The 72,089-nt window shown below is 36.8% G+C and overlaps 1 protein-coding gene across 1 annotated transcript; it reads right to left on the bottom strand.

Annotated features, from left to right (window-relative positions):
- Positions 1-53,254: 53,254 nt before the first annotated feature.
- LOC311071748 (b(0,+)-type amino acid transporter 1) lies at positions 53,255-66,684 on the bottom strand (the record flags this gene model as incomplete). Its single annotated transcript, XM_084096289.1, is given in 6 exon segments — positions 53,255-53,262; positions 54,750-54,879; positions 63,356-63,457; positions 63,461-63,485; positions 63,667-63,800; positions 65,974-66,684. Coding segments are annotated over 6 exon segments (1,110 nt in total).
- Between the last annotated feature and the right edge of the window lie 5,405 nt (positions 66,685-72,089).

Here is a 72,089-nt window from a genome sequence, read left to right as displayed (position 1 = left end):
GTCCAATGCAATGCAATGCAATGCAATGCAGTGCAAAGCAATGCAAATCAATGCAATGCAATGCAATGCAATGCAATGCAATACAATGCAATGCAACAACAAACGTTATGTCTTTAATCAACATGGGAATGAGGTAGTTCTGGTGTGCAATGCAATGCAAAAAGTGCATAACCTATAAGTTATTCTTCAGTGCACAACGTTAGATCGTTTGTGCAATGCAATGCGTTTGTGCAATGCAATGCACCAACAAACGTTATCTCTTTAATGAACATGGGAATGATTTAGTTCTGGTGTGCAATGCAATGCGAAAAGTGCATAACCTATATGTGCATAACCTATATGTGCAATGCAATGCAATGCAATACAATGCAATGCATTGTATTGCATCAATGCATCAGTGCACAACGTTAGATCATTTGTGCAATGCAATGCGTTTGTGCAATGCAATGCACCAACAAACGTTATCTCTTTAATGCAAATGGGAATGATTTAGTTCTGGTGTGCAATGCAATGCGAAAAGTGCATAACCTATATGTGCATAACCTATATGTGCAATGCAATACAATGCAATGCAACAACACACGTTATGTCTTTAATCAACATGGGAATGAGGTAGTTCTGGTGTGCAATGCAATGCAATGCAAAAAGTGCATAACCTATAAGTTATTCTTCAGTGCACAACGTTAGATCGTTTGTGCAATGCAATGCGTTTGTGCAATGCAATGCACCAACAAACGTTATCTCTTTAATGAACATGGGAATGATTTAGTTCTGGTGTGCAATGCAATGCGAAAAGTGCATAACCTATATGTTATTCTTCAGTGCACAACGTTAGATGGTTAGTGCAATGCAATGCAACAACACACGTTATGTCTTTAATGAACATGGGAATGATTTAGTTCTGGTGTGCAATGCAATGCAATGTAAAAAGTGCAAACCTATATGTTATTCTTCAGTGCACAACGTTAGATCGTTAGTGCAATGCAATGCAATACAATGCAATGCAACAAAACACGTTTATGTCTTTAATGAACATGGGAATGATTTAGTTCTGGTGTGCAATGCCATGAAATGCAAAAAGTGCATAACCTATATGTTATTCTTCAGTGCACAAAGTTAGATCGTTAGTGCAATGCAATGCAATGCAATGCAATGCAACAACAAACGTTATCTCTTTAATGAACATGGGAATGATTTAGTTCTGGTGTGCAATGCAATGAAATACAAAAAGTGCATAACCTATATGTTATGTTATTCTTCAGTGCACAAAGTTAGATCGTTAGTGCAATGCAATGCAATGCAATGCAGTGCAAAGCATTGCAAAGCAATGCAATGCAATGCAATGCAAATCAATATAATGCAATACAATGCAATGCGAAAAAACTCGTTATGTCTTTAATCAACATGGGAATGAGGTAGTTCTGGTGTGCAATGCAATGCGAAAAGTGCATAACCTATATGTTATTCTTCAGTGCACAACGTTAGATCGTTAGTGCAATGCAATGCAATGCAGTGCAGTGCAAAGCATTGCAAATGAATGCAATGCAATGCAATGCAGCAAACACACATTATCTCTTTAATGAACATGGGAATGATTTAGTTCTGGTATGCAATGCAATGCAATGCGAAAAGTGCATAACCTATATGTTATTCTTCAGAGCACAACGTTAGATCGATAGTGCAATGCAATGCAATGCAATGCACCAACAAACGTTATCTCTTTAATGAACATGGGAATGATTTAGTTCTGGTATGCAATGCAATGCGAAAAGTGCATAACCTATATGTTATTCTTCAGTGCACAACGTTAGATCGTTAGTGCAATGCAATGCAATGCAATGCAATGCAATGCAGTGCAAAGCAATGCAAATCAATGCAATGCAATACAATGCAATGCAACAACACACATTATCTCTTTAATGAACATGGGAATGATTTAGTTCTGGTGTGCAATGCAATGCAATGCAAAACGTGCATAACCTATATGTTATTCTTCAGTGCACAACGTTAGATCGTTAGTGCAATGCAAATCAATATAATGCAAAACAATGCAATGCGAAAACACTCGTTATGTCTTTAATCAACATGGGAATGAGGTAGTTCTGGTGTGCAATGCAACGCGAAAAGTGCATAACCTATATTATGTTATTCTTCAGTGCACAACGTTAGATCGTTAGTGCAATGCAATGCAATGCAATGCAATGCACCAACAAACGTTATCTCTTTAATCAACATGGTAATGATTTACTTCTGGTGTGCAATGCAATGCAATGCAAAAAGTGCATAACCTATAAGTTATTCTTCAGTGCACAACGTGTAGATCGTTAGTGCAATGCAATTCAATGCAATGCAATGCAATGCAATGCAACATCACACGTTATGTCTTTAATCAACATGGGAATGAGGTAGTTCTGGTGTGCAATGCAATGCAATGCAAAAAGTGCATACCTATATGTTATTATTCAGTGCACAACGTTAGATCATTAGTGCAATGCAATGCAATGCAAAGCAGTGCAAAGCAGTGTAAAGCAGTGCAAAGCAGTGCAAAACAATGCAGTGCAAAGCAATGCAATGCAATGCAATGCAATGCAATGCAATGCAATTCAATGCAACAACACACGTTATGTCTTTAATCAACATGGGAATGAGGTAGTTCTGGTGTGCAATGCAATGCAAAGCAGTGCAAAGCAGTGCAAAGCAATGCAGTGCAGTGCAACGCAATGCAGTGCAGTGCAACGCAATGCAAAGCAATGCAATGCAACAACACACATTATCTCTTTAATGAACATGGGAATGATTTAGTTCTGGTGTGCAATGCAATGCAAATGCAAAATGTGCATAACCTATATGTTTTTCTTCAGTGCACAACGTTAGATCGTTAGTGCAATGCAATGCAATGCAGTGCAAAGCAATGCAATACAATGCAATGCAACAACACACATTATCTCTTTAATGAACATGGGAATGATTTAGTTCTGGTGTGCAATGTAATGCAAATGCAAAATGTGCATAACCTATATGTTTTTCTTCAGTGCACAACGTTAGATCGTTTGTGCAATGCAATACAATGCAATGCAACAACACACATTATCTCTTTAATGAACATTGGAATGATTTAGTTCTGGTGTGCAATGCAATGCGAAAAGTGCATAACCTATATGTTATTCTTCAGTGCACAACGTTAGATCGTTAGTGCAGTGCAATGCAATGCAGTGCAAAGCAATGCAAATAAATGCAATGCAATACAATGCACCAACAAACGTTATCTCTTTAATGAACATGGGAATGATTTATTTCTGGTGTGCAATGCAATGAAAAAGTGCATAACCTATATGTTATTCTACAGTGCACAACGTTAGATCTTTAGTGCAATGCAATGCAATGCAATGCAGTGCAAAGCAATGCAAATCAATGCAATGCAATGCAATGCAATACAATGCAATGCAACAACACACGTTATGTCTTTAATCAACATGGGAATGAGGTAGTTCTGGTGTGCAATGCAATGCAATGCAAAAAGTGCATAACCGATAAGTTATTCTTCAGTGCACAACGTTAGATCGTTTGTGCAATGCAATGCAATGCAATGCAATGCAATGCACCAACAAACGTTATCTCTTTAATGAACATGGGAATGGTTTAGTTCTGCTGTGCAATGCAATGAAATGCAAAAAGTGCATAACCTATATGTTATTCTTCAGTGCACAACGTTAGATTGTTAGTGCACTGCAATGCAATGCAATGCAGTGCAAAGCAATGCAAATCAATGCAATGCAATAAAATGCAATGCAACAACACACATTATCTCTTTAATGAACATGGGAATGATTTAGTTCTGGTGTGCAATGCAATGCGGAAAAGTGCATAACCTATATGTTATTCTTCAGAGCACAACGTTAGATCGTTTGTGCAATGCAATGCGTTTGTGCAATGCAATGCACCAACAAACGTTATCTCTTTAATGAACATGGGAATGATTTAGTTCTGGTGTGCAATGCAATGCGAAAAGTGCATAACCTATATGTGCATAACCTATATGTGCAATGCAATGCAATGCAATGCAATACAATGCAATGCAACAACACACGTTATGACTTTAATCAACATGGGAATGAGGTAGTTCTGGTGTGCAATGCAATGCAATGCAAAAAGTGCATAACCTATAAGTTATTCTTCAGTGCACAACGTTAGATCGTTTGTGCAATGCAATGCAATGCAATGCACCAACAAACGTTATCTCTTTAATGAACATGGGAATGGTTTAGTTCTGCTGTGCAATGCAATGAAATGCAAAAAGTGCATAACCTATATGTTATTCTTCAGTGCACAACGTTAGATCGTTAGTGCAATGCAATGCAATGCAATGCAGTGCAAACCAATGCAAATCAATGCAATGCAATAAATGCAATGCAACAACACACATTATCTCTTTAATGAACATGGGAATGATTTAGTTCTGGTGTGCAATGCAATGCGAAAAGTGCATAACCTATATGTTATTCTTCAGAGCACAACGTTAGATCGATAGTCCAATGCAATGCAATGCAATGCAATGCAGTGCAAAGCAATGCAAATCAATGCAATGCAATGCAATGCAATGCAATGCAATGCAATGCAAATCAATATAATGCAATACAATGCAATGCGAAAACACTCGTTATGTCTTTAATGAACATGGGAATGATTTAATTCTGGTGTGCAATGCAATGAAATACAAAAAGTGCATAACCTATATGTTATTCTTCAGTGCACAACGTTAGATCGTTAGTGCAATGCAATGCAATGCAATGCAGTGCAAAGCAATGCAATGCAATGCAAATCAATATAATGCAATACAATGCGAAAACACTCGTTATGTCTTGGGAACATGGGAATGAGGTAGTTCTGGTGTGCAATGCAATGCGAAAAGTGCATAACCTATATGTTATTCTTCAGTGCACAACGTTAGATCGTTAGTGCAATGCAATGCAATGCAGTGCAAAGCAATGCAAATCAATGCAATAAAATACAATGCAATGCAACAACACACATTATCTCTTTAATGAACATGGGAATGATTTAGTTCTGGTGTGCAATGCATAACGTGCAAAACCTATATGTTTTTCTTCAGTGCACAACGTTAGATCGTTTGTGTAATGCAATGCAACAACACACGTTATCTCTTTAATGAACATGGGAATGATTTAGTTCTGGTATGCAATGCAATGCAATGCGAAAAGTGCATAACCTATGTTATTCTTCAGTGCACAACGTTAGATCGTTAGTGCAATGCAATGCAATGCAATGCAATGCAATGTAATGCAACAACACACGTTATGTCTTTAATCAACATGGGAATGACGTAGTTCAGTTGTACAATGCAATGCAAAAAGTGCATAACCTATATGTTATTCTTCAGTGCACAACGTTAGATCGTTAGTGCAATGCAATTCAATGCAATGCAATGAAATGCATCAACACACATATCATCTCTATAATGAACATGGGAATGATTTAGTTCTGGTGTGCAATGCAATGCAATGCGAAATATGCATAACCTGTAAGTTATTCTTCAGTGCACAACGTTAGATCGTGTGTGCAATGCAATGCAATGCCTCAACACACATGTTATCTTTTTAATGAACATTGGATCGAGTTAGTTCTGTTGTGCAATGCAATGCAAGTAGTGCACAGACTATATGTTATTCTTCAATGCACAACGTTAGACAGTTTGTGCAAAGCAACAACACATATGTTATCTCTCTAATGAACATGGCATTGAGTTTGTTAGGAGTACTCGAAACGTGACCTTTCCATATATAATCGTTGACTTTTTCTGATGTTACGTCATACAGAATTCCATATTTGACCCAAGGAACATATTTCTTGCCAAAGAGTCCTCGATATTGGGCTTTCTATTCATATAGTCCAACTTCTTCTGATGTTAAATCAGCCATACAGAAGTCCATATTTGACCTCTGAATATATTTCTGGCCAGAGACCTTGAACATTTACCTTACTATTTATATTTCTTCTACCATAAAGACTTCTCGTGATGTTATATCATCCAGACTGTAGCCATATTTGACTGATTTAACATGTTTTTTTCCAAAGAATCCTCAAAATGTTTTTTACTCTTAGAAACTCATAGACTCCTTCTGATGTTAAATCAGCCATGCAGAAGTCCATATTTGACCCAAGGAATATATTTATGGCCAATAGAGTTCTCAATCTTGACCTTTCTATAGATACTCATAGACTCCTTCTAATGTTAAATAAGCCATATAGATATCCATATCTGACCTTTTGAACTTATTTGTGGTCAAAGTGTCCTAACATTTTATCAAACTATATAAAGTTATAGACTCCTTTTGATGATAAATCAGCTATTCAGAGGTCCCCTTTTGACCTACTGAACATATTTCTGACCAAAGAGTACTAAATGATTAACACTATACATTCAGATTGATATCTTCGGATGTTATATCATCCTGACAAAAGTCTATATTTGACATACTGAATTTTTTTCTGGCCAAGGAGTACTCGAAACTTGACCTTTCCATTTATACTCGTTGACTTTTTCTGATGTAACGTCAGCCATACAGAAGTCCATATTTGACCCAAGGAACATATTTTTGGCCAAAGAGTCCTCGATCTTGGGCTTTCTATTCATGTAGTCCAACTCCTTCTGATGCTTCATAAGCCATATAGATGTCCATATCTGACCTTTTGAACTTATTTCTGGTCAAAGTGTCCTCAAAATTTTTCAAACTATATAAAGTTATAGACTCTTTCTGATGATAAATCAGCTATTCAGAGGTCCCCTTTTGACCTACTGAACATATTTCTGGCCAAAGAGTCCTAAATGATTAACAGTATACATTCAGACTGATATCTTCGGATGTTATATCATCCTGACAAAAGTCCATATTTGACATACTGATTTTTTTTCTGGCCAAGGAGTGAGTACTCGAAACTTGACCTTTCCATATATACTTGTTGACTCTTTCTGATGTTACGTCAGACATACAGAATTCCATATTTGACCCAAGGAACATATTTCTTGCCAAAGAGTCCTCGATCTTGGGCTTTCTATACATACTCATAGACTCCTTCTGATGCTTCATAAGCCATATAGATGTCCATATCTGACCTTTTGAACTTATTTGTGGTCAAAGTGTCCTAAAAAAAATTCAAACTATATAAAGTTATAGACTCCTTTTGATGATGTCAGCTATACAGAGGTCCCCTTTTGACCTCCTGAACATGTTTCTGGCCAAACAGTCCTCAATATTGGGCTTTCTATACATACTCATAGACTCCTTCTGGTGCTTCATAAGCCATATAGATGTCCATATCTGACATTTTGATCTTATTTGTGGTCAAAGTGTCCGAAAAAAAATTCAAACTATATAAAGTTATAGACTCCTTTTGATGATAAGTCAGCTATACAGAGGTCCCCTTTTGACCTCCTGAACATGTTTCTGGCCAAAGAGTCCTTGATCTTATGCTTTCTATACATACTCATAGACTCCTTCTGATGCTTCATAAGCCATATAGATGTCCATATCTGACCTTTTGAACTTATTTGTGGTCAAAGTGTCCTAAAAAAAATTCAAAAGTTATAGACTCCTTTTGATGATAAATCAGCTATACAGAGGTCCCCTTTTGACCTCCTGAACATATTTCTGGCCAAAGAGTCCTCGATCTTGGGCTTTCTATACATACTCATAGACTCCTTCTGATGCTTCATAAGCCATATAGATGTCCATATCTGACCTTTTGAACTTATTTGTGGTCAAAGTGTCCTAAAAAAATTCAAACTATATAAAGTTATAGACTCCTTTTGATGATAAATCAGCTATACAGAGGTCCCCATTTGACCTACTGAACATGTTTCTGGCCAAAGAGTCCTCAATATTGGGCTTTCTATACATACTCATAGATTCCTTCTGATGCTTCATAAGCCATATAGATGTCCATATCTGACCTTTTGAACTTATTTGTGGTCAAAGTGTCCTAACATTTTTTCAAACTATATAAAGTTATAGACTCCTTTTGATGATAAATCAGCTATAACGAGGTCCCCTTTTGACCTCCTGAACATGTTTCTGGCCAAAGAGTCCTCAATCTTGGGCTTTCTATACATACTCATAGATTCCCTCTGATGCTTCATAAGCCATATAGATGTCCATATCCGACCTGTTGTTGCATTATTTGTGGTCAAAGTGTCCTAAAATTTTTCAAACTATAGAAAGTTATAGACTCCTTTTGATGATAAATCAGCTATACAGAGGGCCCCTATTGACCTACTGAACATATTTCTGGCCAAAGAGTCCTTGATCTTGGGATTTCTATACATATTCATAGACTCCTTCTGATGCTTCATTAGCCATATAGATGTCCATATCTGACCTTTTGAACTTATTTGTGGTCAAAGTGTCCTAAAATTTTTTCAAACCAAATAAAGTTATAGTCTCCTTCTGATGATAAATCAGCTATACAGAGGTCCCCTTTTGACCTACTGAACATATTTCTGGCCAAAAAGACCTAAAAGATTAACACTATACATTCAGACTGATATCTTCGGATGTTATATCATCCTGACAAAAATCCATATTTGACCTACCGAATTTTTTTCTGGCCAAGGAGTGAGTACTCGAAACTTGACCTTTCCATATATACTTGTTGACTCTTTCTGATGTTACGTCAGACATACAGAATTCCATATTTGACCCAAGGAACATATTTCTTGCCAAAGAGTCCTCGATCTTGGGCTTTCTATACATACTCATAGACTCCTTCTGATGCTTCATAAGCCATATAGATGTCCATATCTGACCTTTTGAACTTATTTATGGTCAAAGTGTCCTAACATTTTTTCAAAGTATATAAAGTTATAGACTCCTTGTGATGATAAATCAGCTATACAGAGGTCCCCTTTTGACCTCCTAAACATATTTCTGGCAAAACAGTCCTCGATCTTGGGCTTTCTATACATACTCATAGACTCCTTCTGATGCTTCATAAGCCATATAGATGTCCATATCTGACATTTTTAACTTATTTGTGGTCAAAGTGTCCTAAAATTTTTTCAAACCAAATAAAGTTATAGACTCCTTTTAATGAAAAATCAGCTGTAACGAGGTCCCCTTTTGACCTCCTGAACATGTTTCTGGCCAAAGAGTCCTCAATCTTGGGCTTTCTATACATACTCATAGATTCCTTCTGATGCTTCATAAGCCATATAGATGTCCATATCTGACCTTCTGAACTTATTTGTGGTCAAAGTGTCCTCAAAAGTTTTCAAACTATAGAAAGTTATAGACTCCTTTTGATGATAAATCAGCTATACAGAGGGCCCCCTTTGACCTCCTGAACATATTTCTGGCCAAAGAATCCTTGATCTTGGGCTTTCTATACATACTCATAGACTCCTTCTGATGCTTCATAAGCCATGTAGATGTCCATATCTGACCTTTTGAACTTATTTGTGGTCAAAGTGTCCTAAATAAAATTCAAACTATATAAAGTTATAGACTCCTTTTGATGATAAATCAGCTATACAGAGGTCCCCTTTTGACCTCCTGAACATATTTCTGGCCAAAGAATCCTTGATCTTGGGCTTTCTATACATACTCATAGACTCCTTCTGATGCTTCATAAGCCATATAGATGTCCATATCTGACCTTTTGAACTTATTTGTGGTCAAAGTGTCCTAACATTTTTTCAAACTATAGAAAGTTATAGACTCCTTTTTATGATAAATCAGCTATACAGAGGGCCCCTTCTGACCTACTGAACATATTTCTGGCCAAACAATCCTCGATCTTGCGTTTTCTATACATACTCATAGACTCCTTCTGATGCTTCATAAGCCTTATAGATGTCCATATCTGACCTTTTGAACTTATTTGTGGTCAAAGTGTCCTAAAAAAAATTCAAACTATATAAAGTTATAGACTCCTTTTGATGATAAGTCAGCTATACAGAGGTCCCCTTTTGACCTCCTGAACATGTTTCTGGCCAAAGAGTCCTCAATATTGGGCTTTCTATACATACTCATAGATTCCTTCTGATGTTTCATAAGCCATATAGATGTCCATATCTGACCTTTTGAACTTATTTGTGGTCAAAGTGTCATAACATTTTTTCAAACTATATAAAGTTATAGACTCCTTTTGATGATAAATCATCTATACAGAGGGCCCCTTTTGACCTACTGAACATATTTTTGGCCAAAGAGTCCTCGATCTTGGGCTTTCTATACATACTCATAGTCCAACTCCTTCTGATACTTCATAAGCCATATAGATGTCCATATCTGACCTTTTGAACTTATTTGTGGTCAAAGTGTCCTCAAAATTTTTCAAACTATATAAAGTTATAGACTCCTTTTTATGATAAATCAGCTATACAGAGGGCCCCTTCTGACCTACTGAACATATTTCTGGCCAAACAGTCCTCGATCTTGCGTTTTCTATACATACTCATAGACTCCTTCTGATGCTTCATAAGCCATATAGATGTCCATATCTGACCTTTTCAACTTATTTCTGGTCAAAGTATCCTCAAAATTTTTCAATCTATATAAAGTTATAGACAACTTCTGATGAAAAGTCAGCTATACAGAGGTCCCATTTTGACCTTCTGAACATATTTCTGGCCAAAGAGTTCTTGAACATTATCTTGCTATACTACAGATTGACTTCTTGTGATGTTATATTAACCAGCCAGTAGTCTATTTTTGACCTACTGAACATATTTCTGGCCAGAGTCCGTGAACATCAACTCACTATACATATAGACTGACTTCTCGTAATGTAAAATCAGGCAGACAGTAGTCCATATTTGACTGATTGAAAAAAAATTTGACCAAAGAGTTCTCAAAAGGATTTTGTCTATCATAAATGTATAGACTCCTTCTGATGTTAAATCAGCCATACAGAAGTCCATATTTGACCCTCTGAATATATTTCTGGCCAGAGACCTTGAACATTTACCTTACTATTTATATTTCTCCTACCATAAAGACTTCTCGTGATGTTATATCAGCCAGACAGTAGCCATATTTGACTGATTTAACATGTTTTTGGACAAAGAATCCTCAAAATGTTTTTTACTCTTAGAAACTCATAGACTCCTTCTGATGTTAAATCAGCCATACAGAAGTCCATATTTGACCCAAGGAATATATTTATGGCCATAGAGTTCTCGATCTTGACCTTTCTATACATACTCCTATACATAGACTCCTTCTAATGTTACATAAGCCATAGAGATATCCATATCTGACCTTTTGAACTTATTTCTGGTCATCAAAAGTTTTTAAACTATATAAAGTTATAGACTCTTTCTGATGATAAATCAGCTATTCAGAGGTCCCCTTTTGACCTACTGAACATATTTCTGGCCAAAGAGTCCTAAATGATTAACACTATACATTCAGATTGATATCTTCGGATGTTATATCATCCTGACAAAAGTCCATATTTGACATACTGAATTTTTTTCTGGCCAAGGAGTACTCGAAACTTGACCTTTCCATATATACTCGTTGACTTTTTCTGATGTTACGTCAGCCATACAGAAGTCCATATTTGACCTAAAGAACATATTTTTGGCCAAAGATTCCTCGATCTTGGGCTTTCTATAAATACTCATAGTCCAACTCCTTCTGATGCTTCATAAGCCATATAGATGTCCATATCTGACCTTTTGAACTTATTTCTGGTCAAAGTGTCCTCAAAAATTTTCAAACTATATAAAGTTATAGTCTCCTTCTGATGATAAATCAGCTATACAGAGGTCCCCTTTTGACCTACTGAACATATTTCTGGCCAAAGAGTCCTAAAAGATTAACACTATACATTCAGACTGATATCTTCGGATGTTATATCATCCTGACAAAAGTCCCTATTTAACCTACCGTATTTTTTTCTGGCCAAGGAGTGAGTACTCGAAACTTGACCTTTCCATATTGTTGACTCTTTCTGATGTTACGTCAGACATACAGAATTCCATATTTGACCCTAGGAACATATTTCTTGCCAAAGAGTCCTCGATCTTGGGCTTTCTATACATACTCATAGACTCCTTCTGATGCTTCATAAGCCATATATATGTCTATATCTGACCTTTTGAACTTATTTCTGGTCAAAGTGTCCTCAAAATTTTTCAAACTATAAAGTTATAGACTCCTTCTGATAATAAATCAGCTATTCAGAGGTCCCCTTTTGACCTACTGAACATATTTCTGGCCAAAGAGTCCTAAAAGATTAACACTATACTTTCAGACTGATATCTTCGGATGTTATATCATCCTGACAAAAGTCCATATTTGACCTACCGAATTTTTTTCTGGCCAAGGAGTGAGTACTCGAAACTTGACCTTTCCATATATACTTGTTGACTCTTTCTGATGTTACGTCAGACATACAGAATTCCATATTTGACCCAAGGAACATATTTCTTGCCAAAGAGTCCTCGATCTTGGGCTTTCTATACATACTCATAGACTCCTTCTGATGCTTCATAAGCCATATAGATGTCCATATCTGACCTTTTGAACTTATTTCTGGTCAAAGTGTCCTCAAAATTTTTCAAACTATATAAAGTTATAGTCTCCTTCTGATAATAAATCAGCTATACAAAGGTCACCTTTTGACCTTCTGAACATATTTCTGGCCAAAGAGTTCTTGAACATTAACTTGCTATACTACAGATTGACTTCTTGTGATGTTATATTAACCAGCCAGTAGTCTATTTTTGACCTACTGAAAATATTTCTGGCCAGAGTCCGTGAACATTAACTCACTATACAATATAGACTGACTTCTTGCAATGCCAAATCAGGCAGGCAGTAGTCCATATTTGACCGATTGAAAAAAAAATTTGACCAAAGAGTTCTCAAAAGGATTTTGTCTATCATAATCTATAGACTCCTTCTGATGTTAAATCAGTCATACAGAAGTCCATATTTGACCTACCGAAAATATTACTGGCCAAAGAGTCCTTAAAGATTAACACTATACATTCAGATTGATGTCTTCGGATGTTATATCATCATGACAAAAGTCCATATTTGACATACTGAAATTTTTTCTGGTCAAAGAGTCTAAACTTGACCATTCTATATATACTCATTGACTCTTTCTGATTCTTCATTAGCTATATAGATGTCCATATCTGGCGAATTGAAAATATTTTTGGCAAAAAGGTCCTCACAAGTTAACTTACTAAATACTCATAGACTTCTTCTGATGATACATCACTTTAACAGGTATGTGACCCTCTGAATATATTTTTGGCCAAAGAATCATTGAACATTAACTCTCTATACATATTGACTCAAGAGTCAAAATTTGACCTCTTTTGGTCTGATTTATCATCAGATGGAGTCTATAATTTTACATAGTTTAAAAACTTTTGAGGAACCTTTGACCAGAAATAATAATAGGTCATAAATATGGACATAAATATGGCTTGTGAAGAATCAGAAGGAGACTATGAGTATGTATAGAAAGTTCAAGATTGGCCACAAATATGTCCCCTGGGCCAATTATGGACTTCTTTATGGCTGATGTAACATCAGATGGAGTAAACGAGTATGTATAGAAAGAAACAGCATAAGGAGTCAATGAGCTTGTAAAGAAAGTTCAAAATCGAGGACTCTTTTACCAGAAATATTTTCAGTAGGTAAATTATGGAGTACTCTCTGGCTGATGAAGCACTAAAAGGAGTCAATGAGCATGTATAGAAAGTTCAAGTACATAGACTCGTTGGCCAGAAAAAAGAAAAAAAAAGTCATTATGGACAGTTGTCTGGCCGATGTACTATCTGAAGGAGTCTATAAGTGTGAATAGAAAGTTCAAGATCAAGGACTCTTCAGTCAGAAATATGTTCAACATGTTAAATCTGAACTACTTTATGGCTAAAGAAACAAAATAAGGCGTCACTGAGAATGTATAGAAAGTTCAAAATCGAAGGACTCTTTTACCAGAAATATTTTCAGTAGGTCCATTATTGACTACTGTCTGGCTGATGAAACACTAAAAGGAGTCAATTAGCATGTACAAAATTTTCAAGTCAGAAATATGTTCAACATGTCAAATCTGGACTTCTGTATGGCTAAAGAAACAAAATAAGGCATCACTGAGAATGTATAGAAAGTTCAAGATCGAGAACTCTTTTACTTCAATAGTCAATATCTACAATTGTCTGGCCGATGTACTATAAGTATGAATAGAAAGTTCAAGATCGAGGACTCTTCGGTCAGAAATATGTTCATTATGTCAAATCAGAACTACTGCATGGCTGATGAAACACCAGATAGAGTCTATGAGTATGTTTAAAAGGTTCAAGATCGAGGACTCTTTTGCCAGAAATATGTTTAGTGGGTCAAATATGGACTGCTGTCTGGCTGATGAATCAGAAGTCAATGAAGATTGAGGAAGAAGATTATGAGTAGAAAGTTCAAGTTCAAAGACTCTTCAGGTAGAAATATGTTCAGTGGGTCAATTATCTATATGGAGTCACTGAGAATCTATAGAAAGTTCAAGACAGAGGACTCTTTTACTATAAATATGTTCAGAGGGTCAATTATGGACTATTGTCTGCTTGTGAAACATAAGAAGGAGTCAATGAGCCTGTATAGAAAGTTCAAGTTCAAGACTCTTCGGGCAGCAATATGTTCAGTAGGTCAATTATGGACTAATGTCTGGCTGATGAAACACTAAAAGGAGTCAATTAGCATGTACAGAATGTTCAAGTTCATGGACTTGTTGGCCAGAAATATGTTTAATAATTAATATGGACAATTGTTTGTCCGATGTACTTTCTGAAAGAGTCTATAATTATGAATAGAAAGTTCAAGATCAAGGACTCTTTGGTCATAAATATGTTCAACATGTCAAATCTGGACTTCTGTATGGCTGAAGCAACATCAGAAGAAGTAAATGATTATGTATAGAAAGTTCAAGTTCATAGACTCTTCGGGCAGAAAAATGTTCAGTAGGTCAATTGTGGACAATTATCTGGCTGATGAAACATCAGAAGGAGTATGTATAGAAAGAATAAGATCAAGGACTCTTTGGCCAGAAATATGTTCAATTGGTCAAATTTTGAAATACTATATTGCTGTTGTAAAATCAGGAGTCATTGAGTATGTATTGAAAAATGTTCATAGACTCATTGGTCAGAAATAGGTTTAATAGGTCATATTGATACAATACAATACAATAATGTTTTGCTATTGTAACATCAGAAGGAGTCAATGTATAGAGAAATCAAGATTATAAACCCATTGCTCAGAAATGAGTTTAGTAGTCAATTATGGATCATTTTTTTGGCTGAAGTACTATCTGAAAGCGTCTATGAGTATGTATAGACAGATCAAGGACTCTTCCAGCCAGAAATATGTTCAATTGTCAAATATGGATAATAGCCTGGGTGATGAAAAATCAGAAGGAGATAGTAATTATGTATAGATAATTAAAGTTCTAGGTCTCTTTGGCCAGATATATGTTCAATGGGTCAAATTTGGACTAACAATATGGTTGATTTAACATCAAAAGTAGTCGATGAGAATGCATATAAACATACCTTTTGACGACTCTTTGGCCAGAAATATGTTCTCTTGGTCAAATATGGACTACTGTATGGTGGATGTAAAATCAAAAATAGTCTAGGAGAAGGAACAGTAAGTTAAACTTTGATGATTCTTTTGCCAGAAATATGTTCAGTAGGTCAATAATGGACTTCTGTCTCAATGATGAAACATCAGAACAAGCCTAGAACGATCAAGATCGAGGACACTTTGGTTATAGAAATGTTCAATAGGTCAAATTTGAACTATACTGTATGGCTGATGAAACATCAGAAGGATTGTAAGAGCAATTAGTCTAGAAATATAAAGTTCTCATGTCTAGAAATATGTTCAAAATATAAAATTTGAACTACTGTTCAAATACATTGGATAGCAGATCGGATAGAAGATACATAAATTAACAAGTATGTTTAGAAAGTTCAAGATCGAGGACTCTATGGTCAGAAATATATTCAATGATCAAGATCAGTGACTCTTTGACCAGAAATATGTTCAGTAGGTCAAATATGGACTTTTGTATGGCTAATGTATTATTAAGAGAAGTCAATAAGCAGAGAAAGTTAATGTTCAAAGACTCTTTGGCCAAAAATGTGTTCAGTAATAGGAACCAAATAGGAACCTTTGTATGGCTGAATTAACATAATAAGAAACCCTTTGAGGACCCTTTGACCAGAAATAAGTTCAATAGGTCAAATATGGAGTTCTATATGTGGCTTATGAACCATCAGAAGGAGTCTAGGAGTGAGACTGCAAAGTTCAAGATTGAGGACTCTTTTTCAGAAATATGTTCCTTGGGTCACATATGGACTACTTCATGGCTGACGTAACATCAGAAGGAGTCAACAAATATGTATAGAAAGTTCAAGTTTGAGTACTCTTTGGCCCGAATGTGCAATACAACACTCATGTTATGTTTTCATTGCACATGAGGTATGAAGTAGTTTATTCTATGCATTGTAACGCAAGAGGTAAATGCAATAATTTCCCTTAAAAGAAAAAATGAATAAGTTAGTTATTGTGCAATGCGAAAGCACATATGTCATGTGTCAAATCAGGCATACAGAGGTCCCTCTTTGACCTACAGAACTTATTTTCTGTCCAAAGAGTTCTTACTGACTTCTTACTTACTGACTTCTTGTGATGTTGTATTAGCAAGACAGTAGTCCATGTTTGACCTGCTGCACATATTTCTGACCCAAGAGTAATCAATCTTAAACTTTCTATACATTCTCGTAGAATCTTTCTGATGTTACATCAGCCATACAGAAGTCCATTTTTGACCTACTGAACACATTTCTGGATAAAGAGTCCTTGAACATTAACTTACTAAACATACAAGACTGACTTCTTGTGATGTTATGTAAGCCAGACAGTAGTCCATATTTGACTGATTGAACACATTTTTGGCAAAAGAGTCCTCAAAAGGTATTTTGTGTATATTATAAACTTATAGACTCCTTCTGATGTTAAATCAGCCATATAGAGGTGCATATTTGACCTAGTGAACATGTACTCGATCTTGAATTTTCCATACATACTCATAGACTCCTTCTCATAGACTCCTTATAATAGACTTTAGGAAATGTAACACACACCATCAACCTCTCTTCATAAATGGCGAGTGCGTGGAGAGAATTCACTCGTTTAAATTTCTGGGCATCCATATTACAGATCGTTTCTCATGGACAACCAACATTACAACAGTTGTAAAAAAAAGCACAGCAGCGCCTCCACTTCCTGAGGATACTCAAGAAAAACAGCATGAATTTGAGGCTGCTGGTGTCCTTTTATAAATCCACCATTGAGAGCATTCTTTCATATTGCATCTCTGTGTGGTTCGTTGCGTGTTCTGCTGCCGATAAAAAGGCCCTGCAGAGAATTATCAAGACTGCAGAAAAAATCATTGGCTGCCCCCTCCCCTCTCTGTCAGACATTGCACTCAGTCGTACTCTCTCAAGAGCTAAGAACATCATCAAGGACAATACTCATACAGGCCATCATCTGTTTCAATTGTTGCTGTCTGGTAGGCGTTATAGGTCTATACAATCCAGTACTACTAGATTTAAAAATAGCTTCTTTCCAAATGCAATAGTTTCCATGAACAAATGTAGGCAGTGCAATGCGTGCAATGCAGTGCAATGCAACGCCACACATTTTATCTCTTAAATGAACATAGCAATGATTTAGTTCTGGTGTGATTCAATGCGATAAGCGCATAGCCTACATTGCTGTAAAAAAAGGCCAAATTCTGATAATATCATACCAGTTTCCATTAAAACAGTAATATACTGTAGAAAACAAAAATAGCCTACAGGAATATACTGTAAATTAACAGTGCTCAAAATCGGCACTCAGAGACTGTTTTTCCAATCACACCCCATACCCTCATTCACTATTCCCTACATTAGTCCCCTTGCTGAGTGAATGAAAATAAGTGAGTGAATTGAGACACTGATGAACACCTGATAAGCAGAATCACTGAAGGAAACAAGAACAGAAAAAAGAGAAAGACAAGAACTACAACTGACTTCCAGCCACCGAGTGTGAAAACAGTTTACAAACCAGTTTAACATTATTTCTTTCGTACAAAAGTTATTGTTGAGAATTAACAGATATTTAGTTGTTGATGTTTTATTGAAAATAATAAAGTTATTATCACCATGATGGAGATCAGTATTTGTTTTAGTTGGGCTCTTGAACCATTGACTTTATTATATCAGTTTTTCTCTGGCTGCTTTAACTATGAGTTTATAAAACACATTTGTTATGGCAAGAAAAGTCAAGAGAAAAATGATAAGGTGTTTATGACTTTTGTGATGATTACATAATCATCCTGGACATGTCTGATTCTCTGATCTTAACCAGTGTAAAAGCTTTGGATTTATGGGTATTTCATATTAATCATATCTGTTAATCTATAACATGAAATACAGCAATGTTTCTGTAATTAGTTATTCAGAAGAATATTGAAATAATGTAGTGCATTAAAACATTTTGAACTCCTGCTTGACTCAGACACACACAGACATCAACAATCAGCACTTGAATCTAGCTCATCATTGTCATTGTCAATGGTGACAATAAAAACTTTCATGTCGCAGTGCATGCTGGGTTCCAGGATAGTATAAAATTCCCAGCATGCACTGCTGCATGAATAAATAAATAAAAATAAATTATTGCCACCATTGATGAGACATATGCAGAATTTTGATATATCTGTGTAAGACATTGTAGCTCTGTTTCTTTCTTTTTTAGGCTGTGCATTGTGTGTTCAAAAAATTATCATCGCAACTTATTACTGCAGTTTCACAGTGGTGGTAATATAACACTTTTGATACAGGATTTAAAACTGAAAGAGTGAAAGAGTTAGTTCTGGTATGCACTGTAATGCAACAAGCGCACAGTTTATATGATATTATTGCTTTTTATTATTACTTGTATGTTATTCTCAATGCAAAAGTTATTCTCAATGAACGTTTGATCTTGTGTCTGAAGCTTTCTATAGTGAACAATACTTATTGACTCCTGATGAAGCATATAGAAACCATATAGAAGTCCATATCTCGCTTATTGCTAGTCAAAGGTTCCTCAAATTTGAACTTTATATCCTCATAGACTCTTTCTGATGTTAAGTCAGCCATACAATACACCTTATTTGACCTGCTGAACATATTTCTGGCCAAAGAGTCCTTTTTTATATTAAGTTTACTATACATACAGATTGACATCTTATGTTATATTAGCCAGACAGAGTTTTGACCTACTGAACATATTTCTGGCCAAAGAGTTCTTGAACATTAAGTGACTAAATATACAGATTGACTTCTTGTGATGTTATCAGCCAGACAGTAGTTCACATTTGACCTACCTAACATAGCCTTTCTGGCCCAGGAGTACTTGATCCTAACTTTCTAAGCATACTGATGTTATGTCAGCCATACAATACTGTATATGACCAAAATAAGTTCAATAGGTCAGAAAGGCACCTCTGTATGGCCCTCTGTATTTGGGTGTTGCACTCATTCCGATATGCATTGAAGATACTCATTCCGATTTGCATTGGTGCACAATTAAACAAATGAGTTAGTTCTTGTATTCAATGCATTGAAATATATGCATATATTATTTTTCGATGCACGGAATAAGTTCGTTTTTCTATAAATATAAAGGAAAAACTACATTTCTCATTTCATTTTTCTCAGTGTGCCATGGTTTATTGGAAGATTGCTGCCATCTACTGGAAAACAGACACTTAAAATAAAAGAACATTACATTTCAACTGCAGCCACTAGATGTCTGCAGTGCGTCTCTCACTGGCTCATTTGACACTTCTTCATAGATTTATGTTTAAATCTCGTTTTAAATGATGTTTTAAATAATTATTCTGATAATAAATAAATCCTTTTTGACAATCAAACTAGAAAGTTTGGTCATGTAAGGCAGATCATTTGAGAAAGAAGAAGGGAGAAAAAGGAGAGAAGAATAAACTGGAACAACAATAAATAAATAAATAAATAAATAAATAAATTCCTTTTTATAGGTATTCAGTATTGAATATTATTAATAACATGTAAAATCCATAAAAATATAATATAAATTCCCATAAATAAAAAAAAATAAAAAAGTATCCACAAATATGTTTTATGTCACAAACACATTTCTGCCAGGCATTCGTTTATGGGATGCTTTTTGTAGATCACTTCTTGTGCATTTGTGGATTCTGAAACATTTCTAGAGTCTAGAGCAGGGGTGGCCACCAGAGAGTCACAGTCCTGCAGGGTTTTGCTCCAAACTCTGTAAAAATAAAGTCAAGTATTAACTTAGACATTATTAAAAGCATATTATTTTAGCCAAAGGATTTGTATCAATACTTTGTGTCTTTTGCCCTATGCTGGTTTTGTCCTTTCCACACAGGTGCAGCTACAGCTTTTCAAGGGTTTCGCTTAGAAATTAGAATATGAGGGAAATAAATAAAATCCCATTAAAAATAATGCAGATATGCAAATAAAATACATTTGAATACTTTTAATAAGAACATGTGTTAGTGGAGGATAAAAAAGCACATGTTATGTGTACAGGGGCGGATTAAGGTGATCAGGGGCCCCTAGGCTGCTCTTTGTGTGAGGCCCCCCTAAAAAATTATTTAGTGCCATACATGGTCCACACGCAACTACGGTGAACACATTTACGGTGAATACACACATTGAGAGAGCCAACACTACAGTGTTTCCTTTACATTCCTTCAAGTGGTGGTCAATTCACATCTACCCAATCACCTGCTTGTTTTTTTCTTTTTTTTTCTTGTTTTTTTCTTATGGGCCAATAGGGTCTTTGGCACGGCGTTATGGGTGGGCCTGACGGGCCTAGGCCCACCCACTTTTCAACAGGCCCACCCAAAACTTTTCTTCAAAAAACAACAACAAAAAAACTTAATATTATTCTAATTTTGTCAAGAATTATAAAAAAAATCGTCAATAAGCTCATAATTTGTGCTAAAATAGTCTAAATGTTTAGTTTTAAGAACAATTTTAAAAAGCTGGTTATGTCTATTTTGATGTTTCTGCGCAAGTTCAGCAGACAGTGGTTCGGGTTTGTTCCGATCAGAGCTTGTGAGCGGAGAGCGCATTTCTGAATATTCCGCTCCGCTCGCTCATTCCGCAGGGTCACTCTCTCAACCCAGAAGAATGGCCTGCTGTCTGGCTCGAAAATATGTGGAATAAGGGCCTCCGACTAAATTTTTTTTCTAGTCGACTAGTAGTTGTTCATTTAAGCCATTCGTGGACAAATCGCCCCTTTATATTAATTTAATTACTTAGGCTATATACCCTAAGAGCATTTACATATAGCCACACTCAAGCGCACGAACGCACGCATAAAGCTTGCCACAAAGAACCGGTAAAAGTAATGATTATGAATGTGTCTAAAATAGCAAGGAGACATTTAATTATTTATTAATATACTGGTGTTTTCTGTGTCGCTGCAAATATGAAGTTGACGATGCGGATTCGCCATGAACGCCAGAGAGAAATGCATATTTCAGATGACACATTAATAGAATAGCCTATTTCTTTTGGTTTTGAATATTTTCGTTTGAAAGTAGACATTTCAAGCTTTCTATAATAGATAGCCAGTTGTGCAATGCAAGTGATCATGTCGGCGCCTTATTACATTGTCTGCTATATATTTGCTTCTTATTTAGTAAATACAGGCAATTGGTTGATAAAACATAGATCAAAATTAAGATACAATTTATACAAAACGAAAATCTTTTAAAAAGAGACTTTCTACAAAACAAGACTCAATGAAGTGGTCAAAATCATGTTTTACCCACTCCATGTCTCCAGACATTGCACTTTCTCATGCTGCATGCTCACTTTCATAATCAAAATTGATTAAATTAAAAAACATAATGACGTCACATATTTTCTAACCCAGCCCTCAGCCCTGTTGCAACAGTCGTTGTTTAGGTAGGCTACCTTAAACGCGCACACAGTCTCGGAGTCATCGCTGCAACCAGGAGATGAAGAGAGCTGAGATCCACATCACCTAGCACATCTTCGTCTCTGCCACCCCAGGATGCTAGCGCGACCAGCGCCGTTGCTGGGAGGGCGCCAGCGCCTCTACCTCGCGAGTGGATGATAGCTCTGAAGACGCCTAGCAATGGTATACCTTTAGTGGTAGTATACCTTTAGTTAAGTTATACCTTATGAGTCTTCGTAGCGCGCTAAGAGACAGCATTATCGGGAAACGCAGCCCAGGTATGATGCGTATGATGCGTAATGGAGATTCCAAAGCGCTCTTCTTTGGTCAGAACCATGGAGAGCGATCGCGGATAGGTCCGTCCTATGCACCGAAACTTTTAACAATGCAACAAAATATTTAAAGAGCATCAAGCTATTAAAATCTATATTATGTATACGCACAGATTATATAAAAGTATAGGCCTATTAGTCAGTATTTTTTTATTAGGTTAAACAGTGATTGGAATTTGGATAAGGTTTTTAATTTAACGTTTTTAATTTAAGGCCCACCCACAATAGGTCTGGCCCATCCAAAACTGGAATCCTGGCGCCGTGCCTTTGCGCTTAAGTAAATAAAAAAAATAAAAAAATAATAATAATAAAAAAAGAATTGTCTGGCCAATCCGAGGCCCCTGCACACGTGGGGCCCCTAGGCTGCAGCCTAGGCAAGACTGTGCATTAATCCGCGCCAGTATGTGTAAGTGCGAATCTCGTGTGCAATGAGTGGAAATTATTGAGATCGCTTGTGCAATTTAAGTATTATCTGCAATGCAAAAAAGAAAAGCCATTTCTCATTATAGAGCTTTTAACCACAGCAATAATTCGTCTTTGCTTGTTAGTTCTTGAAAGAAATCTTAACATAACAACATTCTTTGATAATAGAAATCTATGAAATAGAGTAGCCTATATCTGATGTTTTCGCTTCTATAACAGTTATAATTCGTGAAATGGATGCAATTATGCTGTCATCGAAACAAAAGCTTCTAAAATGAAAATAATGTGCAATTTCAACTAAAGCCACTAGATGGCATCAATGGCATTTACCATTTCCATGCAAGAATAATATTTCATTTGCACACGTGGCCGGCGCTGAAACGCCCCTTTCATCTGAGGCTCCGCCTTTTCTTTCTGCCAGGCAGAATAAGAGTCAGTACGAGTGCGGCACTGACAAATGCACTTTAATAAAATAATGTCCGAAACCACCACTCACTGTAAACTACGCACAATATTTGAAGCAGAAATATTGCTGGTCACGTAATTCGTGCTGCTGTGACTTGCAAGAGACCAAGTCACAGCCACAGTATATGACAGATTATTTTAGCATGATGTATTTCCCATTGATAAATACACTGCAAATAGTTCCGTCTGTTTGGATAAAAGGGAAGTGGAAATAAAAATCAATAATAGGCTGAACTGTACCATGATAATATGTCCGTAACATTTACCACTCTCGTCTTTTATTTAGGACATTAGGACTTTTATTTAGTCTTTTATCAAAAGGCAGGTAGACGATTTAATTAAATCATGTCGGTTGAAGAGCACGGCATACCGGCAAAAATGTTATTAGTTTTATTATAGAACGAATACAATTTTATTGCATACTGAATTTGTCGATGTTTCTCTGAGTTTTCTTTATTATGTTGGCTTAAGAAAGCCAGCATATACAGTATTTAAACATTATTATTATTATGTATTATTATTATTATGAGAAATTGACTCCGCCTAGAACTTTAATGCTTCACCAAACTCAGCTCAGACCTTCAGACTGGTCTGACTCGCTTATATCTTTTCTAACTGGTCTGACTTACTTTCCCAAAAAATCCATCGACTTGCGTTCTCTGAGCAATGAAGGCCGTAATACTCAATGCTGTCCACTAGAGGGGGCGACAGGACAATAAGTGTTTTCTACTCTCTTTCCCTGTTTGCATCAGTTTAAATGACAAAGAAATGCATGAATTTCATTCATAAATAGGCCATATCTGTGTATCCACTCTCTAGTTTATTTTAAGATATTGTTATTCACACTGGTTTTTGCATTTAATGTTTGTCCATCTGGAACTTGTATTTGTCATGAGCTCTATATTTAAGATGTACTAGAAAAAAATATGATTCAGCAACACAAACTCTGTTTTTACTCGGCAAATTGGTTTTCCTTTCAAGTAGGCTATAGCCAACAGGTTATCCTGCTTTTTGCCATGGCTTGCCACACTGCCCAGAATAAACTATATTTTCTCCACACGAGATGTTTAAAACCCTGCATTTATTTTTTGTGAAGACGAGCGCATATCTTACAAAGCTTCCATCTAATCTAATAGAAATCTATGAAATAGAGTATATCTTATGTTTTCGCTTCTATACCAGTTATAATTCGTGAAAATGTTATGCAATACGCTGATTTCACGCAGCCGTGAAATATAAAATATATATTTTTTATATATATAATTCAGATAGTAAAAAAAGACGCAGGAATGAACTATATACATATCCTATATTGGATATTAAAATCCAATAGTGTAAATCGCCACACATCAACATACCTCTGATGGTCCTCGGTCACTTCTGACCGAAACATTTTCTGTTTTGAATTTTTAAAAATCACAGCTTCATCGGAAGGTTATGATACTTGGTGACTTTTATGGCATTAGGTATGTGAATACAAAAAAAAATTGAGGTCATGATCCGAGCATGCTAAGTGGTCGTAAAAAAATTAGTCACGATTTTGGTCTTCGGTCAAAAATGACCCCCATAGGAAATGAATGGGAAATTGACAAAAACACAAAAATTCGCTACAAATCGGCCACGATGCAGAAAAAAAGTGCTCAGCAGGGTGAAACTCTAAAACATCAAGAGTGAAAAACATAATATAATTAATAATTATAATTAATATATATATATATATATATATATATATATATATATATATATATAATTAATAGGCTAATAATTATTAAAATTATTAAAATAATAATTAATAAAATGTTATAAACCTTGGCAAAAAGTATTATTTGAGAATTTCTAAAAAAATACATTCAATCCACATCTTAAAAGTAAGTAATTTGGTCCAAAAACAACTAGAATTCACAAGCATCTCCATTTAGAGCTATACAGGCATCTAGTGGTAAACCCATGCAATAACATGATTTATTTAATTTTATGTTCAATAAATTGATTTATTTTATTTTTTATTTTTATTTTTTCTGAAAGCCTAGTCTCTATTTTAACCGAAAATACTGCATAGAAAAAAATAAATTAATAATAATAATTAAAAAAAAAAATCATTATTTTCAATGGCAAAAAATGGACTATAAATATTGCATAAATATTAATAAGTTCAATCAAATTGTCTCAAAATACTAAATTAAAAAGAATAAATATTATAGAACAAAAATAAATTGCATGGGTTTTTACTGGGATGGAGGAAGTTTCATTTTTAGGTGTCCGGTCACTTCTGACCGGGAAGGCCAAGAACGTGACTCCTAAACGAAGACCATCAGAGGGTTAACCCTTTCATGCATAGAGGTCACTACAGTGGACAGCTGTTAAAAAAGCATTTTCTTGAATTTGCACGGGTTTTGATGGCATAGTTGCACATCAGCCTCTTCAGTGGACCCTGGTGCATCATCATATACATTGCAACCAAGTGGCAAGTCGTTGTGTGTCGATTTTTCCCCTCCAAACCAAGATGGCCAATGGTCAGTCAGAGTTGCTCCGGAATAAGTTGCTCCATCCTTCTGTCCTAGGAGACTCTTGTAGGTAAAACAAATATTACAGCATCAAGCAATATCTAATGAGTCCTATCACAGTTACATTTTCCAAGTTTTGATGTTAGATTGGGAGAAAAATCTGATCTGTCCACTATAGTGGACCTCGTGCATTAATGGTTATATTTCAGCTACAATTCATACTTATACTGTGAATATTGTCTTTGAAAATACTTAATCTGCAGTGAATTTTTTTGACTGTAAATATATTTATTTGTATTATTAGAATGTAATTTTCATTGACATCAAAAAAAGTTATGTGATTACATAATGTATGTGACTTGTAATGCATTACTTTACTTGTTAGATAAAAAAGTAATCTGAATGCATGTTACTTGTAAAGTGTTTCCCCCAACACTGATCATTTCAGATGAGACTGATAAAAACATATCTCTAGGTTTTCTCAGAGGAGGGCTGTGCTAGAAATGTGTCCATCTTGACCATAAAATCTCTTTATGAGATTCTCACCTTGAAAATCTCTTTGAAAAATGTGTAAAAAAAACAAAAAAAACAAAAACAAAAAAAAATCTTGTTTTTCATGCCCTAAGAGCAATAAAAACACACAGGAAAAAAATCCTGACTGAGGTTATCATAATTCATGCATGAAAGGGTTCATTTAGTTTGATTTCATGTTTTTTCTTATATGATATTACAGACATTAATATCCCCATTTTCCCCATTGATGTAAATATACTCAAGAAATAATTCATTACTCTTAATTCATTTAATTGAAGACAGATTTAGTTTATTCAGTAATAATTCAGTTAGTTGGGATAACAGAGTTGTTCTTCAGCACAATGATAACCACAACATTCAATAACAGAAACAACTCTAAATGTCCCACTGAACATTAAACATTAAAAATGAAATCAGTGCTTATTTGCGAAGCCTTTTATTGCATTCCTGCTGTGCATAACACCAAATTAACTGCCGTGCATAACACACAAGCTTCTAACACCAGAAGAAAGCTATTTCATTCATGATGATTACATGAAAACTGTGCCATGATTTAGTGGAAGATTGCTGCCATCTATTGCAAACCAAACAAAAATAAAGTAATATGACATTGGATTAAGCCGCTAGATGGCTGCTTTAATGTGAGTTTGTGGTCTTTGAAACAGTTATGAATAGGTTATATTCACCAACAATACTTTCTTGCCACAGATCAGACATTCTGCATATGAATATCAACAACTGTGACATGCTTCGTGCCGCAATGCATGCTGGGAGTCACCTTAGTATAACTTAGTAACTCATTGCTCCCAGCATGAAGCATGTCACCATTGTTGAGATTCATTTGCTGAATCTTGATGTCTGTGTGTGTCTAAAAATATATACTTTACTACACACAATGTATATCTGGAGCAAGAAAGCTTTGTTTGATGAAAATAATCTATTAATAACAATTATCCACTATTGGTCAGTGATAAGATTAATGAATTATTCTACTTTATGATGCTGAAAACTATATCGCCTGATCATTTTTGTTTCTGGTTCCCTTTGCAACATATTATGTGTTTTGGTTCACTGTTACAAAGACCATAACTCGCATAAAAAGGACATGGTGTAATGGTGACCAAACATTTTCAATAAAATAACATCTAAACCTCTGTTAATTCTCAATAAGAGCTTCTGTAGAGTTATGACAGAAATAAAGTCAGTCTGGTTAGTAATAAGTGAAGCTGGTAATGCAGTTTGTGGAGTTCTTTAATCAGATCTTCACAGATTTATTGTCTTATTTCATCTTCAGTTGATTTCAGGTTGTGTGGCTTTAAGTCAGTTATAGTTGTGTTTCATTGAGAGTGCGAGCATGATGTCGAACCAAACAACACACTGTAACATTGATTCAATGCCATTACCATTGATTTATGGATGAAACTGAAAAAAAAAAAGAGTCAACATTACTTGTGGGTGCAAAAGTGATGTCGATTCAACGTCGACACATTAACATTGATGTAACACTGTTTTGATGGTTGTAGGCAGTAAAACACACATTCACACCGATAGAAAACGTAGTGTCTGCAATTTACACGTCTTTGCTGTGAGGGACACCAGATATGTTGACGTTCTCGCCACTGTAAAAATAAAAGGTGTCTGGAGGAACCTTCTGGGGTTCTTCACTTTGCCAAAATTCAAATTTTGACTTATTAAAAAATGTCCATCTTCACTTAATTTTAAAACATTTGTGTTTCAGTCCGCTTGTTAAGTCTGACGTCTTGTTTCAAGTACAAAAGCTCTATCAGATTCCAAAAACACACAACAAACAGTGCTAAAATACACTCATTGTGCTGTAATATTCCTGAAAGTTATGATCTTAACCTTTATCTCGATACTGAAATCTCTGATGGTTAGTTATTCAGCTATTTTGAATCATAAAGTGTTGAAGTCTGGGACGCCGTGAGACTGGAGACTGTAATGTACACTGTGGCTTTTGAAAAGCTTGAATGTGTGACTTGAATCAACAGTGCTCATAAATGGTTGTTGAGTATTCTCAATATCTAGAAACAGAAGTAGAGGAAGCAGAAGTAGAGGCTTCGACCCGGAAACAGTATTCCTTATATGTCACAGCAAGCAGAAAACATTCCCCATTACAGCAGAGTTAAGGTGCAGGACAATGATCTATTGCTCTGTGAATGTTCACTGGTGAATTCCAGTCAGGGCCGTTTCTAGCCTTTTTGGCACCCTAGGCAAGATTCCTACTGAGCCCCATTCCCCCCATTGTAATTTGGCATTAACAGTTTTACTCACTTAAAAGGACTTTGTAGCACTATGCTGGAGTAAAGTTAATAAATGATCGTTCTCTCCCATAGAATTTTGTGAAACTATGTTGGGTGGACCTCTGTCCCTCTAGGAGGTTTAGGGGGCATGCTCCCCTGCAAGAAAATTTTGTACATTTTAAGGTTAAATTAATGCATCAATCTGGCACTTTGAGAGCTAAAAATTAAGAGCTTCAAACCATGAACTGTGCACATTGAACAAAGAAAAACCATTGACTTGTACCTGGACACTAAAGAGGGCTCAAAAATCTTATTAGTTATGATATAGAGTCTCAGTCTACATTACATTATCACTGGTGTTTATGATTTATATTATTCCTATGACGTAAAATCCATATAGCCAATAATATGTACTTTATAAATTAAAATGAATATTTCAAAAGTATATTTTACATTACACTATAGTATAGGAAAATTACAATACTTTTGTCCTAATTTCTTCACTTGCAAGAAATAAACCCTTGAGCTTTTATTTTGGAGAAAAACACCAGATCACCATGCTGTTCAATAAAGAGATAACATGTTGCATTGCATTGCAGAAACTATCTAATGTTGTGTACTGAAGAATAACATTTAGGGTATGCACTTTTTGCATTGTATTGCATTGCACACCGGAACTAACTCCTTCAAATGTTTATTAAAGGGATAACAAGTTGCATTGCATTGCACAAATGATCTAACGTTGTGCATTGAAGAGTAACAAAGACCAAATGCACTTTTTACATAGGCCAAATGCACTTTTTGCATTGCATTGCACATTAGAACTAACTCCTTCAAATGTTCATTAAAGAGATAACATGTTGCATTGCATTGCGCAAACGATCTAACGTTGTGCATTGAAGAATAACATATAGGCTATGCACTTTTTGCATTGCATTGCACACCAGAACTAAATCCTTCAAATGTTCATTAAAGAGATAACATTTTGCATTGCATTGCACAAATGATCTAACGTTGTGCATTGAAGAATAACATATAGGCTATGCACTTTTTGCATTGCATTGCACTGAACACCAGAACTAACTCCTTTCCATGTTCATTAAAGAGATAACATGATGCATTGCATTGCAGAAACGATCTAACGTTGTGTACTGAAGAATAACATTTAGGGTATGCACTTTTTGCATTGCATTGCATTGCACACCAGAACTAACTCCTTCAAATGTTTATTAAAGGGATAACAAGTTGCATTGCATTGCACAAAACGATCTAACGTTGTGCATTGAAGAGTAACATAGACCAAATGCACTTTTTACATAGGCCAAATGCACTTTTTGCATTGCATTGCACATTAGAACTAACTCCTTCAAGTGTTCATTAAAGAGATAACATTTTGCATTGCATTGCTCAAACGATCTAACGTTGTGCATTGAAGAATAACATATAGGCTATGCACTTTTGGCATAGCATTGTATTGCACACCACAACTAACTCCTTCCCATGTTCATTAAAGCGATAACATTTTGCATTGCATTGCACAAACGATCTAACTTTGTGCATTGATGAATAACATATAGGCTATGCTCTTTTTGCTTTGCATTGCACACCAGAACTAAATCCTTCAAATGTTCATTAAAGAGATACAATTTTGCATTGCATTGCACACCACAACTAACTCTTTCCCATGTTCATTAAAGAGATAACATGTTGCATTCCATTGCACAGACAATCTAACGTTGTGCATTGAAGAATAACATATAGGCTATGCACTTTTTGCTTTGAATTGCACTACACACCACAACTAACTCCTTTCCTTGTTTATTAAAGAGATAACATTTTGCATTGCATTGCAGAAACGATCTAACGTTGTGTACTGAAGAATAACATTTAGGGAATGCACTTTTTGCAGTGCATTGCTCACCATAACTAACTCCTTTCCATGTTTATTAAAGAGATAACATTTTGCATTGCATTGCAGAAACGATCTAACGTTGTGTACTGAAGAATAACATTTAGGGTATGCACTTTTTGCATTGCATTGCACACCAGAACTAACTCCTTCAAATGTTTATTAAAGAGATAACATGTTGCATTGCATTGCACAGACGATCTAACGTTGTGCATTGAAGAATAACATATAGGCTATGCACTGCATTGCATTGCACACCAGAAATAACTTCTTCAAATGTTCATTAAAGAGATAACATTTTGCATTGCATTGCACAAACGATCTAACGTTGTGTACTGAAGAATAACATTTAGGGAATGCACTTTTTGCATTGCATTGCACACCAGAACTAACTCCTTCCAATGTTCATTAAAGAGATAACATTTTGCATTGCATTGCACAAACGATCTAACGTTGTGCATTGAAGAATAACATAGACCATGCACTTTTTGCAGTGCATTGCACACTAACTCCTTTCCATGTTTATTAAAGAGATAACATTTTGCATTGCATTGCAGAAACGATCTAACGTTGTGTACTGAAGAATAACATTTAGGGTATGCACTTTTTGCATTGCATTGCACACCAGAACTAACTCCTTCAAATGTTTATTAAAGAGATAACATGCTGCATTGCATTGCACAGACGATCTAACGTTGTGCATTGAAGAATAACATATAGGCTATGCACTGCATTGCACACCAGAAATAACTTCTTCAAATGTTCATTAAAGAGATAACATTTTGCATTGCATTGCACAAACGATCTAACGTTGTGTACTGAAGAATAACATTTAGGGTATGCACTTTTTGCATTGCATTGCATTGCACACCAGAACTAACTCCTTCCCATGTTTATTAAAGAGATAACATTTTGCATTGCATTGCATTGCATTTCATTGCAGAAACAATCTAACGTTGTGCACTGAAAAATAACATTTAGGGTATAAACTTTTTGCATGCATTGCATTGCACACCAGCCTTCAAATGTTTATTAAAGAGATAGCATTTTGTAACGTTGTGCATTGAAGAGTAACATTGGCCATGCACTTTTTGTATTGCATTGCACATTGGAACTAACTCCTTCAAATGTTCATTAAAGAGATAACATTTTGCATTGCATTGCACAAACGATCTAACGTTGTGCATTGAAGAGTAAAATAGACCATGCACTTTTTGCATTGCATTGCACACCATAACTAACTCCTTCCCATGTTCAATAAAGAGATAACATGTTGCATTGCATTGCAGAAACTATCTAACGTTGTGTACTGAAGAATAACATTTAGGGTATGCACTTTTTGCATTGTATTGCATTGCACACCAGAACTAACTCCTTCAAATGTTTATTAAAGGGATAACAAGTTGCATTGCATTGCACAAACGATCTAACGTTGTGCATTGAAGAGTAACAAAGACCAAATGCACTTTTTACATAGGCCAAATGCACTTTTTGCATTGCATTGCACATTAGAACTAACTCCTTCAAATGTTCATTAAAGAGATAACATGTTGCATTGCATTGCGCAAACGATCTAACGTTGTGCATTGAAGAATAACATATAGGCTATGCACTTTTTGCATTGCATTGCACACCAGAACTAAATCCTTCAAATGTTCATTAAAGAGATAACATTTTGCATTGCATTGCACCAATGATCTAACGTTGTGCATTGAAGAATAACATATAGGCTATGCACTTTTTGCATAGCATTGCATTGCACACCACAACTAACTCCTTCCCATGTTCATTAAAGTGATAACATTTTGCATTGCATTGCACAAACGATCTAACTTTGTGCATTGATGAATAACATATAGGCTATGCTCTTTTTGCTTTGCATTGCACACCAGAACTAAATCCTTCAAATGTTCATTAAAGAGATACAATTTTGCATTGCATTGCACAAATGATCTAACGTTGTGCATTGAAGAATAACATATAGGCTATGCACTTTTTGCATAGCATTGCATTGCACACCATAACTAACTCCTTTCCATGTTCATTAAAGAGATAACATGTTGCATTGCATTGCAGAAACGATCTAACGTTGTGCATTGAAGAATAACATTTAGGGTATGCACTTTTTGCATTGCATTGCACACCAGAACTAACTCCTTCAAATGTTTACCCCTTACCCCTCACCCCCAATTTTGGCAAGTGCTGCATACATGACATACCCAAAATAAAAAGGTTGCTGCTCATAAGTCATTCTGAATAGACACATAACCAACATATATTTAGAAAGCCAACCCTTGAGAGTTTACAGTTCAAGACTCAAAATTAACCAGACTGTTATTAATATTGAGATATATAAGCTCAAACATAAAAACAAAAACAACAAATATTAAGAATATATTTATTAAATGTATAAAAATATTATGTGAATTTAGGATAGCAACTTATAACCACAACTAAAGTGTAGCCACAACTGTGGTCATGCTTCATTTCAAATCTGAGAATGATATCTCAAAAATTATGCATTTTATGAAGCCTATTGTGAGACCATGTCAGGGGAGACTTTGGAGAAGGCTAGAGAAGATTTGGAGAAGATTCTCATCAAATAGTTTATTGCCCTCTAAACACCCATTTACTGTCTCTGACTAATGTCTGGCGAGGAGAACTGGCCCCATTCATGTTCTTTTCATTTAAATCGACCAACCTTACACCTCTGCCGGTATGATACTTAATCTTCATTATTCTTTTATCCTTATTCTTTTGTTTGAATTCAGCCATTATAGCCTTTCTTCTGGCATAAGGCTTGGTCATTTACACCTAATGTAACCCCCATAGACGAATAATCCACCCATTAACTTAAGTCTTGTTAGAAAACAAACAACAAAAAACTATTATTGGAACTTTAAATGCGAATTATTTTAAAAATATATATGGAATAGAAAGCTCCTGCAGCAGGTGCATTAGCACAACAGTTAGCCTCAAGCTACATGACACAATTTAATTGATTAATATTACACTTTTACTTAAAGCTCACTTTTAAACACCATCGAGTATTTGTATTATATTCCGGTCGCGGTTTAGAATGGTTTCAAGTCAGAAAACGATTTTGAAATATGTTATTTTTAGCATTTTATATGAAGCTTTGGGCTATGCTTATCCTTACCTTTATTTTTTATTCATATAAAAATACCCCAAATCGCACGAAAATAACACACAAAACACATATACTTAAATCGTGCATTTATTAGAACTTGTTTCGGTGAAGAAATGTCACTTTCGTTTTGTTTATCACGGATGTGCAGAATAGAGAGCCTAAGTCCCTCCCCTTCCGGTCGACCACCATGGGACCTTATTTCGGAAAAATATTGTATGGTAGTCAATGGCGAGAGACAACAAATATTTTGATCTCGTTTGAATTGTGCCCTGATTTACACATATGATGTTTGTCAATTTAAAAGATACATTTTAAAGTAAAAAAATTCGCAGCTTGATGTAAAACTGCTGAGGTATAAGAAAATACGTAATTACAAAGACTACAAACCCCGAAGGCGCACATGCGACGTCATACCTTTTCTCTCAATGAATGAAGCTAACTTTACTGAAGCTAACGTCTGTCATTTTTTCTATAGTCTTACATTATAATCGTAACGTTACGCCGTCATGCCCGAGTGTTTTGAGCCAGAATACACACATACGAGCAAAGGATCTTGTGACGTACATAGTGCGAGACGAGAGATGTAGTTCATTGAGCGATTTTCACATAAAACTAAATGTTACTCTTCTGTTTTATGACAAACTGCGACTTTCTTGACTTTCATAATTACCTTTTAAATTGACAAACATCATATGTGTAGTTCAGGGCACAGTTCAGATGGAATAAAAAGATAAGTTATCTCTCGCCATTGACTTCCATACATATTTTTTCCGAAATAAGGTCCCATGAGCCGGAAGCGGAGGGGCGGGACTTAGGCTCTCTATCAGGAAGTGCACACAGGACGCGTCATGCAGAAGAGGTCACGTTGAATCACGTGAGATGATTGACAGCAGTACAGCCGAATCATATTTCTCAGAGGTCAGATCTGACGCAAATCAGGAAGGGGAGACACACAACAAGCTCCGTGCGCTGATTGAGCTCTTCAGATCGCATAATTCAGTGGAAAATGAATAGAATTGGTATTCTGTATGACGAAAATATTTTACTAGCATGTGATTATTAATCATGATTTCTCCAAATATGCGCACCATTGTAATAATTGCCCTGGCGGATTCTGTTTATTATATGTATTTGAGCACAAATAAACCGGAGAAGGAGATGGATGTTGTGTGAGTGATTAATTCTATTCAAAATAACGAACGTTACAGATTAATTATTTTGCACTCCTGTCATAAATTAAGAAATTAATGTCACTGCAAACCAGTTTAATCATAAACAGTGGTCAGATATCGAAGCTGGAGTCTTAAACCTTCCTTATGATGCTGATTTTGTCCAGATCAAGTAAGAGTGTGATGTTTTGAAGAGTAATGCATTTTGAACAACAATAATTCGGGATCACCAGCGATCCCTGCCGGGCAAGGGGAGAGATAACATGTTGCATTGCATTGCACAGACGATCTAACGTTGTGCATTGAAGTATAACATATAGGCTATGAATAACATATAGGCTATGCACTGCATTGCATTGCATTGCACACCAGAAATAACTTCTTCAAATGTTCATTAAAGAGATAACATTTTGCATTGCATTGCACAAACGATCTAACGTTGTGTACTGAAGAATAAAATATAGGCTATGCACTTTTTGCATAGCATTGCATTGCACACCAGAACTAACTCCTTCCCATGTTCATTAAAGAGATAACATGTTGCATTGCATTGCACAAACGATCTAACGTTGTGCATTGAAAAATAACATATAGGCTATGCACTTTTTGCATTGCATTGCACACCAGAACTAACTCCTTCAAATGTTCATTAAAGAGATAACATTTTGCATTTCATTGCATTGCACACCATAACCAACTCCTTCCCATGTTCATTAAAGAGATAACATGTTGCATTGCATTGCACAAACAATCTAAAGTTGTGCATTGAAGTATAACATATAGGCTATGCACTTTTTGCATTGCATTGCACTGCACAGCAGAACTAACTCCTTTCCTTGTTCATTAGAGATAACATGTTGCATTGCATTGCAGAAACGATCTAACGTTGTGCATTGAAGAATAACATATAGGCTATGCACTTTTTGCATTGCATTGCACACCAGAACTAAATCCTTCAAATGTTCATTAAAGAAATAACATGTTGCATTGCATTGCATTGCAGAAAGGATCTAACGTTGTGCATTGAAGAATAACATTTAGGGTATGCACTTTTTGCATTGCATTGCATTGCACACTAGAACTAACTCCTTCCCATGTTCATTAAAGAGATAACATGTTGCATTGCATTGCAGAAACGATCTAACGTTGTGTACTGAAGAATAACATTTAGGGTATGCACTTTTTGCATTGCACACCATAACTAACTCCTTCCCATGTTCATTAAAGAGATAACATGGGGGTCACGTGATGCATTCGGAGTGAGAGGATCGCTTTTACCGACCTCCCGCTTCCTCAGCCGATAATCTTCATTTTTGACGGACAAAACCGCAGCTATTTTAGCTCCTTTCGGAGGAAAACATGTCTGGCACTAAAGGGAATACTAATACTCGGGAGACATCGCGTAGAGTTCGTCCTGAAGCAAAGAAGCCGTCCGCGGCTAACTCGGAGGCTAGCATGGATGATAACGACGTATCGTTTGAGGAAAGCGTGGCTAACACAGTTTCTAAAACTGTCACTGAAAAGATTGGCGCTCTCATGGAGCAGAAGTTCACCGAGCTGCATTCTACCTTGGACAAGTTAAGCAGCCGTGTAGAAGACAACGTAAAGCGTATAACGGAGGCCGAGAACCGCATTTCTGATGGCGAGGACCGTACAACCACCCTGGAAAACAAGCTAACTGAACTTGAACAGAGAGTGAAGATCCTTACCGACCGAGCCGAAGACAGCGAGAACAGGAGCCGCAGGGATAACATAAGAATTCTCGGTCTCAAGGAAGGTACAGAGGGGAATCAGGCCGTCAGGTTCTTTGGGTCCTGGCTTCCAGATGTGCTGGGTCTGGAAACCAAGCGAGGCTCGATTAAAATTGGCCCGGGCACATAGAGCCTTGGGCCTGCCGAAGAAAAACTATAATCGACCAGTTATCATCAAGCTGCACAATTTCAGTGACAAACAACAAATCCTCGCCGCAGTCCGAAAGAAAGGTGAGATCATTTACCAAGGCGACAAGATTAACATTCGTCAGGACCTATCAACCCAGGTGAGGGAGTCCCGGCGTCAGTTTAACGGAGTCTGCGAACGCCTCATCCAGAGAGGACTACGTTTCCAGATGCGCTACCCGGCCAGCTTATGCTTCATCTTCAACGGAGAGGAACGCTCCTTTAAAAGCCCACGAGAAGCAGAGGAATTCCTGAGCAAGAATGGTTAATTCAGCGCGTGGAACATATGGATAACTTTAAATATCTCTGTTTTATCTTATTTTCTTTCACCTGATTTATACAGTAGACAGTGACTGAACTTTTGCCGAACGGAAGATGAGGAATGAAAGGCTATACCGTCTGTGACTGACATGGGGACAGCATCGGAAGAGATAGATACTGGGCGATTATTTTTTCTTATTTAACTGGTTTGCTAATTGGACCACTTATACGAGCCTTATCTTTTGGGAGTTTATCTTCAGAGCTACAAGATGTGAACTTGGTCCTCTCTCCTGATTTGTTACAGGTATCTGTCCCTAATTGTTAACTTATATTTTCTGTTTTGATTTTATTTTTATTTAGATATTCTGGATCTATTGATATTTTGGCTCTGACCGGCCCTGCTACATATACCGGTGCAGCTTACCCTTTTCTTTTTCTTCTTCTTTTTTTCTTTTTTTTTCTTTTCTTTTTTCTTTTTTCTTTTTCCTTTTTTTTTTAATTATTATTATTTAATATTATTATTATTATTATTATTATTCATTGTTGTTGTTATTACTGTCATACTCACTTGCTCACTCATTGCTGTGATAGACACATGCGCAGGTAATGTGTCCGCGTTTTGTTTCCTGATGATATTTAACCACTTAGAGTTTACGGTTTAATCATACCGGTTGTTTGGCTGAGGGTGGGGGAGGGTTGCGGGGAACGGGTATTGGTAGTGGGATGCTAGTGGCCATTCCTGCTGCTGGTGTGGTTTTTTCTCCCACAGGTGGAAGGATTCCTCTCTGCCTCACCTACCCTGAGACTTCTAACGCCCTTGTAGGGTTTTTTTTTTTTCTTGTTTTCTTATTTGGGGGGCTCTATTTCGTTCAAGGTTCTGAGCCACTGTTCCGGGAGGGGTTCCCACAGACAGCTTCATTTTCTGTGTTTCTTGTGTTTTTGATTTTACAATGTATGTTTATCTACAGTCCTTTATTGACTACCAGATCGATTGCTGCCTTTTCTCTTCGGTGTTTCATTAATGACTGTATAGAATGTTTCCAACTATATGAAGGGTTTAGCTTTACATGAGTGACCTTAAGGTTGTTTCACTGAATGTGAAGGGCATTAACCATGTCATTAAACAACAGAAAATCCTGTCCTTCCTTAAAAAAGAGAGATGCCAAATTGCCTTTCTCCAAGAAACCCATCTCTCAGATCTGGAACATATAAAATTGAGGAGAAGCTGGGTGGGCCAGGTATTCTATTCTTCTTACAACTCGAAAAGTAGAGGGGTTGCAATTCTTCTGCATCGCTCCCTGCCTTTTACCCTTGATAAAACAATATCGGATAAGGAAGGACGTTATGTACTTTTGTCTGGCTATCTATATGGGGAACATGTCGTTTTTGGGTGTATCTATGCTCCAACAATATATGAAGCCTCTTTTATTCCACAGCTTATCTCAGATTTGGCAACATTTTCTTCTCCATATTTACTTTTAGGAGGTGACTTTAATTGTACATCTGACCCAAATATTGACGTGTCCCCCCCTCAATCTACTCCTTCCAAGAAAAGTATAAAAACGGGCGAATTTTGTAAAGATTTAGATTTATATGATGTTTGGCGGGTCCTACACCCCCTAGATAAGGACTACACATTCTTCTCAATCCCCCACCAGGTTTTTTCCAGAATAGATTACTTTCTGTCTTCAAGGACAGTTTTGGGCAGAATAATGGATTGTACAATTGCTACCAAAGTTCTTTCTGATCACTCCCCTATCAGCGTGACTCTCTCCTCCTTACAGAGATCCAAACTGCAGACATTGGAGGCTTGACCCTACCCTATTAAGTAATCATTCTTTTACTGAGTATATCACATCTGAGTGGCGGCAGTTTATTTCTATAAATAAAACCCCAGATATTAGCCCTTCTACGCTGTGGGAAGCTGGCAAAGCATATATACGTGGGGCTATTATGTCCTATACGTCAGCACAAAGGAAAGATGCCCTTAAAAAACAATTGGATTTAGAGAAGACTATTGCTACTCTGGAAGCTCAGTTCAAGAAATCCTATAGTAACTCATTGGCAAAACAGTTGGATGCAGCTCGCTCTGCTTTAAATCAGCTCCTAACCAGAAAAGCAGAGACAACGATTTTTTTTGCTAAACATAGACTGTTTGAATCGGGCAATAAACCAGGCAGGTTACTAGCTCGCCTTGCTCGCGGTAAAACTGAGCCGAATGTAATCCTGTCTCTTATGGACAGAAATGGAGTCAGGCGCTTCACCTCATCTGACATAAATAAAGAAATGAAATTGTATTATAAAGACCTCTATAGCTCTGAAAGCACAGCCTCCTCCGAGAATATAGCAACATTTCTAAACAAGATAAAACTACCATCTCTTTCAGATGTACAGAAAGCAGACTTATACAAACCAGTTAGTAAAGAAGAAGTCTTACAAGCCATACACACACTTAAGGGATGTAAGGCTCCAGGGCCGGATGGTTTTGGCCCTGAATTTTACAAAACTTTCAGTCAGGAACTAGTCGGCCCTCTTACAGATATGTACTTAGACTCCTTTAATAGTGGTTTTCTCCCCCCTACTCTAAGCACTGCTAATATATCGGTTATTCTGAAGAAGAATAAAGCCCCTGATATGTGTGGTTCCTACAGACCGATTAGTCTAATTTCTGTGGACAGCAAACTGCTATCAAAACTCCTTGCCAGGCGACTGGAGAAATTACTCCCCACACTCATAAATTCTGATCAGACTGGCTTTGTTTATGGACGCTATTCATCCAGTAATGTGAGAAGGCTCTTGAATATTATACAATTTACCTCACAGTACAAACAGAAGGCACTGGCTGTCTCCTTAGACGTGGAAAAAGCCTTTGACAGGGTTGAGTGGGGCTATTTATTCGATGTTCTGGGAAGATTTGGCTTAGGGGGGGACTTTCTTAAATGGATCAAAACCATATATCATTCACCTACAGCTGTTGTCATAACTAATGGGCGGCGTTCCGAACTCTTCCCAATAGCAAGGGGTGTCCGTCAGGGGTGCCCTCTCAGTCCGCTTCTCTTTGCCGTAGCATTGGAACCGTTAGCTGAAACCATCCGACTTCACACTGATGTAAAGGGAATAACAATAGGAAGTAAACAACACAAAATTGCCTTATACGCAGATGATATCCTTATATTTCTGTCTTCTCCTCAGCGATCAATTCATGCAATTATGGATATTCTCAATGAGTTCAGTACTATATCAGGCTATAGAATAAATCTTAATAAATCTGAAGCTATGCCACTTGGAGCCCTAAATACTGTGGATGTTCAGGAGAGTTTTCCTTTTAAATGGTTGAGATCGGGCTTTACTTATTTGGGAATTAAAGTGTCCTCAGACCTGAAGGATCTCCGAAAATTAAATTTTGCCCCAATCTGCACTTCAGTCAAAAGAGACCTGGAGCGATGGCAGAACTTACCTCTTTCACTGTTTGGTCGAATCAGTCTAATTAAGATGAATGTGCTCCCTCGACTTTTATACCCTTTGCAAATGCTCCCTTTATATATAACAAAGAAAATAAACCTAGATCTAGAAAAGACACTCTCCAAATTTATTTGGCAAGGCAGAAAACCAAGGCAGAAGCTTAAGATATTACAATTACCTACAGACATGGGTGGTCTCTCTATGCCTAATATTCTGTTTTACAATTGGGCCTGTCACGCACGTCACTTTTGGCTCTGGTTACACTCATATATTAGCAGAGAGACCTGTATTGACTCCTGGCCCTGCCACCCACATTCCCCATGGAGCTTAATTACATGTGAGGCAAAGAAGATAAACTCGGAAATAAAACGCAATCCTATTATTTACAACAGTATCAGGATATGGCATGATATATCTAAATACCTAGGAAGGAGAAATGTAAAATCTTTACTGTCTCCCATAACTCAAAACCCTGATTTTCCCGCTGGTGTCAGTTCACCCATGTTCCTCTCTTGGAGGGACATGGGAATTCATATATTCGGCAATTTATTCAAAGATAGCACTTTGCTGTCCTTCCAGCAGTTACAGGAGACATTCAACATCCCCAAGCACCATTTTTTGGGGTATTTACAGATTAGGCATTTTGTGTCATCACAATCATCCTCTTTCCTTGCTAACATTTCTTTCAGTGAGGTGGAGAGTCTTCTTTTAAAGTGCAAAAACAGAAAACATCTTGTAGCTAAATTTTACTCGCTCCTTGGTTCTGCCGTCACGTACCACTTACCAGATATATCTCATAAATGGGAAAAAGACCTGAATAATGAATATATTGAGGATGACTGGCTGGCGACTATACGCCTGATCAGGTCTACTTTTACCTGTAACCGGCTGAGAGAAACTCAGTACAAAATACTTCATAGGCTGCATATTACTCCCGTTATTTGAAACAAAATTGATGTCTCCATTTCCCCTTTATGTACAAAGTGCAACTTAGAAAGAGGGACATATTATCATTATTTTTGGGAATGTAAACTTATTTCCAGATTCTGGACACTTATTTCAAAGGTGGTCAGTGGGATATTTAAAATGGAAATTAAGAAAGACCCTGGGGTTTTTCTCTTAGGCCTTCCCTCTAGAGACTTGCATCTCAATGCACTACATCATAAACTCCTTGATAAACTCCTTTTAATTGCTCGAAAGTGCATACTTCAAAACTGGATCAAAACTTCCCCACCTAGTATCACCCTTTGGTACAGGGAGATCTTTAATATCCTCCCTCATGAAAGATTGCATGCGGTTGTAAAGGGTAAGGACAAATTATTTTTAAAAGTTTGGTTTCCGTTCTTAGTTTATATACCTGCAGATCTGAAAAATCTACTACTGATGGGCAGACAGTTTTCTGATTGGAAGAAGGCATCTTCCCTGAAACCTTCAAATTATGGAACATAGAATATGATAGAATGCTGTTGACTGGTGTATGTGTATGTGTTTTTTTTGTTTTTTTTTTTGTTTTTCTCCATTTGTATTAGTTTGTAACTCTGCCATGTGCTGTCTGATGGGGGGGGGGGGGGTCTTGTTTCTGTATTCTGTATTCTGTATGTCTAAAAACAATAAAATGTGTTTAAAAAAAAAAAAAAAAAAAAAGAGATAACATGTTGCATTGCATTGCACAAACGATCTAACGTTGTGCATTGAAGAATAACATATAGGCTATACACTTTTTGCATTGCATTGCACACCAGAACTAACTCCTTCAAATGTTCATTAAAGAGATAACATGTTGCATTGCACAATCGATCTAACGTTGTGCATTGAAGAATAACATATAAGCTATGCACTTTTTTCATTGCATTCCACTGCACACCAGAACTAACTCCTTCGCATGTTCATTAAAGAGATGACATGTTGCATTGCATTGCACAAACGATCTAACGTTGTGCATTGAAGAATAACATTTAGGGTATGCACTTTTTACATTGCATTGCATTGCACACCAGAACTAACTCCTTCAAATGTTCATTAAAGAGATAACATTTTACATTGCATTGCACAAACGATCTAACGTTGTGCATTGAAGAATAACATATAGGCCATGCACTTTTTGCATTGCACTGCATTGCACACCAGATCTAACTCTTTCCCATATTCAATAAAGAGATAACATGTTGCATTGCATTGCACAAACGATCTAACGTTGTACAATGAATAATATTATTTTACACTTCTTGCATTGCATTGCATTGCACCCCAGAACTAACTCAACTCCATGTTCATTAAACAGATAACGTGTGTTGTTGCATTGCATTGCACAAACGATCTAACATTGTACATTGAAGAATAACATATAGGCTATGCACTTTTTACTTTGCAGACCAGATCTAACTCCATCAAATGTTTATTAACATGATTGCATTGCACAAACGATCTAACGTTGTGCAATGAATAATATTATTTTACACTTCTTGCATTGCATTGCATTGCACACCAGTTCTAACTCAACTCCATGTTCATTAAACAGATAATGTGTGTTGTTGCATTGCATTGCACAAACGATCTAACATTGTACATTGAAGAATAACATATAGGCTATGCACTTGCAACCCAGTCTCTTACTACTGCGTATCTATACCACGAGTTTTCATTTTCATTTGGCGTAGTATTTACACGCCAAAGTCACATTTTGCGTTCTATGGTACACAAAACCCTCCCGTTAAACTTCTATTGACGGAAAATGCGTATGCATTGCACGCAGTCACATTTTGCATTCATATGGTAACACAACACTTGCCATGCTTTTAATGCTTTATAATGTAACATCCAATATTTGTAAGGCAGTACTTTGTCCTTTAAATAATCCTATATATTAATTATACATAATGATCTTTTCTTTTCTTTTTTTTCAGCTGAAAAGACCAAAAGGGCCTTTCAGACTCAGTCAGCCCATTATTGTTTGAGGACAAGTAAACGGAGGAGACGGAAAGCTGCATAGGCAAATATTCGCAATGGTATGTATGTGTTGGTTTTAACCCTAAATCAAATAATTTATCAAGCATTTGTTGTTTCTTAAAACTTTTCTCACAAAACCCATAGCCCAATCAGTACGAACATAGTCTGAAAGTCTTAATAATTCACAAGATTTAACAAGTTGTCAAATTTGTACGATACTCGTACATATTTGTATACTCGTACACAATCCTGCAGCTTTTACTCCTAGTGCTGTCATTGGCTACTGCCTCAATTCCTGTACATATTTATCACGATATTTGTAAATCAGTTGCGCCCCTTCTTGGAAAGTAGTCGGATGTCCCACAACACTGTCAGAAAGTTGATATTAATTGCATTGTATTTATTACAATTATTACAAATTGGTCCCTGTCTGTTTATGTTCCAGTGATACATGATGTCTCTCCACACCTCATAACCTACCTCTGTTTGCAAGAGTGGAAAAGCTTATCTGACATTATCATGTCACATGACATCAGATACTCAATTATTTTGTCGTAATCAGATCAATTACACTGCCCTACTCATTTGCATGTAAATCATTTTCATACGATTATTGCTTGCTATTAAAGAAATGCCCACATATCAGTGAACTTATAACATAAAAATGCTTTTAACATTTAATTATGCAATACTCTTTACAGAAAAATATCCCACAGTTATGGATAAACTCACAACATCATCATCAAGTGCTGTGCTGGGCACATTGGGCGACAAGTGTCCTCCAACGTATTCGATCTGTGGCCAAGTTCTCCACATCTTTCCCTGGGACACTGACATTCTTCAGATCTTCGTGAAACATCTGTCTCCGTGTCTTCCTTGGTCTTCCCTGCCTCCTGCATCCTCCTGGTGGTGTCCACTTCATCACTGTTTTTGGGTGTTGTTGTTTGGGCATGCGTAGAATGTGTCCAGCGAGGTGCACCCTTTGCTCTGTCTCAGTTTCTGAAAGTCTTCATGTGAAGTCCACTCCTCCTCGTGACCTCTTTGATATATGCAGAACCAATGTTGAAAATAGTGATTTACCTTTTTCCATATTGTTAAAGCATTTTGTTTTCTCTTTCAGCTTCATAAACTGTACTTGATTTCTGCCTAATGCCTTTATAAAAAAAGGTCAGTGCTCATCAGGTGTTTTGCTAAAGGACATATTCATTGCATAGTTACAATAAAAGTGACCAATAATCACAAGGATATAGAATGAAAGTTGAGAATGTAAAATTTTGTGCTTATATTTTTGCCTATTTGTTCTTTAAAGCAAAGAAACAAATGTATTTTCACATAACAAAGTTGAATCTCATCTCTTGGTTTGTAAATATATAACTTCATCATAGCAATTTTTTAACGTTAATGTATGTGTCACTATAATAGATTGCCCCTGTATCTGGATATTTTTAATTAACTGATTTTTATACTTTTGTGCTGTAGTTTTGGTGCTACATTTGTCTTTAAACAGTTTGACATTAAATATTGGAATATGCTTTCAAAATTGTGTCCATTCATTGTGCTTTTGTTACATTTATTTGAATATAATTGATATACCTTATACATACACTGTAAATTTTAGAAGCACTTTAGTACATGTAATTATCTTTAATTAAAATACTGCAAAACGACCCTGCTGTAGGCCATTGCTTAGAAAAAAGTTTCTCTTTCAAATTTATGCATCAGTCTAATCAAATAAGCAAATTTGTGTCATTGATCATGTGAACTCGTTTTTGGATGGTAACCACACAACGGAGTCTTTTGTTTTTAAATATGAGTTTTATCATTTAATTAGAAGGAATACATGTTTAACAGCCTAAATATAAAATATTTAAGGTATCTATCCCTGCAGGCGGAACCAGAAGAGAGCTGTCATCATTTACCATAAATGGGCATGTAAGTGTGACGCATCTGTTCAGCTGGGTTGTTATTGGCTGTGACTTTATCGCAGAACTCGCTGTGATTGGACAATCGTTTAACACATTTAAAACGGCGCTTCATGTTACAAAGTATGTTTTGGTGTTATTATTACGTTAGTTATACATTAAGTTAAATATAAAGTGTCTCTATGTTGTGAGAAATTACTCCTTTACCGAGATCCTAACCCTAAACCTAAGCATGTCTGCACATTTCAAGGAACAATGAACATGTTTCCGGTTCCATTGATAGAATGACAGAGATATGTGGGTAATGTAGTTTAAAACGTTTAGTAATGAAACAATAAATGTTAAATAATAGATGTTGAGACTTCTTCCTCTGGTTGAGAAAAAGCTACACCACATCCGTGATCACATCTTCTGTTCATGTACTGTAGGGTTCAACTGAACAAACTGTTTAGACGAGGAAGAAGAACATGAACACGAAAGAGACATACATGGAAGAGCAAGAAACCAGTTTAGCTGTGATAATGAATCATTATATTCCAACACAATATCAAATTCTGTAGGTGACTGAACATGATTCTCTGGCACTCATTTTATGGCTTCAGCAGATGTGAATGGATCAATATGATGTTAATGTATTTTTGAAGACACATTTTTATTTATCTTGAATCTCATTTGTCTTTATGCTATACTTTATCAACTTTGTTGATAAATAATAAAGTGTTGTTTAATAAAGTCCTCCAATAAAGTGTTGTTTAATAAAGTATGGTGAATATTGTGTATTGAAAGTGGTGTTTGGTACAGTAAATATAATTTTTTATTTGAGAAATTTTAATTTCTTATTTATTTAGTTTAATTCATAATTTAAAAACAACTACATATAATTAATGACCATGATTATTTTACTTAGGACATAAAAACTTAGATCTGGTTAATGATATTTGGGACAACAATGCAACATAAGTTGCATATACTTGCATGTATGTCACGTTTCAGTGAAATAAAGGGAAACTAAATTACAAGAGGCTGCAGTGGGCTATCTTACTATAAACACTTCAAGCATAATTGAAGATGATCTATGTTGATCATTCTAGTACAGGGGTGGGGAACGTCCGGCCCGCAAAACAGTTTGATGCGGCCCGCGAGTCAATTCCTCCCAAAAAAAAAAAAAAAAAAAAAAACTTCAGAAACAAAAATCTCAGCAATTACTTTTCCTGTGATAGAAAACACAAAATAGGCAAAGTGGCAAGCAGCACGAGTCCACGAGCCGTGAGAGCAGGGTGTGGCCAGTAGCGCGAGTGTTAATGAGTCACCTGAGTTCAAGTTCAAGCACCGGTTTCAAGTTTCTCACGGATGAACTTCGGGGGCGCGGTTTCAAAAAAATAACGCAGTCAGCAACGCCGCACAGTCTTCTGTCAGACCAGGGGCATGTTCAAGTTCAAAACGGTGCGCAACGTTTTGCTACGGTTTCCGGGTTGAACGTCATGTTTCCTGGAAACGGCGTGCACCGGTGTGCAACGGGGTTTGAGATACGTTTTCTCTTGTTTGGTGGGTGTGTCAGAACTGCAGTCCAATCAGCAACAACATGTATATAAAGCACGTGGTATTAAAGTGAACTCGCACAATGGGTTCAAGGAAAGTATTAAATTTACAAATGTGTTCGATGCAGCTCGGTATACGCAACAACTGAGGATATTAGAAGACATGTTTGTCGAAAGTTTTATTGTAAAAAATATAGGATATCAACAAAATGATGTAGTTGTTTATTTTAGCTTCATTGCAAGTGTATTGGTATAGAAATAAACAATGGTAGTTAAGTGCTTTTCCTAAAAATGAGAAAGAAAATACAGGGTATTAAAACAGTATGAACTACAAATAAAGTCAGTATGTGAGGCTAAATAGATGTGTTTTAGTCTGAATTAGGTAAGATGTTTGCTTCCATTTCAGTTTCAGCAATCCCTTCTCTCGATTGGGATGTTCTCTTTTGTTCTGGGCGGCAAGTGCAGTTACTGTAACATCGGGCATATTTTGTAGTATTAAACACATATTTATACCGACTTCATCAGGCTCCGAAAATTCTTCACAGAGAACACAAAGAATAGCCTTCTCAGCTGCCATAGTTGCAACTCTTGCGTCATCAGAACAGTGTGTTCAACGCACCACCGTTTCTGTTTAAAAAACGTTGTGCAACGTTTTGTCGGGGCTGAACGCAGCCCTGATGTTGTCAGGCTATATGTCAGTAAAACTCAGAAAAACTAACTTACTTACCGCCCGCCGTTTTTTTATTATTTATTTATTTATTTATTTATTTATTTATTTATTTATTTTTTTTATTGTAGAACTTACACATAATTACAAGCTCAGGGAAGTGAAGCAAGGTTGTATCTCTTACAATGGACAAACAATGAAACAAAGAGAGAATAAAATAAAAATAAAATAATAATAATAATAATAAAAATACATAAATATCCTGGATTTGCATACAGCATATTATGTAATTATACATACAAAAAAAGAAAAGAAAAGAAAAGCATAACAACAAGGTTAAGTCATATCTTTGAATAAATCATCATAATGCATCAAAACTTTTGCACTTTTTTGTTATTTATAAGTCTAAGGGATGAAATAAAAGAATTAAGGTCAGCCAGAAAAAGAGGGAAGCTCAAAGGAGACTTAAGCCATTTTTGCTTGTGGATGAAGAATTTTGCATATAAGATAAGGAAATTAACAACATGTTCAAGGGACACTCGCTTTGGGTTTTCATAATAAAAGATAATCTCTTTAAGAATGAAGGTGTGGGTCACATTTGTAGGGCCAAAAACAAAAGCACTTAAATTAGCCCAAAATCTATTGGTTACATTACACTCACAAAATAAATGGGGGACAGTTTCCTCAACAAACCCACAAAAAGAGCAAGTCTCATCAATATCAGAATATTTAGAAATGGAAGAGTTAACAGGATTTTATGAAGGATTTTATAATGAATTTCCTTAACTTTGTTGGATACACAAAATTTACTAGGCAAAAGCCAGGCCTTTCTCCAGATTACATTTGTTACAAGGGATCCCCAATAGAATTTCCCCCTTGGAGTAATCTTTCTCTTCATTTGAAAGATTGTGCGAATATGTCTGTTGTTGCATTTTCGATCTAAAAAATCTATCTCGCCCAAATGTAAAGCCGGATAAACACTAATACCTTTACTGAAGTTAAGGTGATTTTTAATTAGTTGAATTAAGCCTGCTGGAATAGCTTGTATCAAGGTATTATATTCCTTTGGTGGGACTGGAAAGTTATGGTGATTCAAAAATTGCTTGTAAGTTAGAATATGACCAGAATCATCAAAGACAGATAGAATGCAATTAAAATTATTGATAAACCATCTAGGGAAAAAGAGAGATTTATTTCTAACGGTTATATCCGCGTTATTCCAAAGGAGAACTTTGTGGGGGGAAAAGCAATGGACAAAACACAATTTCCACGAAAGAAGGCATTGCTGATGAAAGTTAGATAAGGAAATGGGTAACTTGCTAGGTAAAAAGTTACACTTTAATAGGAAAGACAGGCCACCCAGTTTATTGAAGATATTATTAGGAATGAAATACCATAACGACACTGGGTTCACAAGGCATCTTTTCAGCCAGTTTACTTTAAAGGTGTTTATAGTATCAGCAAAATCTAAAAAGTCAAGGCCACCTTCACCTCTGGAATTAGAGAGTACTTCTTTTTTCAATTTGTGAGGCCTATTTTTCCAAATGAAATCCAAAAATATTTTGTTAATTTCCCTTATAGCTTTATCATTGATAAACAAAGAAAGAGCAGGGTATACAAAGCGAGAGAGCCCTTCCACCTTAGATAAAAGGACTCTACCGTATAATGAAAGATCTCTCTGAAGCCAGATGTTAAAGACGTTTTTAGTTTTTGTCATTTTATCAGAAAAGTTTAAAAGATGTCTAGAAACTGGATTTTTAGTGATATGGATACCTAGATATTTTACACAGTTTTTAACTGGGATCCCCTCCAATGATGTCTCATCTATATCATGAATTGAGATAATTTCACATTTCGAAATGTTAAGTTTTAGACCCGAAGCACATGAAAATTTTTCCACCAATTCCAGAGCATTAGGTAACTGTTTTTTATCCTCCAAGAATAGTGTGGTGTCGTCAGCTAACTGTGCAATTTTAAACTCTCGATCAAATATAGAGATTCCAATCAAGCTTTCATTTTGGTTGATCCTTAGACAAAGTAGTTCAGTGGCTAAAAGAAATAAAAACGGGGAGATTGGACAGCCCTGTCTGACTCCACGATGGATGTCAAACCTTTTAGATGTATCAAAGTTAACGATCACTGAGCTGTTAATATCTCTATAAAACATAGTTACAGTATCAATAAATGATTTACCGAATCCAAATAACTCTAGAGTGCGAAAAAGAAATTTGTGTTCTAAGGAGTCAAAAGCTTTTTGAAAATCAAGAAAAAGTATGAGACCATCTGAATGAATTAAATTAGAGTAATCTAGCACATCTAATACTAACCTTATATTATTAGATATGTGACGGCCTTTCATAAATCCCGACTGAGATTCTGAAATAATGTTATTTAGACCAGTACATAATCTTTTAGCATAAACAGAGGCTAACATTTTATAATCTAATGTTAACAGAGTAATAGGCCGCCAATTGTCAATTAATAAAGGGTCCTTGCTTGACTTGGGTATAAGGGATATAACTCCCTGTTTCATTGTAGAGGTCATCTCTCCCTGACTGATGCATTCCTTATACATATGAAATAAAGGTAGTTTAATGAACTCCCAAAAGTGAAGATAGAATTCTACTGAAAGCCCGTCAATAACAGGGGATTTACCTATTTTCATTGAGTGCAGAGCTTGATTAATTTCATCTATTGACAAATCAGCATCACAAATTCGACTGAACTCACGATCAATAATTGTAATACGGTGTTTAATTGTATCAATAAATTTTTCACAGCTGTCATAGTTACATTTAGATGTATAAAGATTGTCGTGCCCGCCGTTTGCTCGCGGCGCGCACTCTTCAATGACGCAAATGCGGTGCGCCCTGTATCACGCAAAATAAACTACTAGCATGTAACGTTGTGTTCTGTCGCCAATTAAGTATTGAAATAACCAAAAGGGAGATTAAAGCTGCGTCAAAATTCTATGTCTGGGCTTTTGTATTCCTTTGTACGCTATATAAATGTTACACATTTTGGCGTAGCCCTACTCAATTTTCATTAATAATATTCTAACATTTTATCAATATTGGAAAGTCATCAAAACTGACTAAATATTTTGTGACCAAAAATGTGAAAAATAGGCCTACATCTAGCCTAAATGATCGTTCATGACATTCTTTAAACTATAAGCAACAATTTGTCTAGATCTGTAGCCTATTATTTCCTTTGTATAATGAGCTTAAATATTGCTGCGCAGTCGTGTGATTTAGTCTGCTTGATTAACACTATTACAATGTATTCCTATTTAACTCTGATATGTAGCCTATATATAAGGTCCTCGAATGTGTTTGAATATTTCACCAGCATCAGCCTTTTCACAGTTTCTATCACTCCGCTTGTCTGTGTTTGCACAACTTGCATCATTAAGCCAGTAGGTGGTGACAATGACTTTCTTTATGAGTGAACAATTGAAATTTAATTGAACTGATTTAATAGTGCCAAAAACATTGATTAACTCAAGAAAGAAACAAGTTGCTGAAACCAATCTTTAATGCTAAAAAGTTTACATCTATACAAAATAATCCTTGAAAGATTTCTCATTCCTGGCCATTCCTGTTTGGAATATGTGATTGTGTATTGTCAACAATAAGCAGAAACATTTTGCATTTCCATTTTCTAGTGTGCATCATTCATTTCAACATTTATCCTCATTCTCATGTTTAAGAATCTGTTATCTGCTTGACAAATAATTTATGCTACTGCCCACTGACATGCTTTTAAAGCTATTGTTATCAAAAAATGTTGGCCTTCAAACACCTTAAAATGCACATATGTAGGTCCGAACCCCCCTAACTACCTCACATTTGAATGTGTGTCTGTGTGGTAATATGGGCTGGTGTGGCTACAGTGCCAGGCCCAGGACTGAATTTTTTAACTAGTCTGCCCCCTGCATATAGGCCTAAAATATACATTATTCTCTGTATTGAATCATGTTATCTTGTTACCCAGCCCCTGATGTTTCGGGCTCAGCCCCTGGTGTTTTTAAAACCTAGAAATGCCCCTGCTCATTACAATGGCCCTTAAAGAATGTTAAAAAATTGAAAATGGCCCTTGATCTAGTACATCTACTACTGCTTTTCAAATGAAAGCATAGACATTACTGATGTCAGGCATATAAGCAGCAATCAGAAGGGGTGAAAAGGAACTGTTTTTTTGTTGTTTTACTGAATGGTGCATTATCCTTGTGTAATAGTAATAGTGTGTGTAGATCTATGTAGATTGTACTGCCCTTCCACCCCCCAGGGGCCCAGCAACGGCCCCCAGAAGAGCAAAAAAATGCACATTTCAAATGGCTGTAACTCAAAGTCCGGTTATGCTATGTTTAATAAATAATGTTGGCCACAGTTTTCAGACATATATGGAAAGTTGGCATAAAGGTTATTTTTAAAGTGCTCACAGTAAAATATAAAATTTCAGCCTGTCCCTCATATATGTCATAAAGGTTTGCACAATGAACAAATTTAGATATCCAGTTGTCCATTAAATATATTATTTATTTAACATTTATTGTTTCATTACTAAACGTTTTAAACTACATTACCCACATATCTCTGTCATTCTATCAATAGAACCGGAAACATGGTGCTGTAGTTCATTGAAATGTGCAGACATGCTTAGGGTTAGGGTTAGGATCTCGGTAAAGGAGTAATTTCTCACAACATAAAGACACTTTATAGTTAACTTAATGTATAACTAACGTAATAATAACACCAAAACATACTTTGTAACATGAAGCGCCGTTTTAAATGTGTTAAATGATTGTCCAATCACAGCGAGTTCTGCGATAAAGTCACAGCCAATAACAACCCAGCTGAACAGATGCGTCACACTTACATGCCCATTTATGGTAAATGATGACAGCTCTCTTCTGGTTCCGCCTGCAGGGATAGATACCTTAAATATTTTATATTTAGGCTGTTAAACATGTATTCCTTCTAATTAAATGATAAAACTTATATTTAAAAACAAAAGACTCCGTTGTGTGGTTACCATCCAAAAACGAGTTCACATGATCAATGACACAAATTTGCTTATTTGATTAGACTGATGCATAAATTTGAAAGAGAAACTTTTTTCTAAGCAATGGCCTACAGCAGGGTCGTTTTGCAGTATTTTAATTAAAGATAATTACATGTACTAAAGTGCTTCTAAAATTTACAGTGTATGTATAGTACATTAAAGGTATATCAATTATATTCAAATAAATGTAACAAAAGCACAATGAATGGACACAATTTTGAAAGCATATTCCAATATTTAATGTCAAACTGTTTAAAGACAAATGTAGCGCCAAAACTACAGCACAAAAGTATAAAAATCAGTTAATTAAAAATATCCTGATACAGGGGCAATCTATTATAGTGACACATACATTAACGTTAAAAAATTGTGTTATATATTTATATATAAAAGTTATATATTTACAAACCAAGAGATGAGATTCAACTTTGTTATGTGAAAATACATTTGTTTCTTTGCTTTAAAGAACAAATAGGCAAAAATATAAGCACAAAATTTTACATTCTCAACTTTCATTCTATATCCTTGTGATTATTGGTCACTTTTATTGTAACTATGCAATGAATATGTCCTTTAGCAAAACACCTGATGAGCACTGACCCTTTTTTGAAAAGGCATTAGGCAGAAATCAAGTACAGTTTATGAAGCTGAAAGAGAAAACAAAATGCTTTAACAATATGGAAAAAGGTAAATCACTATTTTCAACATTGGTTCTGCATATATCAAAGAGATCACGAGGAGGAGTGGACTTCACATGAAGACTTTCAGAAACTGAGACAGAGCAAAGGGTGCACCTCGCTGGACACATTCTACGCATGCCCAAACAACAACACCCAAAAACAGTGATGAAGTGGACACCACCAGGAGGATGCAGGAGGCAGGGAAGACCAAGGAAGACACGGAGACAGATGTTTCACGAAGATCTGAAGAATGTCAGTGTCCCAGGGGAAGATGTGGAGAACTTGGCCACAGATCGAATACGTTGGAGGACACTTGTCGCCCAATGTGCCCAGCACAGCACTTGATGATGATGTTGTGAGTTTATCCATAACTGTGGGATATTTTTCTGTAAAGAGTGTTGCATAATTAAATGTTAAAAGCATTTTTATGTTATAAGTTCACTGATATGTGGGCATTTCTATGACTAAAAGTATGTCTTTAATAGCAAGCAATAATCGTATGAAAATGATTTACATGCAAACGGGTAGGGCAGTGTAACTTAGAGACCTGCGCGGGACACAATTTTCAGTCCCGCTCCCGCAGTGTTAAGTCCCGCTCCCGCAGTGTTAAGTCCCGCTCCCGCCCGCTCCCGCAAAGATTTGTCATTTTTAGTCTCACTCCCGCCCGCATCTGTGATATTATGTCCCGCTCCCGCCCGCAAATGCCTGCAAGACGGCAGGCAGGATGTATGTTCACTTTCTGTCTCACGAAAGGTCTTGGAAAAAAAATGCGATTTGTGTCCATTGTATGTTAACACCTTTTGGCATTTATCGCAGCAGGCAAAAGGTAGGCTAGTTGATTCCCCTCTCCATCATGCACAACCGAAAAAGACTGCCAAATGTCTGATTTGAGGTTTCGTGATATTTTTTAGCGCAATTTTCCCCCGGAAATTGCGCTTGTTAACTCATGATTTCTGTTCTGTGCGTCTGTGCGCACCAATCTTGCACTTCTATCTACTCCTCAACCAGACCACCTAGAGACTTCGGGTTTTCGGCATTATGTTAAGGAAGGTCTAATCTCGGGAACGCACAAAAAAAATCCAGGAAAAGATTTACTATCTCTTAGTGTTGTGATCCCATGAGGTGAGAAAATTGCGCTAAAACACTCACCGAGTTTTTATTACTTGTTTTGTAGTAAATGTGCCTTTCTTTAGAGAAGTGCTTACATCTGAAGCGCTTAGGCCTATATCTGAAGCACTAGAGGTGCTCTTTTCCTCGTCCATGCTGTCTATTTTGAACTTGAAGCTTTCGAATTCGAACACGGAGCAGCAGGAAGGAATTGTCTCTAAACAAGTGTGCGTGAGATTAGGCCCCGCCCTACCCCAAACGACAACGCTGCTGTTTGCCATCAACAAAAACACACAACGTGCAAGGATATCGAAGATAGTATTTCATATTAAGTTCGCAAAGCTTACGTTTAACAGGATCAAAGCTCCTGCGTCTCTTCATCAGGTCAGCGCTGAAGTCCTGATAGATATAAACGCGTGTCCCGTTAAACTCGAGCTTCTTTTTCTCCCTCGCAATGCGAAGAATTTTCACTTTGTCCTGGAAATTGAGGAGCTTGATCATAATAGGTCTAGGAACGGCTCCATTTTTACATCAAAATGAGTCAGCATATCAGTCTTACTCTGTTGGATGGCGTTCCACAAAGTTTGGAGTGAGATATGCGACTCATCCATTGCGCCAATCGTGTAATCCAAACAGCAGAAAACGTGTGGCTGTATGAAAAACTTTAACGCCAATGTATTGAAAAGCAGTCGAGAAAAAAAAAAAGACAAAAGAGGAGATCTTACAAAGCTACTATGATGATCTTACAAAGCTACTATGATAGCAATAAGCATGTTTGAGTAGAGCTTGACACACGTTCACTCACGCCGCGGCCATCTTGAACCTCAGTGTGATCTCATCGGGCCGAACAACTTTCGTGCTCTAAGTTTTACAAAAGCCCAACAGGAAGTCGGTCATTATACGTTGTTTGGAAAACGCATACAATGGAATGTGAAATACTCCTCCTAGGGAATTCATCCGATCGCCACCAAACTCGGTGTGAATGAAGTCAAGACATTGAGGATGCTAAATTGCGGATGGATTTTTGATATCTCGAACGGTTTGGCCGTGGCGAGGAAACAAATTTATGGCGAATAATGGGACACAGGAAGTGTGTTATAACTTCTGCATACATTATCTGATCTTGCTGAAACTTCAGCAGTGTGTTCGTTGTAAGAGGCCGATCACATGGATGTGACATTTGTGAGTCAAAGTTATAGCGCCACCAACTGGCAACAGGAAGTGTGTCACTTTCAAAATGCTTTGAAATCACCCTCTTATTTTTACCCGATTTGCTTAAAACTTTATGTGTATAATGTAGACACACGGCAGATGTAGACCTGTGAAAGGATTATTGATATCTTAGATACTGTTGCCGTGGCAACGCATCAAACTTTAATATTATTTTGGGATGCTTTTGAGACTCTTCACATGCTTGAAAATGCATGAAACTCGACAGACACATCACATTTATTATCCAGTACATGTGCAAAGTTTCAGAAACGGGCGTGGTGGAATGGCTCAGTAGCGCCACCTTTAGTCAAAAATGGGGGCTTAGTTTTTCCTAGAATCACAAAACTTGGTAGGTGTATTGTTCTCATCAAGCCGGACAACTTTCTAACTTTCTAATTTACAGTCATTACCTCAGACCAACAGGAAGTCAGATATTTTGGTTTGAATGTGGATTTTCTGGAGAATTTTCTCTCTCTCTCTGTGTGTCTGTGTGTGTGTGTGTGGGGGGGGGGGGGGGGGATTTGTCTATTCCATTTAATCTTTATTTTTCAAGGTTTCAGGGGCTTTTGGGGCCCTTAACGTGCTCAAAAACTCTTGAAACTTTTCACACAGGTCAGAACCCACGGTCATCAGGGCCGGGCTGAAGCTGGTACCCGGGCGTGGCAGGGGGGCTCAACAGCGCCCCCTTGGACACGGTCTGAAAACTTGGTCCATTTATCAAACACGCTTGCATGAATTAATATGAAACTCGGTACACATATAGATCTCATCGGGCCGAACAACTTCCGCACTCTAAGTTATTAGCTCCGCCCAACAGGAAGTCGGCTATTATGGGTTGTTTGAAAAACGCATGCTGTGGAATTTGATGTACTCATCCTAGAGAATTCATCCAATCGCCTCCAAACTCGGTCAACATGAAGTCAAGACATTGAGGATGCTAAATTGCGGACGGATTTTCGATATCTCGAACGGTTTGGCCGTGGCGAGGAAACGAATTTATGGCGAGAAAAGAGAAACACGAAGTAATATAACTTCTGCATACGTTAACTGATCTTGATGAAACTTCAGCAGTGTGTTCGTGGTAAGAGGCCGATCAGATGGATGTAACTATTGTGAGTCAAAGTTATAGCGCCACCAACTGGCAGCAGGAAGTGTGTCACTTTAAAAATGCTTTTGGCAAAAGTGGGGGGGTTAGTTTTACCAAGTTACAAAAATCAGTACGTATATTGGTCTCATCGAGCCGGACAACTTTCTAATTTACAGTCATTAGCTCTGACCAACAGGAAGTCAGATATTTTGGTTTGAATGTGGATTTCTTTGCAAAATCAGCCTCTAAATCTTTACCCACTCCTATTCCCACCAAACTTTTTCAACATGATGAAAATACATTAAAGATGCTAAATTGTAAACAGATAATAAATATCTCAAACGGTTTTGCTATGGCGAGGGATTAAAGTAATGTCAAAAAAGGAAACACTAAAAACCTCCTATCTTCTAAAAATGTAATTATACACCATTTATTTCTATATAAAATTATACAAATATCAGAACTAAACCCATTTTATTCTTTTTTTTCAATTTAATAATTGTTTAAGTTTAAAAACATCCAGAATGTTTTTTTAGTCCAAAAAATAAATAAATTATGTCATTCATAGTGCTATACTGCCCTCTTGTGTTCAAAGTCAGGTAGGCCTATTGTATCTATATAAAAATATACTAGGTATGTGACGGTGAGGAATATTTTACCACCGGTTAATCAACGTGTGACACCGCTGGGGGCTTTTGATTTGCTAACTTAAAAACGAAAGTAAAATAAGTTAATCCGCACTGACATGGATAATGGTGCAGAGCAAGCGTTTTCAATGAATTCCTATGGAAGTAGGAATGAACTAAAAAACGTTCGCTCTTCTCTGCCCGTTCCTCGCCGTGGACGCACACCATATATATATATATATTTTTTGTTATATATATAATGTATATATATATATTTTTTTTGTTACATATATATATATATATATATATAAATATAGCTGCGAGCAGCGATGGAGGGCCCAAGCCGGTGACACCGCCACCCCGGTGGCTTTAGTGTAACTAAAGGCACCAGGGTGGCGGTGCCACCGGCTTGGGCCCGCAATCGCTGCTCGCAGCTATATTTATATATATATATATATATATATATATATATATATATATATATATATATATGTAACAAAAAAAAATATATATATACATTATATATATAACAAAAAATATATATATATAAATATATATATATATATATTTATATATATATATTTTTTGTTATATATATAATGTATATATATATATATTTTTTGTTACATATATATATATATATATATATATATATATATATATATATATATATATATATATATATATGGTGTGCGTCCACGGCGAGGAACGGGCAGAGAAGAGCGAACGTTTTTTAGTCCGAGCACCGATGGTGAGAGGACCCTATTGTTTTTGCTCCGTTTATTCTTCTTCTTCTTCTTCTTCTTCTTCTTCTCCAAAGTGAATCGCTTTTTAGAGGGCCTTAACATGCTTGAAAACTCATGAAACTTTGCACATGCTTCAGAAGTGGTGAAAATTTACGCGTGATATGGTTTTCAAAATTGGAGGGGGCAAATTCGGTAAATTATTGCCCCTACATTTTGCCCCGGCTCTAGGTTTCACGTACAGGTATGAAATTTGGTACATACATGTAATGACCCAATACCTACAAAAAAGTCTCTTGGAGCATAGCCCTAAACACAACAGGAAGTCAGCTATTTTGAACTTCCTCCTAGATTTTGTGCATTTTTCGTAATTTCCTGATGTTGTACTTTAACGAACTCCTCCTACAGTTTTGATCTGATCCTCTTCAAATTTGGTGAGTGTAATCTTAAGGCCTTTGCGACGTTAAATTGCGAAGATCTTGAGTTTTCATCGAAGGGTGTGCTCTCGGCAGCCTGACAAATGTTCACCCAATTTCGGCCTTCTGGTGATATATGCATGATCAGATAAGTTCTCTGTCAATATTGCTTGCAGTTCCGATGTTGCTAGGCAACCACAAACAGCCTGCAGTAACTCAGGCATACGATGTCCAATCTGCCCCAAACTTCACATGTTTGATAAGAGTCCTGTCCTGAACACATGACCATGCTCATATTTGGTTATAGCAATAGCGCCACCTGCTGGTAGCAGGAAGTGTGGCAAATACAAAACCTGCTCGAAAACTCATGAAACTTTGCACACGCTTCAAAAGTGGTGAAAATGTACGTGTGATATGGTTTTCAAAATTGGGTGGGGCAAAATGGCTTAATTATTGCCCCTACATTTTGCCCCGGCTCCTGGTTTCACGTACAGGTATGAAATTTGGTACATACATGTAATGACCCAATACCTACAAAAAGGTCTCTTGGAGCGTAGCCCTAAACGCAACAGGAAGTCAGCTATTTTGAACTTCCTCTCAGATTTTGTGCAGTTTTTGCCATTTCCTGATGTTGTACTTTAACGAACTCCTCCTACAGTTTTGATCTGATCCTCTTCACATTTGGTGAGTGTAATCTTAAGGCCTTTCCTAAAGGCGCCGGGTGGCGGTGGCAGGGGTGCGAGGGCCCTTTTCATCGCTGCTTGCAGCTTTAATTACCTTTGATTTTCAAAGCGCTTACAGACAGAACAGTCCCTGAAGACGAAAATGGTGAATGTCATGTTGCAAGGCGCCCTTATATAAGGTTGGGAATAATTCATTTAAATGTCCGAAGCTTGATTCAAAAGTTAGACCTAATTGAACTGGTCTCACAATCTAATGTTGACATTCTTATTCTATCTGAATCATGGTTGAGTGACTCTGTGCCTGATTCTGATGTACAGTTAAAAGAGTAGACAGAGTATGTAAAGGAGGAGGAATTGTAATTTATGTAAAATGTTGCCTAAATGTTTTGGTGTTATTGTCTACCTCTGTCCCAAAGCAATATGAATGTTTAGTTTTAAATGTGGTATTTGGTAATAACGTTCATTTAACTCTTGCAGGGGTATATCACCCTCCTTCAGCCCCTCATTGAACTTTAACTAAGCTTTTTGATGTACTCTCTATTTATGCAAAATCGGAATTATTGATTTTAGGAGATTTTAACCTTGATTGGCTGTCTCCTATATCTGATAGACTCAAAGACATTTGTACTGAGCTAGTCCAAAAAATAAATAAATTATGTCATTCATAGTGCTATACTGCCCTCTTGTGTTCAAAGTCAGGTAGGCCTATTGTATCTATATAAAAATATACTAGGTATGTGACGGTGAGGAATATTTTACCACCGGTTAATCAACGTGTGACACCGCTGGGGGCTTTTGATTTGCTAACTTAAAAACGAAAGTAAAATAAGTTAATCCGCACTGACATGGATAATGGTGCAGAGCAAGCGTTTTCAATGAATTCCTATGGAAGTAGGAATGAACTAATGAACTTTTAACTGATTCTGATATACAGTTAAAAGAGTAGACAGAGTATGTAAAGGAGGAGGAATTGTAATTTATGTAAAATGTTGCCTAAATGTTTTGGTGTTATTGTCTACCTCTGTCCCAAAGCAATATGAATGTTTAGTTTTAAATGTGGTATTTGGTAATAACGTTCATTTAACTCTTGCAGGGGTATATCACCCTCCTTCAGCCCCTCATTGCACTTTAACTAAGCTTTTTGATGTACTCTCTATTTATGCAAAATCGGAATTATTGATTTTAGGAGATTTTAACCTTGATTGGCTGTCTCCTATATCTGATAGACTCAAAGACATTTGTACTGAGCTAAATCTAACACAGCTGATTAATTATCCAACTCGTCCTAATGTAAAAAATCCGGAAAAATCATCTCTTTTAGACATTATTATAACTAATACCCCCCATAAATATATAGCCAGTGGGGTTTTTGCAAATATTATCAGTGATCATTGTCCAATTGCCTGTATAAGAAATACTAGACTCAAATATCCAGACCCTCGTATTATCTGTAAGAGAAATTTTAAACACTTCTCACAGCAAGCTTTTAACTTACATTTGTATCACTCTGAGCTTTTATCCACTACCAGCATTCTGGACTCAGAGTTAGCCCTTGCTCATTTCTCTCGTATTTTTAACCATATTTCAGACAAGTATGCCCCTTTTAAGAATTATCGTATAAAAAATCGTACAAATTCTTGGTTCTCTCCAGAATTAGCTAATCTTTTCTGGCTAAAGAATCAGGCTTGGTCATCTGCAAGGAAAACAGATACCCCGCGCAGCTGATTGGCTCATTTTCAGACAATTGAGAAATAAATGTACTGCAGCTGTAAAAAAGGCAAAATCGAACTACTTCATCAGTGCTATGACTGATTCTGCTGGTGATCCTGTTAAATTCTGGAAAACCGTTAACTCACTGAAACGGGGAAATTCTATTGTTTCTCTGCCGAAGCAAATTACTTTAGATGCCGGTATTTTAAGTGAGAAAAATGATATATGTGATGCTTTTAACAAACATTTTATTTCTGCAGGGTATTTATTTGAACAAAAATGTGGCCAATATGACCTTTTCACCCTGTTCACCAAACTTAGCTCCTCATGAAAAACATGAAAATAATAACCAGTTTTTTAGTTTCAAACTACTCACAGAGAGAGAGGTCTTAGCTGCCATCAGTGCTTTAGATACAAAAAAATCCCTAGGTGCTGATAACTTAGATCCTTATTTACTAAAGTCTGCTGCACACATCATTGCTGGTTCTGTGACTCATATCTTCAATTTATCATTAATTACAGGAATTATCCCAAAGGTGTGGAAAGCAGCTTTTGTTTTGCCTTTACATAAGGGAGGTGACAGTAGCAATCTGGATAACTACCGACCTATATCTAGGCTCCCGTCTTGCAAAAATCCTTGAGTCTTTAATTAACAAACAGTTACAATCATTTCTCTCTGAAAATAACTTGCATCAGTCCGGTTTTAGACCTAAACACAGCACTACCACAGCCACAATGCTTGTTGTGAATGATATTGCTAATGCATTAGATGAGGGAAAGCACTGTGCTGCATTGTTTATAGATCTGTCAAAAGCTTTTGACACTGTAGACCATGATATACTTTTGAGTAATCTCTCATTTATCGGGCTGGGTCCTGATGCCTGCAGATGGTTCTCTAACTACCTGATGGATAGAACTCAAGCCGTCATGGTTGATGGGGTTAAGTCAGAGCCGTTAGCATTACTAAAAGGGGTGCCTCAAGGTTCAATAATTGGTCCATTGTTGTTTTCATTATATATAAACAATATTGGTGATAGTATCAGAAAATGTTGAATCCATTTTTATGCAGATGATACTGTTTCTTTACGCTACTGCCCCATCAGCAGAGCAAGCTTTAACGAAGCTGGAGTCTGATTTTAAGATTTTACAGAGATCTCTTTTAAAACTTAAATTGGTTTTAAATGCTAAGAAAACAATTTTTATGTTTTTTTCTAAGTCAAAACTTTCCTTAAGAAATACTCTTGTACTTTCTAGCCTGGATGGTACTCCAATTGAACAGGTTTCCAAATATAAATATCTAGGTGTATTGTTAGATGATAGGCTTTCTTTTAAAAAGCATATTACTGAACTTAGTAAAAAGCTAAAAATCAAAATGGGGTTCCTTTATAAATAGGGCTTGTTTGTCATCTCCTCATAGAAGACAAATTATTCAGGCCACTTTTATGTCTGTCCTAGATTATGGTGACATCATTTATATGCACGCTTCAACTGCCACATTAAAACCTTTGGATGCTATTTATCATTGTGCAATTAGATTTATCACTGGTGATAACTATAAAACTCATCACTGTATTTTATACCAACATGTGGGATGGACTTCTCTTGCTGTGAGACGTGAGAAACATGCTCTCCTTTTTATTTACAAAGCTCTTCTTTTAAAATTACCTCCTTACATAACTTCTTTGCTTTTTATTAGACATACAAATATTTTAACAAGATCCCAAAGGTGGATTACATTAAAGATCCCATCAATCTCAACAGAGCTGGGTAGGTCTGCATTTAGTTATTTTGCTCCCTATATATGGAACAAATTGCAGATCAAACTTCAGATAAACAATCTTGTGTCCCTGGCCCATTTTAAAAATGTATTGGAGGATTTATATGATGTTTCATGTGTTTGTGATTGTTTTTGTTGATTTGGATGTCTTCATTGTGTATGTATATTTCATTGTGTGACATTGTATATGTTTATATGTTTCACAGGGCTCAGCTGAAAAAGAGATCTCGGTCTCAGTCTGGTTCCCTGTTAAAATAAAGTTAAAATAAAAAATAAATTAAATTAAATATACTCCCAGGTCGCACAGTAATGATTCATGGGCTGTCGATGGTCAATAGGATTGCCGTGATTTGTAATTTCAGACACCTGTCATGCCTGAAACGTTCCCAAAGCATCAATCGATGCAGTGCGAGTTCCCTTTCGAAAGCGAACTACATGCCTGTGCACACTTCAAAAACGCAAATCTGTGAAAACGCTGACGCCGTGCACGTGCGTATTACGTGTTTAGTCTATAGGTATGCGTGTTTGGCAATTTATCAATAATCAAAGCTTATTTGTCCCACTTTTCCTGAGACCACCCTAATATTTGTGGTTATTGAAATATAATATAAAGTGTGATTTACAAATTCTGCATTACACTCAAACTACTGATTTGATTCCCATTTTGTTTTCAGTTATTTCAAAGGCAATTTTTCTTACCATGTGTCCCTCTCTTGCTGCTACGTAACACACTCGTCCTCCACTGAAAAAAGATCCATTCAGAGAACCAAAGGCTGAGAGTGCTGCAGCAACAGACATCACTCAGCCCCACCCTCCTAATACTTTATTCCTTTCACAAAAAACAAATAAATGCGTACACATCATAAAACAAAAATACTTGTCCCAACATGAATATCAAGATCATGTAAAATAATAATACACTATAGCATTTTATAGGATTGACTACATCACACTAAATCACTCAATTATAATATCTAAACAGATATATTGTATAGCACTCAGAACCTTACCCCCATGTGACAGCTACTGCGCTGGATGATATCATCTCCGTGGTTGTCATAACAACCAGATAACTGACATTGACTAGTAGGTATAGGATCGTTACCATGGGAACAGCAATCATCAGTGCCCTTGGCAAGTTCACCTGAAAGACAAAATCACTTTATAAATGAGGTTATTATAGTGATAAATCATTAAATTTTGCAGTTTTATGTGACAAATCTGCATTTATCACCGTAATCATGTAATGAAATTATCTTACTTGACTTTATTACTTCATTTCTTCTGGTATGTCAATACTGTCAAAATCATGACATTGCAGAAGACTATGTAGCGACAATGAGTATGAACCAAACACAGACTAATCTTCGTCCAGAATATTAATTCAAACTCTCTGCTTCTCGATGAATGAGGAGAGAAGATTTGTTCAGAACGTCTCATGATCGTCATCATTCTGGCTATTTAAAAGAGCCTCCCCCAACACCAATGAAATAACTGGTCAATGCTAGCTTTGTTGCCAAAATACTGATTGGTTAAGAGAAAGACAGAGACCAAGGTCTCACACAAGAGTCCTCACATTCCAGATTCAAATTACCCAACCCAGAGCCATGAATCATTCACAGTCTCCAGAAAGTCTGCGGACCAACGACTTTTATTGGTCAACTTTGATAGTTTGCAAGACGGATCGATACCAGCAGATGTTGCAGAACCCCCACAACATTCCTGACCCCTCCCCCGTTGGGACCTCTGAACGAACAAACAGAGTTCTTTTCTCTCTTAACCAGAAAACTGAGATTCTTCCTACAGTATACATAAAACTCATTCAATAACAATTTTCAATGGACTTATAAACATCATACTTCATTCTATGTGTTTCTACGATATATGTGTCCATTTAATATGCCTTGATCCCATATAATTCATGTAATTGTTATAGCTGTTAGATGTTTGAATGAAAGTGTGTTGTGTTTCATATCAGTAGGATCGTATGCTCGTGATTCAAAAGATGGCTTGATTGAAATCTGTGTAAAATGTTTCGTATTCCTATAATAGTAATGATGTCTAAACTGTGGCCTCTGTACTCTCTGCTAGAGCGTGGAGAGTAAGGAGATCCCAGATAACGCATGATTTACGATGAGACAAATAAAGCCAGTGTCTAATTGGTCCGATCTCTTCAGGAGGTGGGACAAACTTTTGAGTTTAAAATCTTAGACCCGAAACAGTGCTCTCTCTCTCTGTGCTGCTCTATCTCTGTGCTCTCGCTCTCTGGGTTCACCCTCAAGAAACGCTCTGCTATCACTCTCAAGAGAGATGGGCAGAAAAAGATGAAGATCTAAAACCAGATTAGCAACCATGTAACCGCAGAGACAAAGAACCCAAATTAAGATCAGAAGAACGGGTTCAACAGCTTTATTCAAGCCATCTTACAACTCTCCGTATCTCATTTTATTTATTTCTTTGTGTTATTTTCCTTTTCCGATTGAAAGTCTCGGTTCTAAGTTAAGTTTTGCTGCAAAGTTTCGGTCCACGATTCACGGCTGCAACGCACGCTTTCAACTTCTCTTTCAACTTTTCAAAGACTTTTCATTCATCCGCCAGTACACCACGTGACTGACCGCCCCATCTATCCAGGCACAAGGAGACCAGCCAACGAACCCGGGGAAACCCCCTTTTACGCAACGAAGGGAATTCCCCAAAAAGGAACACAAAGACAAGCAAGTACCTCCAGACTAAAAGCTGAACTAGTGTATTGATATAAATCTAATAACCTGTCTAAGAAACGATAGAAGGGTTAAATTAATGATGATGGTTCGTTCCAGGTCATGTCTTAAGTGCATATAGAATCTTGAGATTTCATCATCTCACTCATCATCATCTCAATCTTTCCTCACTCTCTTCCTTTCTGCAACTCGTATGAATGTGTGTGTGCGTGTGTTTGTGTTAGATATTAGTTTTATGTGTTAGAATAATCAATAAAGTCATGTTTGTATTTTAAAGAGAAGTATTACTTGTGTTATGTGCTTACGAATTTAATGTCTTAAACTTCTGATCTAAGTTACCTTGCTAACCATAGTTCGGATATTTATATCCGTTGCAGAGTTGATAGTTACAGCCAGTTCAAATGAACCGCGAACGAGTCATTTGCTCGGTTGTAATAAGTGACTCTTTCGAATTCCCTATAAATTAATTAATAATTCCTTTGAGCTAAATTGACGAATCACTACAAATACAAATATCTTACAACTAAATCACTCAATTATAGTCACTCAGTTACATCACATCAATAGTCACATCAATAATCACTCAGTTAATCTCACCTCCGGTCTTTTCAACTCCTCGGTAACATTGTTTATGTTGTACCACCCGGAATATGACCACAGGCACTGATATAGTGCCATTCCAACGGTACTAATGCCAAGCTTTGTGTCTGCAAAGGCACTTTCCAGATTGCAGAGGCTTCCATAGTTTCCCTGTACAAGTGATGCTATTCCTCCAATAACTATTATCAATAGACCTACAAATTTGGCCACCATAAAGACCACCTGAGCAGCCATAGTAAAACGTACATTTAGCATGTTGATAGTTGCAACCACCAAGACACATGCTGCTGCAATACACTTTACCACCAGCATGGGTGGTGTACAGCCTGTGTAAAATGGTGCCACAGCATACTTAGCGAAGCTCAGAGAACCAGCTATAATCCCAAATGGCTTAATCAGAAACATGGTTGCAAAGGCCACAAAAAATGCAGGACAAGGTCCATAAATTTGCAGTATATAGATATAGTCGCCCCCTGATTCTCTGATAATGGTGCCCATCTCAGCATATGACAAAGCAGTACACATACATACTATACCACACACTGCCCAGACGATCAAGCTTGCCCCTGAACTCCCAACGTACACCAGTACAAACTGTGGAGACATAAAAATTCCTGAACCTATCATGATGCCTGCAACCAAAGATACAACACTGGTGAGCCCCAACTCCCGTCTTAGAGTCAGCTTTTCGTTTTCGACAGTTTTCATTGTGCTGAAACGTAAAAAGAAAACTGTTGTGTTCCAGATCTCTGATTCTGAAGATGATGAAATGAAGAAATAGAAATGCTTCAACAAGATCAAAAGTTCTTGTTTAATATTAACTACACTGGCAGCTAAAGGTCTCATGGCTTCACAATACATTTGATTTACAAATATATATATATATATATATATGCTGCCTGATAAATAACATTGTGTAACCTCTGCAATCTGTTGTGTCAGTGCACACAGTTTATAGAATTTTACGTGATAATTCAGCAGGGTGTACATTTAGACAACTCTAGACTAGACAACAAGACAACACATTTAACATAATTCTGTTGTAGGACAGTTCAACTGCTGTGAAATAAATCATCAAGCAACAGATCTATCTAATCATTTCTGCAAGATTGCATCACACTGAAATACTTAGGTGTTTCAGGAGTGATCTGAATAAAGATAGATACATGCTTCATGAATTTATTTTATCAGTATTTTATTTATTTATTATTTTATTATTATTTTCACAATTTACAATAATGTATTCTTCTGATATATGAATAATGTGTTCAAGAATGGCATTTGTCTATTTCAATTATTTAAACAATATATTTTGGCACTGATTGCAACAATTGAATAATTTTTGGCACATAGATTAGAGGTAACAAATGTATGGTTCATTCTATAAATGGGGCACGTTTCATATTAACAGAAAAGTCCAAAAGCATTATGGTTTCTCAATAAAATTATTATTGGTTTCAGTTTACATATTTAATATTTTTTTACATATTTCATCAGTGTAACATATCTAATTGTCAATTATGATATCACAAGGGTAAGGATGTTTTCCTGGTGAGCTTGGCTGTAGAATGTGATTTTTTTATTTTTTTATTACAATGACAGCTATGTTACTTACATGTGAAGATCACTATGTTTCATCTTGGCTTTATCCATGGCGGTAACAAGCTTCCATAGTATCAGGCGTGTTTGATTATTAGGGCAGCATCTAATGTGCAGTGGAACCACTGGATTAATCTTGATTCACACTCATATGCGTGCACACACACACGCACACACACACACACACACACGTCTGGTTTACTATCTTTGTGGGGACTCTCCATAGACTTAATGGTTTTTATACTGTACAAACTGTATATTCTATCCCCTTACACTAACCCTACCCCTAAACCTACCCATCACACACAACTTTTTGCATTTTTACATTTCCAAAAAAACTCATTCTGTATGATTTATAAGCTTGTTTACCCATGGGGACCTCAATTTAGGTCCCCACTGTGACACGAGTCCCCATGAATCTGTGTGCATTCAGGTTGAAGTCCCCACCGGGATAGAAAAACAGGTACACACACACACACACACACACACACACACAGCTATCTGATGGACATTCTATAGACTTAATGGTTTTTATACTGTACAAACTGTATATTTTATCCCTTTACACTAATCCTACCCCTAAATCTGCCCATCACAGAAAACTTTCTGCATTTTTACATTTTTAAAAAACCTTTAATTACTTTATTTTTCTACCATATTTAAAAATGAGGACGTCCCTGAAGGGAGGTTTTTGGAGATTTTGGTTACTTCTGGGTACAAATTTGTCCCTAAAACATAGTTAAGTAGGCGCACACACACACACACACACACACATTGGGTTATGGGGACATTCCATAAACATGACTGTTATACTGTACAAACTGTACATTCTTTCTCCTAAACCTTCCCATTACAGAAAACTATCTGCATTTTTACATTTCAATTTTGTATGATTTTATAAGCTTATCACAATCTTATTTATCATATTGCAATCTTTGTGGGGACATTTTGTCCCCATAACGTAGGGTATAACTGAACCACACACAGTACATAGTCTCAGAAGGTTAAAATAAAAACTAATCTATTGCAAATAATTAATTATCCTCAGAAGACACAGTTACACAGTATATGGCCATGACAACTATGTCATCCAAGAGTTGGCTCAGCAGGGTAACATAGTTGACAATTTAACCATTTTGATGTTTCAACGGTAGGTCTTGAATGGCCAACCATCTGGTTTTCTTGATCAGTTAACCACAAATTTGAATATATACCAACATAGTTGATATAGCAAATCAAAATAATGCAACATACCTAATCAATATACTCCTTGATGATAGGTTATTGTAGATAACCAATCTACAATAATCTACATGCTGGTCGTATGGTGTTGTGAAAAAAAAAAAGTTTCAGTGTTATGTACAATCAATAACAGTTGACCATTTTTGCAGACAAAATAAAATATCTTACATTTAAAATAAATCTAAATAAAAATAAAAAAATGTCTGAAGCATTTTAGATTTAAGAAATAAATATAGATAATTTAATATGATGTTGACTTTAACATTTTTTTAATCATTATTTTGAACTCAACACCCACTCACTTCAAAAATGGACACTGCAAGAAATTAATTGAAAAAGAACAGCAAGGCAATTTCAAACAAACTGAAACAAAACATTTGTGTAAGATGTTGTGTTTCTCTCTTATTTGATGCACTTTTCAATACATAGAGCTTTCACTAAGTTAGCTGATGATCTGAATCAGATATGGAAGATATACATACATATATGGAAGGAAGACATACATCTGTTGTGTGCTGGCGTCCCTTTGTAGTTTCCTTGTATGCCGTCACATGTTACGTCATGACGCAGCACCAATCAGGATTGGATTAGTTTCATTCATACTTCAGATGCGTTACGCTAGGGGCATTCCCCAAAGTGTCGGTAAGAGCAGTGGGTCCCCAGGACTAAGATTGAAAACCACTGATATAACAACTCCACAAATAATAGGCAGACAAGGGTCGAATACTAATAAGCAGTTCCAGAATAATTTGTTATCAAGAACAGGCAAGAGCCAGCTTGCTCAGTGCTAAATTAAGGTGCATTCACAGCATTTTGAAATTACCATAATTTCAAGGTTTCAACTTGTAAAAAGCATTTACGTCCTTGTAAAGCTCGTAATTGTCATGAAACAGAAGGATTCACACAGGTAAAGTGAATAACAGGTTTATTTGCAGTATGAGATCACAACGATGGAAGCAGGTAAATAACTGAAGAATATCGAGTACTGGATGGATATCTGGATGATAACGGATCTTATCTGATGCAGGTTCCGAAATGGGGATAGAGGCCAATGACTGAAGACAGATGAATGTAGCAGATGACTGAAGATGGATGCAGGAAACAGATGGCAGAAGGTAAATCGTGTGGGGATGATATCCAGATGTGAGACTGGCTGTGACTCAGAATAGGTTGAAGAAGGCTCACCATTCTTGGGAGATGAACTGAGGGCCTCGGTCTGAGACGATGTCTTCGGGAATTCCAAAGTGACGAAAGAGTTGCTGGAAGAGGGTTTTGGCCGTCTCGAAGGCAGTGGGTATTCCCTGCAGTAGGATTAATTTAAAGGCTTTGGAGAAGCGATCTATGACGAGGATGCAGGTGTGAGAATTAGAAGATGGGAGGTTGGTGATGAAGTCCACTCCAATATGCGACCAGGGTCAGTTAGGAACGGGAAGAGGGACTAGTTTGCCTTCCGAAAGGCGACGGGGAACTTTGGATATGCAAATAAACCTGATATGGCACAGACTGAGCATCCCTGAACATATCGGGAGACTTCCTGGGTCATATTGCTACCACCAGTAGCGATTGCTGATGAGCGAGAGGGTTTTCTGGCTGCCTGGGTGTCCAGAGCCCGGTGAAGTGTGGACTGAGTCCATGAGCGACAGATGGAGACGAGTGGGCACATAGGTCCATCCCTCAGGACCTCCCGGCGGAGCAGGCTGACTATGGATCAGGCTGACGATGATGGCTGGAGGGAGAATGGGTTCTGGAGGTGCGGTGATGGATTCAGGATGGTATAATTGTTACCAGGTCGGTACGTTATGGTGAAGTTAAATCTGGTGAAGAAGAGGGACCAGCGTGCCTGGCGGGTGTTCAATCAATTGCGGTGGTCAGTGATAACTTCGAAGGGGTGTTGAGCTCCCTCCAGCCAATGTCGCCACTCTTCAAGAGCCAGTTTGATCACCAGTAGCTCCCGGTTACCAATATCATAGTTTTGCTCCGCCAGGGACAGTTTTTTAGAATAGAAGGTGCATGGATGGAGTTTGGGAGGCTCACCCTGTCACTGAGATAGCACAGCTCCTAGCTGTCGACCTCGACGACAAAGGGGAGATCCGGATTGGGATGAATGAGGGTAGGAGCTGTACTGAAGGCTTTCTTGAGTTGGTTGAAGGCAGTGTTAGCTTTGGAGTTCCAGGACAGAGACTTGGCCCCACTGCGCAGTAAGGAGGTGAGTGATGAGCGAAGTTTACTGAAGCCATTGATGAATCGACGGTAGAAGTTGGCAAATCCCAGGAAGCGTTGGAGTTCCTTGATGGAAGTGGGTTGTGGCCAGTTCTCCACAGTCTCTGCCTTCCTCTGGTCCATCTTTATGTTGTGTTGATCAATGAAGTACCCGAGGAAGTGGACTGTGTCACGGTGGAACTCACATTTACTAGTTTCAAGAAGAGATGGAACTTACAAAGCTTCTGTAGGACCTGCGTGACGTGGTGGTGATGGTCGGCCAGGTTCTGGGAATAGATGAGGATATCGTCTACATACACGATGACAAAGCGATGAAGGAATTCCCAGAACACCTCGTTCATGAATCCTTGGAAGACGAAAGGAGCATTGGAAAGCTTGTACGGCATAACCCGGCACTCGTAGTGCCCTGATGGAGTGACGAACACTGTTTTCTAGGGGTGTGACGAGATCTCGTGTTACGAGATCTCGCGAGATTAAAACGCGACGAGATTTCTCGTCGAGGTGAAACTTTGTCTCGTGAGTTAAAAAAAAAAAAAACTTTGTCTCATGAGTTGTTGTGATGTCAGCGTGATGGAGCGTGAGGGTGAAATTTGTATTGAAGATGCCCCTGCCACTTTTAAATCATTTGTGTGCCGGGCCAATCACACACACACTCCGCACACACACACACTCACTGTCCCTCGCTCACTCACTCACTCACTCACTCACTCGCGCGCACACACACACACACACACACACGCACACTCACTGTAACCGCACTCTCACTCACTCTCGCTCACACTCAACCCGTCGTGGAGGACCGTTAAAATTAAACATGCTAGTCTTTCTGTCGTGATGTCGTGAAGCATCACAGACGCGTTGTCGCCCACTATGACACACTATACGAAATGAAACGATCGAATCTTGCGTCCCGACGCCCGTTGTCCTTTACGAGTCTCCACGAAACGGATCGTGCCAAAATCGCGCTAAAATAGTGTAATCTGAACCAGGCAGGTAATAAACATTTGACCTATCACGCAAAGAACCTATTAAAGCACTAAGACATGGGAACA

The sequence above is a fragment of the Abramis brama genome (genome assembly GCF_963993115.1).
Source record: "Abramis brama genome assembly, chromosome: 21".
Taxonomy (NCBI): Eukaryota; Metazoa; Chordata; class Actinopteri; order Cypriniformes; family Leuciscidae; genus Abramis; species Abramis brama.
This window is presented reverse-complemented; position numbering and strand designations above follow the sequence as displayed.